Below are 72,089 nucleotides of genomic sequence, written 5' to 3'. Positions count from 1 at the left end.
TTTAATTCTTAAATCTTGATCCTGCTCAGAGAAAACACAACACATACCAAGAAAAGCATAAAATAGGAAAATGATATAAAAATTTATTAAAAACATGAAAGATATGCATGATTATGCTATGAATTCTTGTGAATTAAAGTGCTAAAATACGAGTAAAATACACAACATCAAAGAAGTAGGAGAAGTGATGAATGATCCTCTCCTTAGCTCCTCCTAGGCACGGATCTTCTTCAAAGGAGATAAAACCAAAGTAACGAACACTTTAGAAGGAGAAGAACTTGCAGATTGGAAGGCCTAAGCCTTAGAAGGAAGTATCCAAGCTCAAGCAATCAAGAGATTGCTCACTTCAAAGAGAAGGAACTAGGGTTTCCTAAGGTTTTTGAAGGCACTCTCTCTTGCTCTCTCTTAGAACTCGGTGACTCTTGAAGAATTTCTGAAAATTCAATTAGAAATTCAATATCATCAAAAGTGTTTGTACAAGGTGGGAAAGATACATTTATAGGTGAAAAACTAGGTCAAATTGGCGCCAATCCGAGTTAGCATAGTTGGCGCCAAGTTTGAATTTCAAATTTGAATTTGAAATTCAAACTTTGGCCATCCATGTGACTAATCCGGTTGGTACCTTCATCCTAATGTCATTTGGGAGTTATTTGATGTGAATTTAGAGCTCACATGGCCAGATCCTCTCCATGCAATCCATGTGACTCAAATTCAAATCAAATTACTTCTAAATGACAAAAATGAATCCTAATGCACCTATTAATGTATACTTCATATAAACCTAATCTAATGACCTAAATACATTGGTCAAAGGAATACAATAAATAGGAAAAAAATACAAGAAGAAGAATGAGCTTAATATTGGGTATCAAAAGCCCAAAGCCTAAGAAGCCCAAAAGCATAAACCCTACTCTATGGTCAAAATACAAGACCAAAAATCAAAGTAACTTCCTATGCTAAGAAATGCAATAAAACATGGTGTTTATGCAAGTAAGGTCCAAGTGAGAAGCACCCTAGGCCCACCAGGCCCATTGGGCCCACTAAGCTCTGAAGCAGACAAGTCTTCAAGTAATCTCCTGGTCATAGCTCTAGTGGTTGGGCCTTTAGCCCATGCTCTTCCATCATACGGTCCCGTAGTGCGGCACTCCTTAGTGGTTTGACCGTGATTTCTGTGGTACCGACAGTGCTTGGACTTGTCGGCATTGTTGGGGGTGTGATAGACCATGGGCCAAGGGCCTAGTTACCAGAGCTATGGCTAGAAGAATACAGGAAGAGTTGGACCTTGTGAAGACTAGTGGGCTTGTCAAGCCCAAGGTAATCTTCACTTGGAATGCTCTATCATGAAGAGAAGGCCTAGTTCTACTTGTTTATATTGTACAGTTTATACATAGCCTTTTGTATAGGTTATTTTTGCCTTTGTATTTGTGAGGCACTTTACTTGCTTTTTCTAGTGTTTGTATATTGATTTTTGAGGTAGGTTACTTGGAGAGTTTAACTCCATTTAACCTCCCTAGTTGATACATTCATTTTGTATTTTTTCAGTAGGGAAAAAGGGGTGACATTTAGCAAAGCTTGAGGGTGTGACTAGAAATTGGGCCTGGACTGGGCCTAGGCAAAATTTTACATATTAGACTCATTTTTCTCCTAATTTTTCATAGATTTGATTTAGCTAGGTCTCATCAGCATATGATGAACCTAACTAAACCAAATCAAGGATTTTCAAATTAATTCATGGAGCAAAATGAGCACTTGGCCGCCTAGCTCTCTAAGTCCCTCCTTGGCCGAAATTTCAAGTCATCTTCTTAAGGTTTTGAAGCTTGCCTTGCAAGCTTCTAAACCTTAGTAGGGTAAGCTTACCTTACCATGGTTCTTAAGTGAACCATGGTCAAGGTTAGCTTCTCCTACAAGCTTGCTAAACCGTAGGGAGTTAAGTATACCTTACCATGGTTCCTAGTGAACCATGGTTAAGGTTAGCTTCTCCTAGAAGCTACCTCTACCCTATATATTTGTAATTACCTCTCTTGTACTCACTTTTGACAAATTTGAGAAATGAAATCTGATTTTCTCTCTCACTCAAGAGTCCCTAAACCATAGAGAAATTCTCTCCTAGGTTTTCTAGCAAAGTTCTTCAACTTTGCTTTGGTTCCTCAAGCTTCCTTCACAAGCTTTAGGAAGTGGTCGAACCTCTTCAATGACTTCTAATCCATTGGAGCTTCCTTCAAGGATTTTTGGATCTCATTTCAAGGTTACCTCAAGAGTTGCTTCGGTCCTTGCATGGAGAGCTTGAAGGAACATCAATCTCCTCCAAGTAGCTCCATCATTTTTTGGTATCTAGAGCCTAGTGCTCTTGAGGTTTTTGTCTCTAATTTTTTCTACTTGAATCTGTGTTGTATCTTCCTTAGTCTATGTCTAAATTTGTGTTTGCTGCATGGATCTATTTCTAATATAATTCTTGATGGATCCTATATGTCTAATATGAAGTAATTGATTCATGTTTGCTTGTTCCTTTTCTTGTGAATCAATTTCGGTTTTGTGCTTTAGGTACTCTTAAACTTGTGCGTTTTTAATTTTTGCTTGAGTATCTCCATTCATTCACATGTGTCCGTGATTGGACAACATGCATTGAGTATAGATTTTGTTTCTTAATCAATTGTTTTGTCTTAGAAAGTCATGTGTAGTCCTTTGTATGTTGAATCTTCCTAGACTAGCTTGTTTGACCTAATTTTTGTTTTGTGTTGTTGTGTCCAAAATTTTTGTGTCTTTGCTTATTAAATCTGTACCTTACTATATGTGCTTTTGCTTTACATGATTGAGTTCCTAATTTGCTATTAGTTCTAGCAAATTTCCTAGAGTTAGGTTTCTATTATGTCTTGTTAAAAGTTTTGTTAAATAAAATTGTTAAACACTTTCCTATTAGGTTTTTCCTTGAGTCTTGTGGTGGCTGAAACCTAATAAAATTTTATAAGCCTTAAAAACAGATACAAAAAAGAGGTGTGAGTGTCCTAAATGCATGAGAAAAACAAAAGAATGAGTGCTTAAAAATTTTGACCTAAAAACAATACAAAATAGTGAAGCACTAGCTATAAAATGCATGTGAACACCTCTTGTTTTGTGTAAAATTTTTGCTGCAGTTTTTCTACCTTAAAACCGAGACATATAAGTGTTTAAAAGGCATTGAAACTCCTGAACATCAAAAGAAAAATAAGTGAAAAATATTTTGCTAAAAAGAAAAGAAAGAAAAAGCAAAAGAAAAAGCCAAAAAGGAGTGAAAACTTGTTTGTGTTGCTCTCAGTTTTGGTACTAATTTGGCATATAAATTTTGTGACCAGCCACATCATTTGAGTCTTGTTTTTATTTCTAATCTTAGCTTTTGATTTTGTAATCCATTCTAGTGCCTTTCCTAGGTTATTCTTTGTGTGCTAGCTTTCAAAATTTACCTTAATTTTTGCTTGTCAATTTTGTGGAATTCTTTCTAGTCTTGTCTCATTTTTCTTCCACCAATTGGTGTAGCTATTCTAAATTGTTCCTTTTCAGTTTTAAACTAATATTCCAGTCTTGAAGGTGGTTGAGTGCTTCTTAAAAGGTGTAGGAGGCCAAGGCAAAGGACATCCACTTGAAGGCTTTGGTGGTTGCTTAGGGAGTTTGTTCTCTCTTGGTGGCTAGGCTCTTGAAAACACCTAGAAGTGACCAAAGCCAAGGTTACTTCTAAAAAGAGGAGTGAAACACCTTGTGAGGCTGCAGTTGGGTGGCTGAATTGGAGCAAGAAGGAACAAAGTTAATTGTGAAAAGTTTTGTGAAAAATTAGTGACTAATTTTAGTGACGGAATTTTTGGTTTCTAAAACTTGTTTTTCCTTACAAAATCCGTTACTAAAATTTGTTTCTAATTAGTGGCTAATTTGTTTTCTTTGAAATTAAGTGCAGCCACTAATTTCATTTGGAAGTGAATTTACATTTCATTTGGAGTGTGAATTTGCATTTCATTTGAAGAAAATTTGAATTTCAATTTTCTTGTAATTTTTGTTTTTCCAAATTTTTGTACAAGGCCTTTATTAAGGAGTGTCTTGGAGTGCCATTGGTGTATCTCCATCTCTCCTTAAGAATTCTCATAGTAAAATTCGTGTAGTACTTGTGAGAGGGTCCTTGAAGGTCTTTGGTGCCTTTCAAGCTCTCACCTAGGTTTATTTGCTTTCAACGCCTAGTTTATGTTTTCTTGTCTTTAAGTTTTCAAGCCATTTATGTTTTAAGCAATTTATGTTTTCAATCATTTAAGTTTTCAAGCAATTTATGTTTTCTTGCTCTTTATGATTTCAAGCATCATATAAATTGTACCCTTAGGCACTTGATTGTTATTTTTCTTTGAGAAAAGATCTTTGTGAAAATTGATTTGTGCAAGGCAAAAGTATAAGGGGGTTTAGAGATTTTTACTTGAAGAGGCTTGGTTATTAAGTGGCTCTTTAGTAGCTCACCTCCCTCCAAAGTTCAATTTGTACTCTTAGACCTCCAAGTGCCAAGTCTAAAGCACTTCAAAAAAATATTATTTTCATAAAAACTATTTTTGTGTGAAAATATTTTCTTGAATTAAAATGTCTCAAGATTCCTCCCATAGTGAAAGTGATGGCTCTCCAAAAAGTCTTTCATATATCACTAAAGAGCTCAAATCACTTAAACTATGGAAAAAGCAAGAGTCCATTCAAAGAGAGAAGGAAAAGATTGAAAGAGAAGGACAACTTGCTTATTTAGAGGAAGAATTGAGAATTTTAAGACAAGAAGAAGAAAAATTGAAAGAAGATATGAAGAAACATAGGAAAAAGAGTAGGAGCTCACATTCCCAATATACATCCCTTAATGAAAGCATGAATCAAGGGGGTCACTACCAACATACTCCTAGGAGGACCACTAGGCCAAGGGAAGTCAAAGTTGATCTCCCATAATTCTTTGGCAAAGATGATGTGGAGTTATATTTAGATTGGGAAATGAAGGTTGAGCAACTCTTTGCTTGCCATAGGGTGAGTGAAGAAAGAAAAATCCCTCTAGCTACCCTTAGCTTCCAAGGGCATGCCATGTATTGGTGGACAACCCTAGAAAGAGAGAGACGCCTCCACAATGATCCTCCAATTCAATATTGGAATGATCTTAAAAGTGCAATGAGAAGGAGGCACATTCCCACCTATTATGGGAGGGAGCTTATGAATAAGCTCCAAAGGCTCCAACAAAGCGATTTGTCTGTAGAACAGTACAGGCAACAAATGGAGTTTTTAATGATGAAGGCATGCATAAGGGAAAAGGAAGCTACAACTATAGCTAGATTCTTAAGTGGTCTTTGTTAGAAAAGAATGGCACAATCCAAGAGGGGGGTGAACTAGATTCAATGACCCTTTAAAAAATTTATCAGAGTATTTTGGATCTTACTTTCAATCAAAACTTTTCTATGACAGAATTTCCAAATGAAGCTCTTCTAAAGACTTGTTATGAAAATATGAATGCAATATGCTCACTTCATTACAACATAATGAGGTTCAAAAATAATGTTCAATTACAGATTTAAACCATCAAGATTCACATACACTTGTTAATCAAGTTTTATCTTCTTTAAAGTTCAACCAAGAAATTACACAATGTAAAAGATAAGGTTGAAGAAGATTGCACAAGTCTTTTATATTGGTTCAGCCACTCCACATGTGACCTACATCCAGTCCTTAATCAACACCTGATTAAGATTTGCTCCACTATCTTTAAGCAAGAAGGTTTACAAGCACACACACATGCATATACTTCAACACAAAAGATAACCACTTTCTTGACCCCAAGAAAGCACCCCTTGTAGAACCCACTACAAGAAACCTTACCACTTGAGAAACCCTTCTCAAGATTTTCCACAAAGATTCACAAAGAATAAAAGGAACGAATTCACCTGGAATTCTTGAACAAATCTTTATCTTCCCCTTTCAAGAATATGATGATGATTATCTTCTCACAAGCTTTTCACAAACGTTTTCACTCTTGGATTTCACAAAGAAAACTCTCCAAGATGTCACAAAGACTCCACAAAACGTTTTTCACAAATTGATTATCAGTTCTAACTCTTGTCTGAAGTTTCTCAAGGTTCAAACTATTTATAAAAGTTTCAGACACAAATAATCGATTATTTTAAAGAATAATCGATTATTTTGTTCTTCAGATTTTCTGGAAATCAACCAAGAACAATATAATCGATTATTTAGCTGGATAATCGATTATTCCAGAGAGTTGTTCCTGGGATAATCGATTATTTTGGCAAATAATCGATTATTACAGCAAGGCATTCCACTTAGCCTATTTGCTGAAATAATCGATTATATTTAACAATAATCGATTATTTTGAGTTAGTTCTTAAAACCTCATTTTAAGACTCAAAATAACTTTTCAATGCTTTTAACTCATCATCATATACTCTCTACTTAATCTAGACAAGATTTGCTCATGCACAAAGCATACTAAGTACACAAAATATAGAAACACATTCAAAACAATCTATATCCTAAGTTCTATTACATAGCTCCATCTCATAGCATTTTCTTGATTCTTCTTTGACTTTGTTTTTGTGCTCCAAGTTGTTGTTCTCATGTTGTGATCATCAAAACTCTTTAAGCTTCTCCTAAGCTCAAGCTCAACAGTCTTAATTTAGAAATAAGAGACCAAGTGGAGCTACTACCCTACAGGGACCTAAATGATTTGGTCCAACTTTGTGTAAGGGTAGAACAACAAAGAATAAGAAAATCTTATAAAAAGGATAGCTCCCACTCTTCATTTCTAAAGAAAGATTCCAAGAAGGAGGGTAAAACTTTTGAAAAGAAGAAAACTTTTGAACCCTTCAAGAATCTAGCAACAGGAAAAGATAAGGGAAAGGGGAAAGACACTACACACACTAGTTCTAGGACTAGTGATATTAAATGCTTTAAATGTTTAGGGAGATTCCATATTGCCTCCCAATGCCCCACAAAGAAGGTCATGATCATGAGGGGGCATGACATTTATAGTAGCCAAGATGAGGCTACTACTTCCTCTAGTAATAGTGAGGAAGAAGCAAGTGAGCAAGAAGAAGGTGTAGAGTCTACTTTTCCTTATGAAGGGGAGCTCTTAATGCTTAGGAGACTCCTCAACAACCAACCTAGTGATACTCTATCACAAAGGGAGAACATATTTCATATTAGATGCAAAGTTTTAAACAGTGCATGTTCTCTCATTGTTGATAGTGGCTCATGGTGCAACTGTTGTAGCACTAGGTTGGTTGAGAATTTGGGTTTAACTACTAGCCCCCATCCTAAACCTTATCAACTCCATTGGATTAATGAGGATGGTGACTTAGCAGTTGACCAACAAGTAAAGGTCAAGCTTTCCATTGGGAACTATGAAGATGAGGTGCTATGTGATGTAGTACCAATGGAAGCTTGTCATATCTTATTAGGAAGGCCATGGCAATTTGATAAGAAAACCATGCATAATGGTCTTACTAACGAGATTACCTTGACACATAAGGAAAAGAAATTTGTGCTTCATCCTCTTTCTCCTCAACAGGTGGCTGAGGATCAAGCACAAATGAAACTCAAAAGAGATAGTGAGAAAAGATTTATAAAAAAAAAGGAAAAGAGTGAAAAAAAAAAGTCTGTGAAACATAAGGATAGAGAGGAATCTAGGGAGAAAGGAGTTCCTTCCCTAGAGGTTGTTGCTCAAGAGAAGAACTCTTCAAAGAAAACCCTCTTGACTCAACAACCCTCTTATATTCTTCTATGTAAAGGAACTCTGTCTTGCACTGCCACATCTAGTGGACATGAGACTTTACCTAAGGGGGTAAAAGCAATTTTAAAGGAGTTTGATGATCTATTTCCTCCCGAGGGTCCAATGGGCCTTCCTCCTTCAAGAGGAATAGAACATCAAATTGATTTGGTGCTTGGGGCTAGCCTACCTAATAGGCCCGCCTATAGGACCAATCCCCAAGAAACAAAAGAAATTGAGTCTCAAGTCCAAGAGTTGTTGGAGAAGGGTTGGATTCGAAAGAGTTTAAGTCCTTGTGCTGTTCCAGTGTTGTTGGTTCCTAAGAAAGATGGCAAGTGGAGAATGTGTTGTGATAGTAGGGCCATCAACAACATCACTGTGAAATATAGACATCCTATCCCTAGACTTGATGACATGTTAGATGAGCTTCATGAAGCCATCATATTTTCTAAAGTTGATCTTAAAAGTGGTTATAATCAAATAAGAATTAAAGAGGGTGATGAATGGAAAACCGCTTTCAAGACCAAGTTTGGATTATATGAATGGTTGGTGATGCCTTTTGGGCTCACCAATGCTCCTAGTACCTTTATGCGTCTCATGAATCATGTTCTAAGGGATTGTATAGGTAGATTTGTTGTAGTTTATTTTGATGATATTCTCATATATAGTAGGAGCCTAAGTGATCACATAGGACACTTAAGGCAAGTTTTTAATATTCTTAGGAAAAACTAACTTTTTGGTAATTTAGAGAAATGTACATTTTGTGTAGATAGTGTTGTTTTCCTAGGGTTTATCATTAGCAAAAAAGGGGTTCATGTGGACCCCGAGAAAATCAAGGCCATCCAAGAATGGCCCACTCCTAAAAGTGTTGGAGATATTAGGAGCTTCCATGGGTTGGCAAGCTTCTATAGGAGGTTTGTTCCTAATTTCTCCACACTAGCTTCCCCATTAAATGAGTTAGTAAAGAAAAATGTGGAGTTTATATGGGGAGAAAAACAAGAAAATTCCTTCCTAACCTTAAAGCATAAGCTTACCAATGCACCACTTCTAGCTCTACCTGATTTTTCAAAAACTTTTGAGTTAGAATGTGATGCCTCTGGAGTTGGCATAGGGGCGGTTTTGTTACAGGGTGAGCACCCTATTGCATATTTCAGTGAAAAACTTAAAGGTGCCTCTCTTAACTACCCTACCTATGACAAAGAGCTCTATGCTTTGGTTAGGGCCCTTCAAACTTGGGAACACTACCTTATTCCCAAAGAGTTTGTCATTCATAGTGACCATGAGTCACTTAAGTATTTGAGGGGTCAAGGCAAACTAAATAAAAGGCATGCTAAGTGGGTAGAGTTTTTAGAACAATTCCCATATGTGATCAAGTACAAGAAAGGGAAAAATAATATTGTGGCTGATGCCCTTTCTAGGAGACACACTTTGTTGATCTCCCTTGGATCTCAAATCTTGGGATTTGATCACATTAAGGAATTATATTCCAATGACTCAGAGTTTAGTGAAAATTATACCCAATGCTTGGTTAAGCCTCAAGGAGGTTTCTATATTTCTGAGGGGTACCTATATCCCAAGGATCTATTAGAAAACTCCTTGTTAGAGAAAGTCATGAGGGTGGTCTCATGGGGAACTTTGGAGTTGAAAAGACTCTAAGTTTTCTAAAAGAAAAATTCTTTTGGCCCCATATGAGATGGGATGTTTAGAGGTTTTTCTCTAGATGTATAGCTTGTTTACAAGCAAAGTCTAAAGTAATGCCTCATGGCATCTATACACCCTTGCCTGTTGCTAACTCTCCATGGGTTGATATCAGTATGGATTTTATTTTGGGCTTACCCAAGACCCAGAGAGGCATGGATTCAATTTTTGTGGTAGTGGACAGATTTAGTAAAATGGCCCACTTTATACCCTGCCACAAAATAGATGATGCAAGCAACATAGCAAGACTATTTTTCAAGGAAGTGCTTAGACTTCATGGTCTACCCAAAACCATTATCTCAGATAGGGATACTAAGTTCCTTATCCATTTCTAGAAAACTCTTTGGAGTAGGCTAGGAACTAAATTGCTTTTCTCTACTACTTGTCACCCACAAACTGATGGGCAAACAGAAGTAGTTAATAGATCCCTATCTACAATGTTAAGGGCAGTCCTTAAGGGTAACCATAAGTCTTAGGATGAGTACTTGCCTCATATTGAATTTGATTACAATAGGGTAGTCCATAAGACTACCAAAATCTCACCTTTTGAGGTTGTGTATGGTTTTAACCTTCTTACTCCTTTAGACCTAATACCCCTACCAGATTCTTCTCATTATTTTCATAAAGAAGGGGTATCTAGGGCTGAATTTGTTAAGAAACTGCATGAGAAGGTTAAAACTCATATACAACAACAAAATGAGAGAACTGCTTTGGATAGAAACAAAGGAAAGAAAAACCTCATTTTTTAGGAAGGGGATTGGGTTTGGCTTCATTTGAGAAAGGAAAGGTTTCCTTCTCAAAGGAAGTCTAAACTCAACCCAAGAGGAGATGGTCCCTTTCAAGTCCTCCAAAGAATCAATGATAATGCCTACAGGTTAGATCTTCCCAGTGATTATGGAGTAAGTAACACTTTTAATGTGAGTGATCTTATTCCCTTTGCAGGTTATGATGAGGAAGATGAACCTACAGGTTTGAGGACAAATCCTTCTCAAGAAGGAGGGGATGATAGACCATGGGCCAAGGACCCAGTTACCAGAGCTATGGCTAGAAGAATACAGGAAGAGTTGGACCTTGTGAAGACTAGTGGGCTTGTCAAGCCCAAGGTAATCTTCACTTGGAATGCTCTATCATGAAGAGAAGGCCTAGTTCTACTTGTTTATATTGTACAGTTTATACATAGCCTTTTGTATAGGTTATTTTTGCCTTTGTATATGTGAGGCACTTTACTTGCTTTTTCTAGTGTTTGTATATTGATTTTTGAGGTAGGTTACTTGGAGAGTTTAACTCCATTTAACCTCCCTAGTTGATACATTCATTTTGTATTTTTTCAGTAGGGAAAAAGGGGTGACATTTAGCAAAGCTTGAGGGTGTGACTAGAAATTGGGCCTGGACTGGGCCTAGGCAAAATTTTACATATTAGACACATTTTGCTCCTAATTTTTCATAGATTTGATTTAGCTAGGTCTCATCATCATATGATGAACCTAACTAAACCAAATCAAGGATTTTCAAATTAATTCATGGAGCAAAATGAGCACTTGGCCGCCTAGCTCTAAGTCCCTCCTTGGCCGAAATTTCAAGTCATCTTCTTAAGGTTTTGAAGCTTGCCTTGCAAGCTTCTAAACCTTAGTAGGGTAAGCTTACCTTACCATGGTTCTTAAGTGAACCATGGTCAAGGTTAGCTTCTCCTACAAGCTTGCTAAACCGTAGGGAGTTAAGTATACCTTACCATGGTTCCTAGTGAACTATGGTTAAGGTTAGCTTCTCCTAGAAGCTACCTCTACCCTATATATTTGTAATTACCTCTCTTGTACTCACTTTTGAAAAATTTGAGAAATGAAATCTGATTTTCTCTCTCACTCAAGAGTCCCTAAACCGTAGAGAAATTCTCTCCTAGGTTTTCTAGCAAAGTTCTTCAACTTTGCTTTGGTTCCTCAAGCTTCCTTCACAAGCTTTAGGAAGTGGCCGAACCTCTTCAATGACTTCTACTCCATTGGAGCTTCCTTCAAGGAGTTTCGGATCTCATTTCAAGGTTACCTCAAGATTTGCTTCGGTCCTTGCATGGAGAGCTTGAAGGAACATCAATCTCCTCCAAGTAGCTCCGTCAGGGTGTGACCTGGTGATGGCAGAGTGAGCAGGTTGTTGTTGCTGGCTTCCTCCAGTATGTGTACGTGAGGCGCATTCAGGGGAGTGTAGAAGTCATATCTCCCCCCTCTGTTTGCCCTAGCCGGCTTCTTGAACTGGCTATCGTTGTTGACCTTGATTTTGTCTTTGTGGCCCTGTTCTGGCTTCATTGGTCCTTTGCCACGAACCTGGTCACGGAAAATGGAGTGCTCCTCCATCTGGATGTAGCCCGCTGCCTGGGCGCGAAGCTCGTCCATGTCGTGAGGAGCCTCTCGGCATAGGCTGTCGACGAAGGGCCCAGGCTCGAGTGCCATGAGCATGGCATGCAGGGCGACCTCGGGGTTCAGATTTCTGATCTTAACCGAGGTGGCTGCAAATCGCTCCATGAACGCCCGAAGTGGTTCGTCTTCGTTCTGTCTAAGGCTGGCCAGGGCGGCCGAAGTGATGTGGTGAGGTCGGCTCATTGCATACTGCACTGTGAACCGCTTGACCAGAGTGCTGAAGCTGTCGATTGACTCAGCAGGAAGCTGGGTGTACTAGTTGAGTGCGGCCCCCTTGAGTGAGGTCGGAAAAACCCTACACAATATAGCATCATTGTTCGTGTACAGGTTTACCTGTGTCGCATACAGGTCGATGTGCTCATCGGGGTCCGTCGTGCCATCATAGCGATCGAGGTGGAGAGACTTCCACCCCTAGGGGAGTGGTGTCTCCATGATGCCTTCCACAAAGGGATGACGGCGGAAGGTTGCTTGACCCCCTGTGACATGAGTTGGGGCTTTGCTGACTTCATGGGCCGACTTGTTCGTCGGAACATGAGACCGATGCGTGGCAGGTCGTGGAGTCGGTGCCCTAGTCGCAGTTTGGGGCTGAGAGACCGAGTGCCCTTCTTCCTTGTGGAGGTTGCTCGCCTCAAGAGGATGATCAAAGGGGCGTCGAGGGAGTTGGGTGCGAATCCGCTCGTTCTCAGCGCGTAACGCCGCTAGGTCGATTTCGTGCTGGGCACGCATGTTTCGCAGATCGGCGTCGTGTTGCTGCCGCATCTGTTCGACCTGTTTGATCAGTCATCTCAATGCTGCTTCGTTATCCATGTTAGTGGTGTGATCTAGGTCGTCTGTTGCACGTCTGCTATGGCTTCTGGTGAAAACCATAAGCGTGGCCGATAAGAGCTGTCTTGATCGGCCCCACGGTGGGCGCCAAATGTTCTTATTGGGAATTCGTCGTAGAGATGATCCTCCGAGGAAGATTGGTGAGCCTCCTTCGCTGGTACGCTTAATGCTCCAAGATGGGGGTGGTACCTGCAAAAGAGACTCCGATGCTAAAGTTAGTGTTTGTGGGTGTATGAGTCTCGTATAAGTAATGCACGTACCTTAGTGTAGATTAGGGTTGCGTTGGGCCTTGGGCCTGAGATCAGTTGTGATCTAATTGGATAGCGGATCTCGTTTGGACCGAGATCTCCTCAGATCAGTTATGATCTGGTTAAGTGACGAGCTGACGTCACGTAGCGCGTATCCGAGGTCGTCATGCGCTGCGATGCCAAGCTGGGAGCTCGGCCTTGCAGCACGGATAGTACATTAACAATTTATTTTTGTTTTATAAATATATTTTCTTCTTTATATTTTAAATAATATATAATATAATATATATATATATATATATATATATATATATATATGTATGTATGTATATATATATTGTTAGAAAACAATGGCACAATCCAAGAGGGGGGTGAATTGGATTCTATGACCCTTTAAAAAATTATCAGAGTATTTAGGATCTTTATTTCACTTAAACTTTTCTAACACTGAATTTTTCAAATGAAGCTCTCTTAAAGACTTGTTATGAAAGTATGAATGCAATATGCTCTCTTGATTACAAAATTGTGAGGTTCAAATATAATGTTCTAATTCAGATTTAAACCAACAATTTTCACACACACATGTTAATCAAGAATTATCTTCTTTAATGTTCAATCAAGCAATTACTCAAAGTAAAAGATAAGGTAGAAGAAGATTGCACAAGTCTTTTATACTGGTTCAGCCACTCCACATGTGACCTACATCCAGTCCTTAATCAACATCTGATTAAGATTTGTTCCACTATCTTAAGCAAGAAGGTTTACAAGCACACACACATGCATATACTTCAACACAAAAGATAACCACTTTCTTGACCCCAAGAAAGCACCCCTTGTAGAACCCACTACAAGAAACCTTACCACTTGAGAAACCCTTCTCAAGATTTTTTACAAAGATTCACAAAGAACAAAGGAACGAATTCACCTGGAATTCTTGAAGCAAATCTTAATCTTCCCCTTTCAAGATATGATGATGATGATCTTCTCACAAAGTTTTTCACAAACGTTTTTACTCTTGGATTTCACAAAGAAAACTCTCCAAGATGTCATAGAGACTCCACAAAAACGTTTTTCACAATTTGATTATCAGTTCTAACTCTTGTCTGAAGTTTCTCAAATTTCAAACTATTTATAAAAGTTTCAGACGCAGATAATCGATTATTTTAAAGAATAATTGATTATTTTGTTCTTCAGATTTTCTGGAAATCAACCAAGAACAATATAATCGATTATTTTGCTAGATAATCGATTATTCCAGAGAGTTGTTTCTGGGATAATCGATTATTTTGGCAAATAATCGATTATTGCAGCAAGGCATCCCATTTTGCCTGTTGCTAGAATAATCGATTATATTAAACGATAATCGATTATTTTGAGTTAGTTTTTAAAACTTTGTTTTTAAGTCTCAAAATAACTTTCCAACCTTTTCACTCATCATCATATACCTCTACTTAGCTTTAGATATAGATTTGCTTATGCACAAAGCATACTAAGCACACACAATATAAAAACTCATTCAAAACACCTTAATTTCTAAACTCTATTACATTGCTCCATTACATAGCATTTTCTTGACTTTTCTTTGACTTTGTTTTTGTGCTTCCAAGTTGTAAGTTGTTGTTGTACACTTGTGTTGTGATCATCAAAACTTCTTTAGGCTTCAAGCTTTCCTAAGCTCAACAATCTCCTCCTTTTTGATGATGACAACCCATGATTATCAATCCAATGCTATTGTGCTTCAATCTTCATATTGTGCCTTTAATTCCAACATATAAAACTTGCACACTACACACACACAAGCACAATACCTGCAAAAACAACAACTAATACACACAACTAATACACACAACCTTTTCTCCCCCTTTGGCATTATCAAAAACAATACAAGCCATATCTAAGTCAAAATTTGTGATTCAGCAATTTAACCACAAATCAGAACAAGTCAAGCCAAGAAAAACATTACAAATAATATCAAAAACAGAGCATTCCTATCAAAACCATCAACACTCAAAATAGAGTATTGTAATCAGCCATCAACCAAGGCTCAATTTGCTCACAAAACTCATAAACATAGCATTCACATATGCTCACAAAAACATAACATACTTGCATCAGCCAAGCAAAACAGAATATGAACACATATGTTGACAAAACAGAGCATTTCAGTACCAGCTTTCCAAATCAAAATTTGAACCACAATCAAGCCATTAACAGCAAAATAAACTCCAAATTCATCATAATTTAAATTGTTCAACAACAAAACATTAAAATTGTTCAGAAATTAAAAACCTTACAACCAAATCGAAATTAATTATCCCAAACCAGAATTTAAACTCCTAATTAAAAATAAACAGAAACACAACAAAGATTAATCCTCATCCTCTGATATGCCAAGGTGAGTCTTGAGCAGCCTCACTTCATGATCCAGGTCATCAAACCTGTCAAGAATACCAGAAAACAAGGATTCATGTCTCCTTGACATTTCCATAACCGCATCAATCTTGTTGATCATTAATTGCTCAAAGGGTGAAAACGGCTTCAGCTCCGCTTCAGGCTCCCTGCTCGGTTCAGTTTCCACCTGTGGTGATCTTCATCATGTGACGGAACACCGTCTTCATCAGTTGCCTGCTCCGGAGTAGGGGGTACATCTCCTTTAAACACCCATTTGTCTTCTTGTTTAAGCATCCCCATGTGATGCAATGAAGACTTCTCTATTTTGTTTGAAGCATGCAAAATTATTTTTCTTTCCCCAGATAAATCTACACCAACAATTTCAAAAATCTTAGACAACAAAAGAGCATAAGGAATTGGGCCGTCTTCCTTCCGCCTAGCCTTCCACATACCCAATCGATCTTGATTTTCTTCTTGATAACATGCATCAACAAAATGTCATCCCTTGACATTTGTGCATGATTGTGCAACCTGGGTTTCAACATCCAAGCAATAATAAAAGAAATTAGACGAGAATTCTTTTTCATACCTCCCGCCAGAAATTTCTCATAATTGGTGTTCACCGGGTTCCTTTGACAGTCCCGGAAGGTAGTCAGCTCCTCAAAATCCCCAAAGTTGAAAGGTTGGGGTTTCTCCTGTCCAGTGCCGCTCAGCCCCGCAGCAGCCTCCAATGTCGGTCCGTCCAACCGAATCATTTTTCCTTTCACCACCGATTGCATAATGCCGTCGTTTCTTGTGGCAAAACAGAGGAATAACCTTATCAACTCAGGATAATAAGGTCCATCCATCTCCAAAAAAAATTTCAATCCTTGGTGCTCTAGAAGGGTTGGAAAACTGAAACCCTCATTCTTAAACCATTCAAGTTTAAGGGTCTTCGGAGGAATGATTCTCCGGCCAGCATACCACTCAAAATAATATTCTTGAGTCTTCTCATCAGGGAACCACTTTGAAATCAGTTGCCCAGAGGGTAGAGGACGTTTGCTCCCCCTCACTTCAAGCTTCTTTGGTCTCTTTGATGAAGATGCCATGTGTGGGTGTTGAAGAAGATGAAGAAAATGAGAGATTTGAGAGGATTTGAGAGAGTTAGGGTTTGAGGGTTTGAGAGAGAATGAGAGAAAATGAGAGAAGAGGAGGATTATGCCCTGATGGCTTCTGAGTGGGAGGTTATAGGAGGTTCCAAACGTTTGGCGCACACTAAACCGTTTAAACGCATTAGGAATTTTAAAAACTGCCCAGATAATCGATTATTTATGCAAATAATCGATTATTTGCATCAGCAAAAACCCCTTAAAAACACAATCTGATATAGATAATAGATTATTTTCAAGATAATCGATTATTACAGAGGGTATTTTCTCCTAACACAGCCCATATAATCGATTATTTACAGAATAATCGATTATTCCAGTGACTTCTCAGATTCCAACTCCCAGATAATCGATTATTACCCAAGATAATCTATTATTACAGTGACTCTTGAGTTCCTTCTTACCAGATAATCGATTATTGCCCAAATAATCGATTATTTCAGAGGCTCTTGGAATTCTTCATGTTCCAGATAATCGATTATTACCCAAATAATCGATTATTTTCATGAGTTTACTTAAGATAATCGATTATTCCAGAGAAGTTTTGCTTCTCAGAAATTTTAACTTCTCAAATTTCACCAAGTCTTATTTGTCACTTTAAATACTCTCTTCCAAACATCTCTAAGTATCATTTTCAAAGCATAATCAATTCAAACATGATTCATTGATTATTCCCAATTCAATTCTCAAATTGTTGAATCTTTCCCTTGGTAGAGGTTTTGTAAAAATATCAGCTAGTTGTTTGCTAGTTTCTACAAACTCTACAACACAATCATTCCTTTGCACATGGTCTCTCAAAAAGTGGTGTCTTATCTCAATATGTTTTGTCCTAGAGTGCAAAATTGGATTCTTGGTCAGATTTATTGCACTAGTATTGTCACACCTCAAAGGAATTTTATTCAGCTCAACTCCATAATCTCTTAACTGTTGTTTCATCCAAAGAATTTGAGCACAACAACTTCCAGCAGCTATATACTCAGCCTCAGCTGTACTCAAAGCAACACAAGCTTGTTTTTTGCTATGCCATGAAACAAGTGCACTACCTAGTAAGTGACAAGTTCCACTTGTGCTCTTCCTATCTAGTCTACACCCAGCATAGTCTGAATCTGAGTAGCCTATCAGACTTAGTGAGACTCCCTTTGGATACCACAACCCCACATTGGTTGTACCTTTTAAATACTTAAGGATTCTCTTCACACTCTTCATATGAGATTCTTTAGGATTAGCTTGGAATCTTGCACATAGGCACACAGCAAACATTATATCAGGCCTACTTACTGTCAAGTACAAGAGTGATCCAATAATGCCTCTATACTTTGAACTATCAACAACAATTCTTTTCTCATCTAAGTCAAGATTGCAATTGTTTGATATAGGTGTGGCAGCCTCCTTACATTCTTCCATACCAAACTTTTTCAGAAGTTCATTGCAATACTTGCTTTGACTTATGAATATTCCATCATGCATTTGTTTTATTTGCAATCCTAAAAAGAATGTAAGCTCTCCCATCATTGACATTTCAAATTCTCCTTGCATGGTTTTAGCAAATTCTTTACATAGAGAGGTATTTGTAGATCCAAACACAATGTCATCCACATATATTTGTACATACATTGTATCATTTTTAAATTTCTTGACAAACAATGTATTATCCACCTTTCCTCTTTCATAGTCATTCTCAATCAAAAATTTGCTCAACCTGTCATACCATGATCTAGGAGCTTGCTTCAAGCCATAGAGTGCCTTTTTGAGCTTGTACACATGATTAGGATTCTTAAAGTCCACAAAACCTGGTGGTTGTTCAACATACACTTCCTCTTGTATCAACCCATTGAGGAAAACACGTTTCACATCCATTTGATACAGCTTGAAATTCTTTATAGAGGAATAAGCAAGAAGTAATCTAGTGGCCTCTATCCTTGCTACAGGGGCAAAAGTCTCATCATAGTCAATTCCCTCTTCTTGATTATACCCCTTAGCCACTAGTCTTGCCTTATTTCTTAGAATTATTCCAGATTCATCAAGCTTATTTCTGAAAACCCATTTGGTTCCAATAATTGGATAATCTTTTGGTAATGGCACTAAATCCCACACTTCATTTCTTTCAAACTGATTTAGTTCCTCTTGCATGGCCATTAACCAATGCTCATCTTTAAGTGCTTCATCAATGCTCTTAGGTTCAACTTGTGACACAAATGCCATAGTGTTGCAAATATTTTTAATAGCACTCCTAGTTGACACTCCCTTACCAATATTTCCAATTATGTTATCCATTGATAAGTCTCTAGAAGTTCTCCATTCCTTAGGCAGTTGTTCACTTGTTTCCCTAGCTTTCTCATGTGACTTACTCTCCTTAGGCTCTTCATTTGGTTCATTCTCCAATAGGGATTGATCAAGCAATTCAGTTAAATCTTCAATTTCAGTTTGCCTAGTCTCTTGCTTATTTGACTCATCAAATACCACATGGACAAATTCTTCTACAACTAGAGTTCTCTTATTATAAATCCTATAAGCCTTACTATTTGTAGAGTATCCTAAAAAGATTGCCTCATCAGCCTTTGCATCAAACTTTCCAAGTTGCTCTTTCCCATTATTCAGCACATAGCATTTACACCCAAACACTCTAAAATATGAAATGTTAGGCTTCTTTCCTTTGAAAATTTCATAGGGTGTTTTCTTTAATATAGGCCGAATCAGAACTTTGTTTAACACATGACAAGCAGTGTTAATAGCATCAGCCCAAAAATATTTTGGCAAGTTTGTTTCATTTAACATTGTCCTAGCAAGTTCTTCTAAGGACCTATTTTTCCTCTCAACAACCACGTTTTGTTGAGGTGTCCTAGGTGCTGAGAAATTATGGTTTATACCATGTTCCTCACAGAATTTTTGAAACATTATGTTTTGAAACTCACCTCCATGATCACTTCTTATAGAGGTGATGTTTGAACACTTCCTCATTTTGAACAAGTTTTGCAAATTTTCTAAAGGCATTAAAAGCATCATTTTTGTTTGCAAGAAACATAACCCATGTGTATCTTGAGTAGTCATCAACAATCACTAAGCCATAGTAGTTTCCGCCTAAGCTCATGGTTCTTGAAGGACCAAACAAATCCATGTGAATTAATTGCAAAGGTCTAGTTGTGGAAATCTGATTTTTGCTTTTAAAGCTAGCCTTCACTTGCTTGCCCTTTTGACAAGCATCACATAGTTTGTCCTTGCCAAACTTGAGTTTAGGTAGACCAACCACTAATTCTTTCCTACACAGCTTATTCAAATGATCCATATGAATATGTGCAGCTCTCCTATGCCAAAGCCATATATTTTCTTCTTGGGTTATTAGACACTTAGTACTTGAGATTGCTATTGAGTGTTCTAAGTCAAGCATGTATATATTGTCAATTCTTTTTCCTATGAATCTGATTTCTTTTGTCTTTTTATCACAAATCAAGCAACATGTATCATCAAATTCAATTTTAAAGCCTTTATCACTTAGTTGACTAATACTCAGCAAATTATGTTTCAAACCATCAAAAAGCAATACATTTTCAATCAATGTTTGAGAAGAGGAATTACCAACATTGCCATGGCCAAGAATTTTCCCCTTTTGTTGTCACCATAGGTAACATACCCTTCATTCTTCAATTTCAGACTTGAGAATTTTGAAGGATCCCCAGTCATATGCCTTGAGCAGCCACTATCAAGATACCAAAGTATATTTTTGGCCCTCAAGCATTCCTACAACACAAATTCAGAGGAAAAATTTAGGTACCCATGTGAAGGGTCCTTGTTGGTTAGTTCTCAGCCTTTGACTCTTTTCAACCCAAACCATCTCTCCATTTGGAACTCCATATTTTCTAGAATAGCAGTTCCTAATTGTATGGCCTCTTTTACAGCAATAAAAACAAGTTGTTTGTCTAGAAAAGTTGTTTTTAAATTTTCTAAAATTTTGGTTTTTCACAAAAGCTTCTTTCTTTGACTTAAATGGCATGCTCATGCTTTGGTTAAAACCAAGTCCACTCCTATCAAAAGTGTTTCTTTGTTTTCCCAAAAGAATGTTTAAGTTTGAATTTCCATTTGTGAACTTTGCAAGAGTTGATCTCAAATCATCATTTTCTTTTTCAAAAACTTTGCAATGTTCACAAGCATCTTTTGAGGAAGTGGAGTTTTCACAATGAGCTTCATTAAAGTTAAACATAGTTTGAAGATTTTCATGCTCATGCTTTAAATCCTCAAGCTCTTGTTCAGCTTTAATTAAGGCATTTTCATACCATTTCAGCTTGTTTTTCAGCTTTGAATTTAAGGCTCCTAATTTGACAGCTTCTTCATGGATTTGTATAAAAGCTTCCTGGAGTTGATCATAATCCGGATTTGATTCAAGGTCAGAGTCACTTACAATTGTGTCTTGGTCAGTTCCAGCCATTAAGCACAAGTTGTTCTCCTCACATTCGGATTCATCACTTGATGTGCTTGAGTCATTATCTTCCCAAGCAATGTAGGCTCTCTTCCCTTTTCCATTTTTCTTAAATTTCTTCTCCTCTTGTTGCTTCTTCAAGAGATTTGGACACTCAGCTTTCATGTGTCCCGGTTTTCCACATTCAAAGCAATTGAAGGAGGATGTGCTTGCTTCCTATTTCTTGTTTGTCTTTTTATTGAATTTGTAGGGGGAATTCTTCTTTCTTCTCATGAACTTTCTGAACTTCTTCACCAGCAAATTGAAGTTCTCGGTTTCGGAATCATCGGAGCTTGTTTCTTCACACACCTCTTTTCCTTTGGCAGATTTCAAGGCTTTCAATGACACTCCTTTGACTTTCTTATCTTGCTGCTCATGTTCATCAAATATGTGCAGCTTTTGCTCATGCTCTCTCAGCTTCCCAAAAAGAGTAGCTAATGTCAAGGAGGTCAAATCCTTTGATTCTTCAATGGCTATCACCTTTGCTTGCCATGATCTGTCCAAGCATTGCAGCACTTTTAAATTCAGCTCTTCCTTCTCAAATTTCCTGCCAAGGTCAACAAGGTGATTTATCAAGTGTGTAAATCTTTTTTGAAAGTCAGAAATAGATTCACCATTTTGCATTCTAAACAGCTCATATTCTCTAATGAGAGTATGCTTTCTTGATCTCTTTACATCACTTGTTCCTTCATGAGTGACTTGCAAAGTATCCCACATTTCTTTAGCAGATATGCATTGTGAAATTCTAAAAAATTCATCAATAGACAATGTAGATGTTATGATGTTTTTGGCTCTCTTATCATGTTGGGCTCTTTTCTTTTCCTCATCACTCCATTCACTCCAATGTTTTTCCTTTAGCTCATCACCATCTTTTTTCATAGGGATATAGGGTTCATTTTCTATAGCATCCCATACAGCAATATCAATAGCTTCTATGAAAATTCTCATGCTAATTTTCCAATAGACATAGTTTTCACCATTGAAAACAGGAGGTCTATGAATAGACACACCCTCACCATAGGGTAGGTTGTTGTTGGCCATTTTTGAAATCTTGAATAACTCTCAAGAACCTTGCTCTAGATACCAATTGTTAGAAAAGAATGGCACAATCCAAGAGGGGGTGAATTGGATTCTATGACCCTTTAAAAAATTATCAGAGTATTTAGGATCTTTATTTCACTTAAACTTTTCTAACACTGAATTTTTCAAATGAAGCTCTCTTAAAGACTTGTTATGAAAGTATGAATGCAATATGCTCTCTTGATTACAAAATTGTGAGGTTCAAATATAATGTTCTAATTCAGATTTAAACCAACAATTTTCACACACACATGTTAATCAAGAATTATCTTCTTTAATGTTCAATCAAGCAATTACTCAAAGTAAAAGATAAGGTAGAAGAAGATTGCACAAGTCTTTTATACTGGTTCAGCCACTCCACATGTGACCTACATCCAGTCCTTAATCAACATCTGATTAAGATTTGTTCCACTATCTTAAGCAAGAAGGTTTACAAGCACACACACATGCATATACTTCAACACAAAAGATAACCACTTTCTTGACCCCAAGAAAGCACCCCTTGTAGAACCCACTACAAGAAACCTTACCACTTGAGAAACCCTTCTCAAGATTTTTTACAAAGATTCACAAAGAATAAAGGAACGAATTCACCTGGAATTCTTGAAGCAAATATTAATCTTCCCCTTTCAAGATATGATGATGATGATCTTCTCACAAAGTTTTTCACAAACGTTTTTACTCTTGGATTTCACAAAGAAAACTCTCCAAGATGTCACAGAGACTCCACAAAAACGTTTTTCACAATTTGATTATCAGTTCTAACTCTTGTCTGAAGTTTCTCAAATTTCAAACTATTTATAAAAGTTTCAGACGCAGATAATCGATTATTTTAAAGAATAATTGATTATTTTGTTCTTCAGATTTTCTGGAAATCAACCAAGAACAATATAATCGATTATTTTGCTGGATAATCGATTATTCCAGAGAGTTGTTTTTGGGATAATCGATTATTTTGGCAAATAATCGATTATTGCAGCAAGGCATCCCATTTTGCCTGTTGCTGGAATAATCGATTATATTTAACGATAATCGATTATTTTGAGTTAGTTTTTAAAACTTTGTTTTTAAGTCTCAAAATAACTTTCCAACCTTTTCACTCATCATCATATACCTCTACTTAGCTTTAGATATAGATTTGCTTATGCACAAAGCATACTAAGCACACACAATATAAAAACTCATTCAAAACACCTTAATTTCTAAACTCTATTACATTGCTCCATTACATAGCATTTTCTTGACTTTTCTTTGACTTTGTTTTTGTGCTTCCAAGTTGTAAGTTGTTGTTGTACACTTGTGTTGTGATCATCAAAACTTCTTTAGGCTTCAAGCTCTCCTAGGCTCAATATATATATATATATATATATATATATATATATATATATATATATTATTTTTTTATTATATAAATAAATTGATTGATCTATCAAGCTCAACAAACTTTTCTATGAGCTTAAGTTTAAATTTGACCTTTTTATTAAACAAGTCGGACCAAACTTTAAAGAAAGAGGCTTGACCATATACTTCCTATTTAAGGTTTGACCTATTCTCATCCTTACTTGGCACAAATAATTGTTGTGAAAGATAAATAATAAAGTTTTTATTCTTTATTTTACGAGAGTTATGAATACATGTCTTGTTTTCCTTTCTTACGGTAAATACCAAATTTTGTCCATATAAATTTTGATAAATTATATTTTGTTTGGTATTGACTTTGTACACGCAACATATTAAAAAGTGAAAAGAGATAACACTAAAAAAAATCAGGTAATTAGTGAGAGTTTTTTTTTTTTTTTTTTGCAGTTTTTATAAACGGTCAAAAATAATATAATTTTAGGAGTTATTTAAACCCTCAAAAATAATTAAAATTTTCAGCTGTTAAACCGCCACAATGTTTACCAATTTAATTGAAATATTTTTTAAAAATAATTAAAAAAAGAAAAGTTTTAGACTTAATTCAAAAACGCAGCTCCTTGGCGTCGTTTTTGAGGACCTGATTCGCGTTTCCAATTCCAACTCCGTTTTGTTCCCCTACTCTCTCATCCTCTGTCTCGAGGAAATGTGCATCGTTCTCCACAAGATCAAAACGCTAATTGAAGATTGCTCCAATGGAAGAAGCAGGTTCAATCTCCTCGTGTAAATCGAAACCGTCGCCGACACCTTCCACAGGCTCACCGGAGAACTCTCCACGCTCCTCGATGTTTTCCATCTCCAACACCTAAATGACGACCGGGAACTCGTTATCCTCCTGCGGAAACAGTGCTCCGAATTCGGAGCCGAACACATAAACCTCCGGAACGACGTCGTTTCGGTCCTCGACCGGATCAAGTGCATCTCTCTTTGATTTTCGACAAACTGGAGATTCGCGACGCATCCAGCTGCAGAGCGGAGATTGAGAGCCTCGAGGAAGAGATTATCAATCGGAGCGAGGAACAATCCAAAACGGACCTCGTCGCGTTGATCGGCGACGCTATTGAGGATTTTGCGGCGGTGGGCGGCGGGGCTGGAAAGTGAAAATCTAATTCATGTTTCCTCACTTTTATCCATGTTTGTTTCCCCTTTCTCCTTGATTTAGATTCTTCTTCAATTATTACTTGTGAAAGTGTATCATATGATTATATCAAGTCTGTCTTTCCTTAACCAATTTCATTTGTCATTGAATAACTTGTGATGATATAACAGGTGCTATTTTTGTGGTTTGTCTGGTCATCACATCCAGGTATAAAACATATCCAAACTTAAACCTTGTATATTTACTGTTAAATTCTAAATTTGTTCTCTCCATTTCAGGATTTAAGCATAATATTTTTTTTTTCTGTTCGCTATTCAATGCAGCTTGTGGAGTTCAGCAATAATATTACTTGTTTTGGTCATGATAATTTTGGAACTCATGGTATCATTTATCTTACAGTTGTGAATTTTGTTTCATCTTTTATTTTCTTTCCCTTTTGGTATCCTATTTAATACTTAGTTACAGAATGAAAATCACGAGCTTTGTGACTCCTGCAGGGTGTAATGGCAATTTTGGGTATTCAACTCAATGCAGTGTCTTTTGTAAACCTTATTATGTCAATAGGGATTGCTGTGGAGTTCTGTGTGCATATAGTACATGCATTCATGGTTAGTCTTGTCCTTTATTCTATAAATTGACGTGACTTCCCCATATGGTATGAGTTTTTATTAAATATATAGATGGATATATAGATATAGATAAAGAATTATCATTTATAATGTTAAAATATATTTTAATAAAGTTAAAATCCTTAATAGCCACAAAATATTGATCTGGTTAATAAGTTCTCCTTAAAAACTTAGGTTCCAGATATATACTTCCTTTTTTTTTAATTATAAATTTTACAGGACCTTTTTGTTTTTCATAGTCAACTTTATGGATCGGTTATCACTTATATACTCCTTAAGCTGATCATAATAATTTGCAAATGTCTCTTCAGATAATGATTTTTCTTGGTATAGTTGATGTGTAATCTACAACCTAAGCATAAAGGAAGCATGCTTTTATTTATACATTTTCTTTTCCCTCTCTTCGGCTTCATCATAGGTCAACATGATATTCTATTCATAGTGTTGAACCATGCATTATTAGAAAGTGTTCGATCAAGTTTACCTTAACATGCATAATCGACAGTTTTAGAAGTAGAAAAGATGAAAGAACAAACACTTGAACTAACAACGAAGTACATGTATGCCATTAATTTGATGCAGGCAGTGTAGTGATCTCCTTGCAGATAACATTATGGTTCATCATTGTGTCTACGAAAGCACGGATCTATTAATGTTATTAGATTGGTAAAAATGTGAAACAAACTTTTCCCTTTCATCCTTTTGTTCTTTCTTTTGACTTTTATTATAAATAATTGGTTTATGGATCATTAGTTTGCAAGCAACACTAACGTACACTGTAGCCTCAATTTTAGCATTCTCACACATGTAGCTGAAAGTCAAGGAGACACTACAATTAATCCCAATAAATGGGTAAACTCATCACATTATGGATCCATATCCTTGATAAGAAAGAAGGGATATTCAGACTTCTAGTCAGCCACTCAGCGGCAATTATGGGTGGACATGCAGAGTGGCTGTGTTGGTTGGTTGAGTGCATTCTTCTATATTTTATACATATCTAAATATGTATCTTACACCATATCCAATATTTTCAAATAATCATATCAGTATCGGACAAAATCGAATTGGATACACATGCACAAGAACTTTAACATGTGAACTTTTGATCCATTGGACTTTGTGACAAGTTTATCTTATAAGTTATTTGGTAGTGGAGCTTTGATATAACTCTTGCTCTGTTGTCAGCGAAATAACTCGTTACAAAAATTATTTGATTGGTGGTTGAATTATTAGTGTCTGTCTAAATTATTATGTTTGACATTTTTCTTTATGTATTATTTATCTTTGCTTGGAAGTGGAATCACACTTAAAAAATTAGTTGGAGTTCTCGTCCTTTGCTTCTCAACATCAGAAATTTTTGTGGTATGTGACATATCACCTTGGCTCCAACACTAGATTGTCTGCTCAAGAAATGTTAAAGTAGCTTTCGGATCTTTGCAGGTGTATTACTTCCAGATGTATCTGGCTTTGGTTATCGTTGGCTTCTTGCATGGTCTTGTTTTTCTACTCGTAAGTCTCTGGTGTAAAAAACTGTAGCTTTTTGTTAACGTCATTAAATAGGTTTTACTACATTTTGAGTTTTATTTGTCACACATTGGCATTAAATTTCACAATGTTTTCTACACCCTTACATGTGATGTAGTCGTTAATCCATACAATCGCCATTGGGGTTATTTCTTGTGTGTATATGAGATTTGTCTTTTTTATTTTGTTTTTAACAATCTATCAGAATATCAGAATCGGAGTTTAGTGTTAGAAATTTATATCGATTCATGCAGCTTCTCAACCAATTGAGTTAGACCCTTTGGTAGTTTTTCAAAGGTCTAGTATCATTATCATATAAAAATAGAGATCAGCAAAACTTAACATTACTCCCCACTATGATTGATGACTGCAATAAATTGAAATATATTCATCCTTTCTCAGCTGATGTTTTAACACTAAACTAGTTAGTGTTTTTCAAGTTGTACTCTAGAATCAGTTTTTCTTTTTCTTTCTATGTATTAACATATCTTGTTATCTTAATTATATCTATAGTTTCTACACTCAGTTGACTGAAACAGGTTCTATATTTATCTCTGATGTCCCTCTGTTTTTCAATACAGCGTTGCCTGTGGCATCACTCTTTCCCTTTGTTTATTTCATGGTGAGTTTGAATTTCTACTTGGTATTAGTGTTACTTTTACCTCCTCCCATATGATGCAGCTCTGATTTGATATTGTTATTTCTTGGAGGTTGCTCTGAATACTTATGCTGGGTAGTATTTTTGTTTGTTTCATGTTCAATTTCAGCTTCTCATTTAAATTTTTAATTTTTTTATTTATTAAAACTGCAGTAAAGAAGTTTACATGTTGTGCTTGTGCATCACTTTTTGAAAGTACTAGCTTGGTTCCAGATACAGAACCTATATATTCAAATAATTAATTAGGAAATATCTCACATTTCCTGCCCTTTCTTTCAGGTGGTATTGAGCTTGTTTATGTAATTATATTTAAACAAAAAACATACAAAACACATAAATATTATTACAATTATAGGTAGAATTTACTAAAATAAGTGATCCTAGAATTCGATAACTAAAATTATTATTCTTGAATTAAATAATAATATAATATAGTCATTATTAATTTTAAATGATTAATATAGTTAGTGACAATTTTGAATAATAATTTGATAAATACCTAAAATATATAGGTTATTATTTGTCAATTTATAATAAGAACATGCTTTTAAAATAATTCCAAATATATTTTAAAAATAATAAAAATGTACCATAAAATAAAGTGTATTTTTTATGGTTTAAAACTGTCAGAAAATGTGAGATAAAATGCATTTTTCTGATTTAAAATTTCCAGAAAATGTAAACAAGTAAAAAGCAATTTGTGGGGGTTTATAACCGCCAGAAACATTGAAATAGGCAGAATTAAAATGAATTTTGTGGGGGTTTTAACCCGCCAGAAAATGTCTAACAAGTCAAACAAAACTACAATTTTGTGGCGTTTTTAAACACATTGAATTAAGTAAACCGCCATAAAGTGATTGAATTTTTTAATATCCACCACAAATCATTTTTGGCGATGGTACACAAGTAATACGATTTGTGGCGGTTTTTAACGGTCAGAAACTCCCATAAATCACACATTTTTTTGTAGTGTAAAAAATGACTCAACAATAACTCAATGAAAACACTATATAAGGAAGATTATATTAAAGTAAATTATGTACACAAAATTTTGTATGAAGTATGCAGAAATTTTATGTAGCATGAACTATTTAACAAAAGAGGTTTTGTCGAAACAATGAGTACATGACCTCAAGAAAGTAAGATAAGAATATTTTGAAGAAAAGAGAAATCAGCTAGAAAAATAAAAATCACTCTCTTCCCCTATTATTAAATTTGTTCTCTCAAATGTCCAATTTCAGTCTCTCAATTTCGGTCTCCGTTTTTTTGAATTAGTTGTCACGTGTATGAGTGGTCCCACTAGATATTTTCCTCATCATAACAAAATGTAGTAAACTTATAGAAGTTACTTAGATAATAGCGACTTTCAGGATAAACCACAAAAATTGTCAACAAACATAGGTCCTCTACAACCACATTCTCTGAAGCATGTTGCTATGTTCTTACACTCTCCATCTCATTAATGTCTAAGTTTACAAGATGTCTTCTTATTTTTTCTAAATTAATTCTTCCTACAAAAGGATATTTAAGTTATCCTAGTTATTGATTTTTTATTAAGTTACTTTTTCCCATTAGCAAGAACAATCATCAATATCAATCAATACAGCAAGACAATATTTAACAACTCTCCTATGGGAAGAATCATGCCTCATGTTGCAATGAATGTCTGCCATGGATACTTTAAGAGAAATTTAATAAGCATAGCAAAAGAGTTATTGTGAAAAATGTATGACAAGAAATATTACATTGTTGTTGTTGTTGTGGTATTAACTAGTAGATTAAATATTGCAAAGACATATGACTAGTTACCTTTTTATTGTAGTATTCATCAAATTTTGTTATTCTAAAATTTGTCTTATTAAAATTTGTTTGAAATTTGTTTTGTACACACAACTAGGGATCGAAATAAGCTAGATTATTTCAAGCTTTGAATATATAAGTTGGGTCTGTTTTAAAAAATTAAAGCCTAAACTTGTTGTATTATCTATCATACGCTTCTTTTATAAGCCTGACCTGACTATTTTAAAGTCTGGCCTAACCTATTAGTTATTTTAAAAATCTATTTATATTAACAATGTTAATTAAGCCAACAAACTTAAATTTTAAATCGTCAACAAATTTATTTTTAAAATATAATTTACTCAATATTATTAAAATTTAAATTTTAATTTAGGGAAATAGTAAATTATTTTTTGCTCAAGGGACAATTCATGCATAACCATGTATGTTTATATACACTCAGTCACAAGGTTATAAGCTTATAAAATTGTAATGAAGAAAAAAACCATTGTATAAAAAAATATTTTAAAGATTGATAATTTGTTTTTGTTTTATAAATTATTTGTTTATTTATTTTTTTTAATAATATAAGTATATTAATTTTTAATTATAATACATAAATAAATTTATTTTAAAATACAGTTTACTCAATATTATAGAAATTTAAATTTAAAAAGAAATATAAGAGAATAAGTGAATCATGTTTTGTGTGAGGATAATTCATGTTTAACGATGTATGTTGACCTACACTCATAGGTCAGAAGCTTATAAATCTATATATGAAAATATATTTTAAATATTGATTATTTGTTTTTGTATTTGTTTTATTAATTTATTTGTTTATTTAAATTTTTACTAATATACGTATATTAATTCTTTTTCTAAATTAATTTCTTCCTACCAAAAGATATTTAAGTATGCTATGTTATTAATGTTTTATTAAGTTCTTTGCACCATTAGCAAGAACAATCATCAATCAGTACAGCGAGACAATATTTAACAACTCTTTTACGGGAATAGTCGTGCTTCATGTTGCAATGATTGTCTGTCACGAATACTCTAGTGAAATTTAGTAAGCATAGCAAAAGTGGTATTATGAAAAATGTATGACAAAAAATATTACATTTTTTTATTGTTGTTGTGGAATTAATTAGTAGATTAAATATTGTGGAGACAAATGACTCATTACCTTTTATTGTAGTATTCATCAAATTTTGTTATTCTAAATTTTGTCCTATTAAAATTTGCCTAACATTTGCTTTCTATACACAACTAGGGATGAGAATAAATGTTAGGCTTTAAATATATAATTTGGGTCTATTTAAAAAAATTAAAGCCTAAAATTGTCAATTTATTTATTATAGGCTTTTTTTCATAGGTCTGACTTGACCATTTTAAAGTCTAGTTAAATCTATTAACTAATTCAAAAGCCTATTTATATTAATAATGTTAATTAGCCTAATAAACTTAAATTTTATATAGTCAACAAATTTATTTTTTAAATATAATTTACTCAATATTATTAAATTTTAAATTTTAAAAGAAAAATAGAGAAATAATGAATTATTTTCTGTTCAAGGGATGACTCATGTGCAACCATATATATTCATGTACATTGACGCAAGTCGTTAGCTTATAAAACTATAATGAAAAAATAATAATTATATAAAAAAAATATTTTAAATATTGATAATTTGTTTTTATTTTATGAATTTATTTCTTTATTTATATTTTTAATAATATAAGTATATTAATTTTTGTTAGATTATATAAATAAATTTATTTTAAAAATATAGTTTACTCAATAATTCATACTTAACCACATTGGTTGATGTACACTAATGCATAAATCATAAGTAGGGATGTGAATAGGCCGAGCCAGGCTACACCAAGCTTTGGTTGGACTTATTTTGCATAATTAACGCTTAAGCCCAGCCTATTTTCTATCATATATTTTTATATAACTTTTTTAAAGTCTGATCTAAGTTATTAGCCTATTTAAAATTCAATTTAAATTATTAATGTAATTTAGGCACATAAATTGAATTTTTAAAAGTAAACAAAATTATTTTTAAAATATAATTTACGCAATATTATTAAAATTTAGATTTCAAAAAATCAACTTTTTGTTGAAGGGACAATTTATACGTAATTATGTCTGTTGATATACATTCATGCAACTTATAAACCCTATAATAAAAAATTGTATAAAAAATTATTTTAAATATTGATAATTTATTTTTATATATATATTTTAGAAAATATATGTATTAATTTTTGTTATATTATATAAATAGGCTGATTTATGAAGGCTAATAGGCTTTTTATAAGCTTAAGCCTGACTTTTTTTTTTAATATAAATAAATTTTTTTAAAAGTCTAAACTTGACCTTTTTATTAAACACGTCAGACTAGACTTTAAAGATGCGAGGTCATAGACTCCTATTTAAGGCTTAACCAATTCTCATCCTTATTCATGTTGTGATGGAAGTACTTGGAGAGGATTGATATTCTTCCAAGCTTTCCATGCAAGGACCGAAATGCTCCATGAGGTTGAACTCCTTGAAGGTGGTGGAATCACCTTGGAGGATTCTCCAATGGTGGAGAAGCACCTAAGAGAGGTTCGGTTACCTCTTGAAAAAGTGAAGAAGCTTGAGAAACCAAGCTTCTAGGAGAAGGAACTTTGAGAGAGAACCTAGGAGGAGGTTTCTCACGAAATTGACTCTTGAAAATGAGAGAGAAATCTGATTTCTAATTCTCATAAATGTCCAAAAGTGAGTACAAGTGTAGAGAAAACAAATATATAGGGAGAGGTAGCTTCTAGGAGAAGCTAACCTTAACCATGGTTCACTAGGAACCATGGTAAGGTGAAGCTAACCATCCATGGTTTCTAAAAGTTGTAGGAGAAGCTAACCTTGACCATGGTTCACTTAAGAACCATGGTAAGGTCATCCTAACCTACCAAGGTTTAGAAACTTGGAGGAGAAGCTTCAAAACTAGAAGGAAGACTAAGTGAATTTCGGCCATGAACAAGGAAGAAAGGCTAGGCGGCCTTGGCTCAAAATTGCTCCATGAATTAATTCAAAAATATTTGATTTGGTTTAGTTAGGTTCATCATATGATGATGAGACCTAGTTAAATCAAATCTATGAAAAATTAGGAGCAAAATGAGTCCAATATATAAAATTTTGCCTAGGCCCAGTTCTGGCCCAATTACTAGTCACACTCCCTAGCTTTGCTAATTGTCACCCCCTTTTCTCTACTGAAAAAATACAAAATGAATGTATCAACTAGGGAGGTTAAATGGAGTTAAACTCTCCAAGTAACCTACCTTGAAATCAATATACAAACACTAGAAAAAGCAAGTAAAGTGTCTCACAAATACAAAGGCAAAAATAACCTATACAAAAGAACTACTATATGTACAAACATAAGAAAAAGGTCTTTAAGATCATCTCATTCCTCTTGGTTCTTTTAGTATATCACCTCTTGGATTCCTTGGCCTTGGCCATAGTCTATCATGTTGCGATGAATGTTTGTCATGATTACTTTAAAAATTATATTGAAAAAAATAATTGTATAAAAAAATATTTTAAATATTGATAATTTTTTTATATAAATTTATTTGTTTATTTATATTTTTAATAATATAAGTATATTAATTTTTTGTTATATTATATAAATAAATTTATTTTTAAAAATATAGTTTACTCAATATTATAAAAATTTAAATTTAAAAAGAAATAAAGGAGAAAAAGTGAATCATTTTCTATTGGAGGGATAATCCATACTTAATAACATTTGTTGATGTAGACTCACACATAGGTCATAAGTAGGGATGTGAATAGGCCAAGTCAAGCCAGGTCAGGCCTTGAATATATAGATTGGGCTTGTTCTGCAAAATTAAAGCTTAAGTTTGACCTATTTTCTATATAGGCTTTTATAAGCCTAGCCTAGTCTTTTTAAAGTTTGGCCTGACCTATTAGACTATTTAAAAGCCTATTTAAATTACTAATGCTAGCTAATTAGACAAATAAACTTAATTTTTCAAAATTAAAAAATTATTTTTAAAATATATTTTACTTAATATTATTAAAATTAAAATTTTAAAAGAAATATAGGAGAAAAATTAAATCATTTTTTGTTGAAGGGACAAATCATATGTAACTTATGTACGTTGATATACACTTATGTACAGGTTGTAATCTTCTAAATCCTATAATAAAAAAATAATTGTATAAAAATATTTTAAATATTGATAATTTATTTTTTTAATAGATTTATTAGTTAATTTATATTTTTAATAATATATATATATATATATATATATATATATATATATCAATTTTTTATTATATTATATGTACTGGCCAGCCGAGTTGCCGACTTGTCCCTCACCAAGCTGCCTACTCGGTCAAAGGTTTAGCAACCTGACCAAGACTCAGTCAAAGGTTTACCAGCCTGACCAAGCAGTAAACTCATTATTGCCGAGTTCCTCAGCTTGGCCATGAAGCATGGATATAGGAACACCACGTCGGCCCAAAGAGGCCACGTCATCAAACAGATAAAAATACAATCTTGTCACCGCACTGCAATCACAAGGTAAAACCCTAAAAATGTCAATGTGTCAGTAAACAGTAAAAACCCTAATATCACCAAGGTACGTCTGTTATATATACGAGACATCTACACTATCAAGAACTAATTTTAACATAAGAGTCTCTTTTGTTGGTATCACCCCCACCTTGGAGCAAACAACCTACGAACTAGTGGAGGCTCACCAATCTCATCGGAGAGATCGTCACCGATCCAATCTCAGGTGAGAACATTATATAAATAAATAGACTAATTTATCAGGCCTAACATTCTTTTCTATAAGCTTAAACCTGACCTTTTATATAAATAAAATCTAAATTTGGCTTTTTTATTAAACAAGTTAGGCTAGGAAAATTTTTAAAGATGTTAGGCCATAAGCCTAACTTATTCCCATCTCTACCTGCCATAAAGATATTGTGTGAAAGTTAGTAAACATATAAAACAATTTATGACGGGATATATTACACATCTCCTGCCTTAGTTGTGTATTTAACTGGCAGAATAAATAATTCAAAGTTTATAGTAGAATATAGAAAAGAAAAATGAACCTATTAACCAAGATAATCATAAACAATGAATTTTTTTTTATCTTTATTCTACAAGAGTTATAAAGCGATGACTCGTTTTCTTTTCTAGCCGTAACACCAAATTTTATCTGTCTAAATTTTGTCCTATTATATTTTGCTTGACAATGACTTTGTACATACAACATATTAAAAAGTCATAAGAGGAAAAGAAATGTAGAAGAAAATATATGCATTTATATCATTATCCTTCTAGGGATTGAGTGTATGCATGAAGGGTAGAGGGATTAGTCCCAATCCCATAAGTTATCTATTTTATGAGATATTGTGCGTGTTTGATGTAATTTATCGAGTAGATTCCAAATATGTAATTTATTTGATGATCAGATGTTTTTAGAGTAGTTAATTGAGTGCTCTATAGAAAGGGGTTAGAACCCTAGAAGGATTGACCCCAATCCCATAAGTTTTCTATTTGATGAATTGTTATGTGCATTTGATGTGATTTATCGAGTAGATTTTGAATATGTAATTTATTTGATGATCAGATATTTTTAGAGTAATTAATTGAGTGTCCTGTAGAAAGGTGTTAAAACGAGAAATTTGTTGAATTTAAGGTGTAAAAGTTGTAAACGATAAAATTGGTGAAGTTCTGGATGTAAAATGAGTTCTGGGAGATTATAATTTGTATGATTTATTATGGAAACATTTATTTCAAGATCTAGAAATTTTGATGTTGGTGATTGGGTGTTGGATCGCACGCGGTGCCAGGCTTGAGTGCTCAAAGTCAGCCATGCCTTCATGTATATAATGGACTTGCCCAAACGTGCTGGCATCGGACAGGAAAATGTCCACACCGGGTGCAAGACGAATCTGGTGTTTTTTGTCTCAGCTTAAAGCTGGACTTGTTGTGTTTTTTTTTTTAAGTTAGGCTTGTTATTTTTAAGTTGGGCCTATTATTTTTAAACCGAGCTTGTTATTTTTAAGTAGAGCATAATTAATTCAGGTGTGAATTTATTAAGTCAAGTGTAAGTTCACCATAATGCTCTCTATCTTGGCTTAAAGCTGGGCATGGGTTTTGATGGACCATGGGCCAAGGGCCCAATTACTATAGCTATGGCCAAAAGCATACAGGAGGAACTGGATAGCTTGAAGGTTAATGGGCTTTCTAAGCCCAAGGTAATCTTCATGTGGACCACCTTATCATGAAGAGAAGGCCTAGTTCTATTGTACATAGTTTTCTTTGTATAGGCTTTTTTTTGCCTTTGTATTTGTGAGACACTTTATTTCCTTTCTATAGAACAACATTCTATAGTGTATTTAGAGTAGGTTCTTTGAAGACTTTTTCTCTATTTGACCTTGTATTAAAGGTCACCCATTTTACATTTTTCAGTAGTAGAAGTGGGGTGGCAAATAGCAAGACATGAGGGTGTGATTAGCAATTGGGCCAGAATTGGGTCTAGGCCAAATTTTACATATTGAACTTGTTTTGCTCCATATTTTTCAAGGAATTGATTTAGCTAGGTCTCACCATCATTAGGTGAACCTAACTAAACCAAATCCAAAATCTTTGAAACGGATTAAGTGGACAAACAAGCCCAAGGCCGCCTAGCTTCCTCCTTGGCCGAATTGCTTCTTAAACCTTGGTGCCTTAGGAAGCTTGTGCTACAAGCTTCTAACTTAGCTTGCTTCCCAAGCAAGCTAAGATAGAAGCTTGCTCCACAAGCCTCCTAAACTAGAGTGGACGGTGAAGCTAAGCCAACCATGGTTCACTTGAACCATGGTTAAGTTTAGCTTGCTCCACAAGCTACCTACTTCTATAAATTCCTAAACCTCTCATTTGTAATCACTTTGGATATATGAAATCATAATTTTCTCTCAAATTTCTCTCTTCCAAAGACCTCTAAATCCGTGGAGAATCACTTTCTCCCTAGGACCTTCATAAAGGAGTTCTTCTTTTGTGCCTTGGTTCCATTTTTTTCCTACTTCTCAAGGAAGAAACCGAATGCATCTAGTTGCTTTTACAAGCTTTTTGAAGCTTGTTCTTCATTCATCATTGGAGTGTTTGTGACCTCGAGAGAAGAAGATGTCCATGAAGGTGGAGATTGAAGGAATACATCAATCATTTCTTCAAGCACTTCCATCAGGTTCCCAAGCCTGGTGTAGATTGTCAAGAGACTCCTTTGTGATGTTTTAAATGATGATATGATGATGTTAACAATTAATTGTGTAGTGATGAACATGTATATATGCATTTATGCTTGATTAATGATGATTTTCTATCTTAATGGATGATAATTGATGTGAATAAGTATAGATGTTTATGAATGATGGATGATATGATGATCATGTATTTAAATAAAAGCATTGATGGATGATAATGGATGTGAATGAGTATAAATGTTTATGAATGATAGATGATATGATGATCACAATGTATTTATATAAAAGCATTGATGGATGATAATTGATGTGAATGAGTATAGATGTTTATGAATGATGGGTGATATGATGATCACAATGAAGTTATAAAGAGCATTTGCATGGTTGTGACATGCATCATATTTGCATAATTTTACTGTTCTGGTGGGAAACTATTCTGTAGTTCTAGAGGGAACCTGTTTCTGTGGTTTTGGTGGGAACCTGTTAGTGTTCTGGTAGGAACACTTATGTGTTGGTAGCCTAAGGTTAACTTGGGACTCAGATACAAACTATATATTCTTGATGATGATAGTCGGGTACCCCATGCATTTAGCTGTAGGTGCATATCACATTGCATTTTTGTGTCTGTTGATGGATGGAATTGATGTTATCTATAATTGAAGCTGAAGTGTGAATTATGATTATTATAGTTTGAAGTATGACTTGTTATTGTTATAACTATTTATCGTGAAGGGATGGGATGCTAAGGGTTGCGACCCATTCCCTATAGAGTGAGATTGTTCTCACTCCTTGTTTGTTGTTGGTGTATCTTTTGTATGTTTTGCAGATGAGGGTCCTCAGTCCTGGGAGGAGTAGGGAGAAGTCTAGGTGTGTGTGGAACTTTGATGCCAATGTGACATCGGGGATTTGAAGTAGTTTAGGAATTATATTACTTCTTTTTTATCTCAGTATTTTTGAATCATAATTTGTTACTACTACTCGATTTATTTACTTTTCAAATGAACTGGATTATTTTGTTTATAAATTTTTATGACGGTGTATTCGAGATTTTATGAGTTTAATTGGTATCATACATAGGGGTAGATGAGCGTCACAATGCTCATCAGTAATGAACAAAACCCCATTGTTTTCTTAATTTCTAACTTCTAAACTTTTAAAATCATTTAATTTCCTTGATTTATTAGATCTTGGCAAATGTTTTAATAGAGAATGGAAATTTAAATCTTTTAAATAGAAATATAATTAAAATCCAACTATTACTTTCTGGAATGGATTTAAATTTTATTTGTTTCTTTATATGTAATTTAGTTGTTGATGGGTCTTAGAGAGAATTTAGTCTATTTATTTTCTATTTTCTAAATTTTTGGAGTTATAGCTTTCAAATTATGCAAAATCTTTTTGATCATATGATATGTCTGTTATGCAATGATGTATTTAATATATCACATTTTATATTCTATATATTAATAAAATCAAATAATACTAAGGAAATAACATGAAATCCAAAAATAATTTCAATAAAACGAAACAATTCACAAAATTCTTCAAATAGAGGTATCATATACATACATTAAACCAAAGGAATAAGTCATAAGTAAAGACAAGTAAATACAATTAGAAACAACTAACATTGAATCCTACTCATTAAGAATTACTAAAAACAAGAAATTAATCGTAACTAAAGTTTTGATGTCACATCCTATCAAAGTATAATACCCAGCATATGGCTTAAGTCTCATATCTAACCTCATAATCTACATGTTGATCCTCACTAGCAGACATACACAAGAACACCAACAAAAAAAAAGGAAGTGAGAAATATCTTACTCTAGCTACTAGTGTAAGATATGATCGGATAACCACACATAACAAGATATCACATATACACAAATAGATACTTAAATCAGTATACACACAACTTCATAGTCAAGTATTCCACAATTCATTGAAGACATTCCACTGAAAAAAATAACCATCATGTTCACATCAATGAAATGGACACGAATTTCTCTATACTATATGCATGTGGTACCAGTAAAACATTTCAACCCTTGTCCGAAGGCACACATAGAGTAGCCTAGGAGAACATGTCACAAAACAAGTTATGCAAATGATTCATGTCACACAAGACCTAATTCATATTAATACCATATTTGTTTATTATCTTAAGTTCATGTTACACATCACGACTAGGTGATCACACCTAAACTTTCATCCCAACTAGCCTCGATTTAGACTTAAAAACACATAACTAACACATGGTTCACACATAACACATCATACATCCCATGAATAACCACGAGGATAACACAAAGTTACAATCACTATCAATTTACATACAATTTTCATAATACCTTAACATACCATAATTAATCAATTAATATAGATCACTCAATTTAATTATGCATACCAAAATAAAACAACATTCACATATACTGATAACTGAACATAAGCAAGGTGACACCAAGCATGGCGTACCCCATGCTTATGCTCATGTTAGACGTAAACCTCCTAGCTAAGCATAGGAGGTTTATGTCCAACATGAACACAAAGCACACGTTGCTCTCTAGGAGGTTTATGTCCAACATGACTATGCTCATGCCTAAAAAGATTTCACTAAGGAGTCCCTAAAGCTCCCATTCCCATCATGGATCATCTCATGCCTTGGTGTTAGTGACACAAAAAGCAATTTATGCTCTCTACCACTCACACACCCAACATGATGACATCATGTCAATGGACCAAGTCCAAAAGAAATAAGAGGAATGGGTTGGGCTTGAAGGAAGAAGGCCCATACTTTTATTGGGCTTTAGGGCACTTTTAGTAGCTTATTTTCTCTTCTTTATGTATATTTTCCTTGTAAATATTTTGTTAATTTTGACCTTGTTTTTTTGGGTCAAATAATATAAGAATTTATTTCCTTGTAATTTTTCTTGTTAGAGATGTAAATAGTATTTTATGGGATGTAACTAAAAAATGAAATATGTGTTTGTTAGGCTTGAATGACCCATGAGAACATAATTGGACATGTAGTACATCATGTTTGGACATCCGTCAAGTGGACCAGATGTTCTCATAGCTAGCCATTCAAACTCCAACAAGTCACATGTGTCACATCTAGTCACACTTTTATTGACTTTTCTAAATCTAGGATGGTAACATGAGTCACACTTCTTGTATATGTGGTTCGGACTCGACCGCCGAATAAGTTATTAAGGTTCGAACTCGACCCTTGACAAGAGCGTCGGGGTTCATATTCGACCTCGAATTCGAGTGAAGTGATTTGATTAAGGTTCTGAATCGACCTTTAAAGAAAGCGTCGGGGTTCGTACTCGACCTCGAAAATGTCGAGGTTCGGACTCGACCTCAAATTTGAGATATGCTATTTAGCTAAGGTTCGAACTCGACTTTTAACGAGAGCGTCAAGGTTCGTACTCGACCTCAGGTTTGAGATAGATTATTTAATTAGGGTTCGAACTCGACCTTTAACGGAAGCATCGAGGTTCGTACTCGACCTCGAATTTGCTATTTGATTACGGTTCGGACTCGACCTTTAAAGAAAGCGTCGGGGTTCGTACTCGACCTCGGAGATGTCGAGGTTCGGACTCGACCTCAAATTTGATATATGCTATTTAGCTAAGGTTCGAACTCGACTTTTAACGAGAGCGTCAAGGTTCGTACTCGACCTCAGGTTTGAGATAGATTATTTAATTAGGGTTCGCACTCGACCTTTAACGGAAGCATCGAGGTTCGTACTCGACCTCGAATTTTCTATTTGATTACGGTTCGGACTCGACCTTTTAAAGAAAGCGCCGAGGTTCGTACTGGACCTCGGAAATGTTGTGGTTTGGACTCGACCTCAAATTTGAGATATGCTATTTAGCTAAGGGTCGAACTCGAATTTTAACGAGAGCGTCAAGGTTCGTACTCGACCTCAGGTTTGAGATAGATTATTTAATTAGGGTTCGAACTCGACCTTTAACGGAAGCATCGAGGTTCGTACTCGACCTCGAATTTGCTATTTGATTACGGTTCAGACTCGACCTTTAAAGAAAGCGTCGGGGTTTGTACTCGACCTCGGAGATGTCGAGGTTCGGACTTGACCTCAAATTTGAGATATGTTATTTAATTAAGGTTCGAACTCGACCTTTTAACGAGAGCGTCAAGGTTCGTACTCGACCTCGGGTTTCAGAGTTTGCACAGTTAGAGTTCGTTTTCGTCCTTTAGATAATCAGGAAAATAAGAATACGAGATGAGCGAAAGGAGTAGTTTTATTTATGGTGCTTGTGTGCCTTGTTAAAAACCCTCTCAGTCAAAGGCTGAGGCGGGAAAAGAGTGCACAGCTTTGTTCACACTGAAAGAAGAAGAGAGACTTAAAAACTTAAGGGGCTATGGTGGGGGGATTCCCCTTGCTTTGCTTGCTCGATGAGGAAGTCTTCAGGCTCTTGGCGTAGCATTTCCGAGCTGTTTTCTGATTAGCTTTGACGGAGATGACTTTACCGTCCTTGCCCAGGAACTTCATGGTGAGGTGTGGGGTTGACACTACCGCTCCGAGTTGGTTCAAGGTTGGCCTCCCGATGATGATGTTGTAGGAAGTGTTGGCTTCGACGAGGAGGTACCGGACCATGACCCGCCTTGTATCCGGTGGCGTTCCGAAAGTTGTCAACAAGTCTACGTATCCCCGGGTGTAAACTGGCTCTCCTGCGAAGCCGACTAGGGGCTCCGTGTGAGGCTGGATGAGAGAGTGAGGGACGTCTAGTTTGAGGAACGTTGGCCAGTACAGGACGTCAGCCGAGCTTCCCTGGTCGATGAGTGTTTTCTGCACTTTCTAGTTGGCTATCTCCACAACGATGACCATGGGGTCGTCCTGGTTAGGGTTGACGCTGGCGTAGTTTTCGTCGGAGAAGGAGATCGGCGGTGAGCTTTGGTGCGGGGACGAGGTGGTAGAGTGGACGCAGTTGATGTTCTACAGGTGTCTTCTTCGGGCCGAGCTGCTGGCGCCTCCTCCCGCAAAACCACCTGCAATCGTGTTGATTATTCCCCGCAAGGGGGCTGAGTCTGTCTCCTGACTTATTTTGGCCTGTACCGTGCCATTAGCATTTTGCTGGGACCCTGTGGGTAAGTCTGTGCGAGCTCCTGACCCGCGACCTCTCCTGCGTCCCCGGCCTCCAGAGCCACCTCGGGAACCTAGCTGTCGCTGGATGTAGTGGCCGAGGTGGCCTGCCTGGATGAGTTCTTCGATGCGGTCCCGGAACATGCGGCACTCGTTAGTGTAAAGGTTTACCTGAGTTGTGTACGGGTCTATGTGCTCGTCGGGGTCCGTGGTGCCGTCGTAGCGGTCAAGGTGGAGGGGCTTCCACCCGCGAGGTAGCGGGGTCTCCATGATGCCATCCACAAAGGGATGACGGTGGAAGGGTTCTTGGCCCTCGGAGACGTGGGTGGGGGCCCTGCTGGTACCCTGCCCTGTTCTGTGCATTGATGCATGAGACTGGTGCGTGGCAGGTCGTGAAGTCGGTGCCTTAGTCGTCGCTCGGGATTGGGAGGCTGAATGTGTCTCCTCCTCATGTTCGTCACTGTCGTGCGGAGGTTGATTGGAGTGATGTCGAGGGAGCTGGGCGCGGATGCGCTCATTCTCGGCGCGTAACGCTGCGAGGTCTTCTTCATTAGCGGTTCACATTGCTGCGAGGTCATTCTCGTGCTGGGCACGCATGTTCTGGAGGTCGGCGTCGTGCTGTTGTCGCATCTGCTCGACTTGGTCGATCAGCCGCCTCAGGGTTGCAGCGTCGCTGTCCATGGTAGTTGAGTGGCTTGTGTCGTCTGCTGCTCGTCTGATGTGGCTTCTAGTAGAAACCATGCAAGTGGCCGATAAGAGTTGTCTTGATCGGCCCCACGGTGGGCGCCAAATGTTCTTACCGGAATTTGACCGTAGGGGTGATCCGTCCAGTAAGATCGGTGAGCCTCATTTGCTTGATGTATTGGTACTCCAAGATGGGGGAGGTACCTGCAAAAGAGACTTTGATGCCAAAGTTAGGGTTTGTATGAGTAATAGTCTCGTATAAGTAATGTACGTACCTTGGAGTGAATTAGGTTTGCTTTGGGCTCTGGGCCTGAGATAAGATATAATAGCGGATCTCGTCTGGGGCGAGATCCTCGGTAATCAGTGATTAGATAATGGATCTCGTATGGGCGAGATCCTCGGGAATCAGTTGCGATTCACCTGAATGCCGAGCTGACGTCGCACGACGCGTGCCCGGGATCATCTTGCACTGTGATGCCGAGCTTGGAGCTCGGCTTCGCGATACGGTCAGTACAATGTATTATTCCCTTTATTGTGTAATTGTTCAGTTATCACATGTACTTATAAATAGGTTAGTCCTCTCCTAAAGATAATACACCAGTCAGATTCTTTTCTCCATCTCATACTGTCTTGTTTTTTCTCTCTACTTTTTCTTCCTTTTATAACACGTTATTAGCATGATAGTCTTTCCGTTATTGGTGTTGCAACTGTAAGATAAAGCTATGAAGAATTTTCATGAAGAAAACCATATTTTTCAAAACAAATATTTCAAGGTTAGTTATTCATCTTCCACAATAAGAATTTTATCAAATATTTGTACTGTTTACATTATTATGTATTAAAGTAGTCTTGAAGACATTATAGTAGTCCTGAAGACATTATTAAATAAAAAAATATTATATACATCCTTGAAATGTGTCTAGAAGATGCTATCAAAAGAGAATATTCAATCTCTTTTAATTTATTAATTTTTTTCTCACTAGAAGTGAGAAATATCAATATTTCATTAACGTAATATATATTGTCATTATTATGCAATCATATTTTTCATATTATGAATTTGATAGAATATTTGTATTTTTATGATTGTGAAATTTATTTAAATACAATTGATTTTAAAGAAAAAATAAAAAAAAAATTATAAAAATATTTTTATAATGGTCTAGAAGACATTGTCAAATAAAGACATTTTAATATTTTTTTCTCACCAGAAGTGTGAAAATGATGAAAAAATGAAAATGAAAGAATAAATTTTCTCACTAGAAGTGAGAAAGTGATATGAAAAGTGAAAAATAAAATAAATTTCACCAGAAGTGAAAAAAAAATTGATATAAATATATTAAATTGAGTTTGATCCTTTGATATAAATGAGACCACCACCAGAAGTGAAATAATTTTGTCAATATTATAATGTTGAATTATATTTGAGACACTTATAAATATTATGACTAATGAAGCGTGTCCTTAAGTCTATTTAGGTTTTGAGTGATTTCTTGAAAGGATTATGAGTTTTCCTACATTTATAATTTGATATTGTTCATAATTAAATTGATTGAAATAATCAACTTGTCATGTAATTGAACTCGTGTTACGTCATTGAATCTTAAAAAGAGTTTAATTTCAAATCCTATTGATAGAATTGATATTATTTGTTTTCATAAGGTTATGTGTCTATTATTTTAATTGACGGAGATATCATTACATTATAATTTATTGTTATTTGTACAAAAATACTAGAATTTAATGAAATTATGATAAATGTTTATTTCCTTATTTTTTTTATACAACATTTATAAGGATAATAATTTCTTCTAATTTTTAGCATTATTTTTTTTTCTCCTTAAAGTCAACCTAACAATGACATAAATATATTTTTATTAGATGATTTTTTTTTAAGTATAATGAGAAAAGCTCACTTGTTTTTTTTATAAAGAAATATCTTTAGTTGGTTTATATTCACTTGAAGACATAAAATATTGAGATTTTTTTTATGCAAGAGACCATTTTAACAAGCATTATTTCATTCCCTGAAGTGAATGTTCTAATATATTAATTTTTATCTTCTCATACTCAATAATGCGAGAAATTAATGTTATATCATACTACAAATATAATTGAAGGCTCCGGAAGAACTAATATATTATTACTAAAAGAAACGAAGTTGCATATTAAAAATCCATTATATTTTTCTAAGTCTTACAAAAGCTTATTAAGTTTCAAGGATATTCGTTTAAATGAGTATTGGAAAAATTACCTGCTTTCTCTTATAAACTATTTTGCAGTATGTTAATACAATTGAAACAAATACTATTATAAACCAGAAGTTTACAAATCAAAATAAATTTGAGGTTTGGCATGATCGATTGGGTCACCCTGGGACTATCATGATGCGAAAAATAATTGAAAATTCATGCGGACATTTATTGAAGAGCCGGGAGATTCTTCAATCAAATATTTTCTCATGTACTACTTGTTCCCAAAGGAAGTTAATAATTAGACCATCACCAGCAAAAATTGGGAATGAATCTATCTTATTTTTAGAACGGATATAAGGTAATATTTGTGGACCAATACACCCCCCATGTGGACCATTTAGATATTCTATGGTTTTAATTGATACATCAACAAGATGGTCACATGTTTGTTTATTATCAACTAGCAACCAGGCGTTTGACAGATTATTAGCTCAACTAATTAGATTAAGAGCTCATTTTCCTGACTATCCAATTAAGAAAATTTGTTTGGATAATGCTGGTGAATTCACATCTCATGTTTTTAATGAGTATTGTATGTCCATTAGAATTGATATTGAACATCTAGTAGCACATGTTCATACACAAAATGGACTTGCAGAATCATTTATCAAACGTTTAAAACTAATTGCAAGACCATTACTCATGAGATCAAAACTTCCAATGTCAACTTGGGGGCATGCAATCTTACATGCTGCAATATTAATTCACATCAGACCAACAAGTTTTCATAAATTCTCTCATTTACAGTTGGTTTTTGGTGAGCAACCCAATATTTCTCATTTGAGAATCTTTGGGTGTGTTGTATATGTTCCAATTTCCCCCCTCAAAGAACTAAAATGGGTCCTCAAAGAAGGTTGGGAATATATGTTGGGTATGAATCTCCATCTATAATAAAATATCTTGAACCATTAATAGGAGATTTATTTACGGCTAGGTTTGTCGATTGCCATTTTAATGAGTTGATTTTCCCAACATTAGGGGGAGAACAAAAATAGTTGGAAAAAGATATTAGTTGGAATGAATTATCACTATCTCATCTTGATCCTCATACAAAACAATGTAAACTAGAAGTTCAAAAGATAATTCATTTGCAAAATCTAGCCAACCAATTACCAAATGTATTCACAGATCCAAAAAGGGTGACTAAGTCATATGTACCAGCGGCTAATGCTCCAATAAGAGTCGAAGTCCCTGTTGGACAATTTAATACTACAAACGAGTTACAAATACGCCTGAAGCGTGGTAGACCAATTGGTTCCAAGGATAAGAATCCTTGAATAAAAAAGGGAGCTAAAGAGCAAAATGACCAAATTGAGGATGTAAAAACTCAAAAAGATTCCTCTGACATAACTAATATTCCAGTTCCAGAAGAAACTCAAGTACATGAAATTATTGAAAATGAAGAGATCTCAATAATCGAAACAATGTCAATATTGATGACGTGTTTGCATATAATATAGCGCTAAATGAAATAAACGATATTGAGGATCAAGAACCAAAGTCCATCAATGATTGTCGACAAATAAATGATTGGCCAAAATGGAAAGATGCAATTGAGGCAGAATTAGACTCGCTTGCTAAGCGAAAAGTTTTTGGACCAGTACTACGTACACCAAAAGGTGTAAAACCAATTGGATACAAATGAGTTTTTATGCAAAAACGAAATGAAAATGGTAAAATTGTGAGATACAAAGCAAGACTAGTTGCTCAAGATTTTTCACAAAGACCCGGTATTGATTTTGAAGAGACATATTCACCTGTAGTGGATGCAAACACTTTTTGATATTTAATTAGTTTGGTTGTACATGAAAAAACTTAATTTACATCTAATGGATGTAGTTACAGCATATTTATATGGTTCTCTTGATGCTAACATTTATATGAAACTCCTAGAAGGATAGAAGATTATTTGATCAAATTGAATAAGTCCCTATATGGGCTAAAGCAATCAGGTCGTATGTGGTATAATCGACTAAGTGAATACTTGTTACAAGAAGGATATAAAATAATCCAATTTGTCCGTGTATATTTATAAAAAGATCTGAAAATGGATTTACCATAATTGTAGTTTATGTAGATGACATAAACATTATTGGAACTCTTGAAGAGCTTTCAAAAGCAATAGATTGCTTAAAGAAAGAATTTGAAATGAAGGATCTAGGAAGGACAAAGTTTTGTCTAGGACTACAAGTTGAATACTTAGAAAATGGAATTCTTGTGCATCAAGAATTTTATATAACAAAGGTGCTTAAAAGGTTTTATATGGACAAATCACATCCATTGTGCAATCCCATGGTTGTAAGATCTTTAGATGTTAACAAAGATCCATTTAGACCCCAAGAAAAGGATGAAGAAATACTTGGTCCCGAAGTACCATATCTTAGTGCTATAGGAGCACTAATGTACCTTGCTAATTATACACGACTTGATATAGCATTTTCTGTTAATTTGTTAGCAAGATATAGTTTTTCACCTACACGAAGACATTGAAATGGAGTTAAACAAACCCTTCGTTATCTTAGAGGTACAATGGATATGGGGTTATTATATTCAAATGTTCCCAAACCAAAACTAAATGGTTATGCAGATGCAGGTTATTTGTTAGATCCTCATAATGGTAAATCACAAACAGGATATTTTTTTACAAGTGGTGGTACAGCCATTTCATGGCAATCTGTAAAAACAAACCATATCAGCCACTTCATCTAATCATGCTGAAATTTTAGCATTACATGAGGCAAGTCGTGAATGTGTTTGGCTAAGATCTGTGATTCAACACATACGAGAAACTTGTGGTTTATCTTCTGGAAAAATAACATCGACAGTTATATATAAAGATAATGATGCATGTATTGCACAATTGAAAGATGGATACATAAAGGGAGATAGAACAAAACATAGTCTACCAAAATTCTTTTTTACTCATGATCTTCAAAGGAATGGTGATATAAATGTTCAAAAGTCCGCTCAAGTGACAACCTAGCAGATCTCTTTACAAAGTCACTCCAAGAAAAGTTTTTGAACAGTTGATACACAAGATTGGACTCTGTCGTCTTAAAGATTGTATGCATGAGGGGGAGAAATAAATATTTATGAATGATGTACTCTTTTTCCTTCACTAGGTTTTTATCCCACAGGGTTTTCCTAGTAAGGTTTTAACGAGGCACATTCTAAATATTGGACATCCAAGGGGGAGTGTTATGAATAATAATTAGTGGCTTAATTAGTGGATGCCAATATTCATTATCAATCATTACCATTTATATTTCCATTATGTATTATTTCCTTTATTGTGTAATTGTTCAGTTACCACATGTACTTATAAATAGGTTAGTCCTCTCCCAAAGATAATACACCAGTCAGATTCTTTTCTCCATCTTATACTATCTTGTTTCTTCTCTCTAGTTTTTCTTCCTTTTATAACATCATTCATATACTTTCAACTTCTATAACAACATCATCCATCTCATTCACAAACACACACATATAAATGTAATGTAAAGTGCACCTATATCTAAATGCATCGGGTACCTGGCCATCATCATCATCATCATAAATATATAGTTGTTACCTAAGTCCTAAGTTAATCTTAGGCTACCAACATACTAGTGTTCCCACCAGAACACTAACATTAGTTTCCCACTAGAACCTCAACATCAAGTTCCCACCAGAACCTCAGATATCCAAGTATGATGCATGTCCCCATCATGCAAATGCTTCTATACTATGATATCATGTTCATCGTTTAAATCATCATTCACCAACATCTATATCAATCAACATCAAGTTTATCTATCAACATGAAAATGATCTATCACAAGGTATGTACGTCATTCATCATCATGTCATCCATTGTTTGTCAAACAATCCTAAACACAAACATCATAAAATATCATTTGGCATATCAAAATACGCTTCCTGTACTCAAATCCCTAAAATGCAAAAAAATACAGCCATCATTCAAATCTCTTATATAAACCAAAAAATAATTTTCCCTCTATAATAATTAATTTCGTCGTCCATCATAATTCTTTTAATCGAACATCTAAGAATCGTTTCCATCTAATTCGTCAAACACTCCCCCTTAAGATTTTAACCCCCTCATACAAAGCACTCAATTAATTATTTAAAAAATACTTGATTGTTGACTAAATTACATATTTGGAATCTACACACCAAACCACATCAAACGCATATCAAATTTTGTCCAACAGAAAACTTATGGGATTGGGGCCAATCCCTCTAGGGTTCTAACCTTTTTCTACAAAGCACTCAATTAATTACTCTAAAACATATGATCATCAAATTAATTACATATTCCAAATCTACTCATCGAATCACATCAAATGCAAATTAAATTTTGTATAACAGAAATCTTATGGGATTGGGGCAAATCCCTTTACCCTTCATGCATACACCCAAATCCTAAGAATAAGTATTCTCACTCCCCGCTTACCTAGACTGATGCAAAAATATTCTACCTACGCTTTTGGCTCCTTTCCGGTGTTTCCTCCTCCTTGTTCTCATGATGCGTCCTATTCAGAGCACCCGAGCGTCAAAAAACATGAAATATGAATAATAAATAATAATAATTCTTGTCTCTTCTCTTCTAATATATAATATAATAATACATTATTTCTCTAAAACTCCTCTATTCTCTTAATAATATCCTATTCTCCTCTTAATAACTAAATCTATTAAAATGTATAAAATAATAATCATTAATCGCAACTTAAAATAAAATCATCCCCATTTCCCCTAATTAATAATTATAAAAAATTAGAAAAATCTTAGGGTGTTACATAAAACATTTTTGGTATAAAGTCTAAATATACTTACTTTATGTTTCTAAGTTTGAAATTGTTATTATTAAAGTAAATTAGTTTTTAAAATCCCTTACATATCATTTTTCTCTCATTTTAACCAAACAAACTCTTTGATAACTACACATTAAGTTATCGACATTCTTCTAAAAGCTTATCATCGACATTCCTCTTGATATTTTTTGCAATATATAATGCTCTCATCTTCATCACCTACCCAAACTCAATGATGAAGGCCTTGATGTTCTCATTTTGTCATTAACAATGACATCAATCATATAATGCATGAGTACAATAGTCTCTATAGCTCTAACTTAAAATTTGTTTGGATGAAACTCTTCCTCTTCACACTTTCCACAAAACTCTAATATGTCTTTCTCCTCCGATTTTATCACTTTATTGAAGCTCTTAACTTGAGTCTCATCACTCCTCAACTCGACTTAGTAAAAAACATGTATCAAGTGGTTCGCCTATGCACTAGCTACAGTAATTAAAATTTTAAAATAATATTTATTCATTATAGTATTATTTATTATTTAAAAAATAACATATCAAAATAATATTTATTTACTGTCATAATTTATTTATAATTTGATATTTTTAGATAAATTTAATTAACTTATTAAAAATGCTTTTCACTATACTATAACAACTACATTAAAATATATTCAAATATTTTTTATTATTTTACTTTTAAATTTTTAATTAATTTATTAAAAAAAATTGTCACTATAGCGCTACTGTAGCTGGTGCACATATGAACCACATGATACATGGGTTCACCGTAGCCAACGCCCTCATCTTCGTCACCAACACTTTGACGAAGGTCTTGACGTTCTCATTCAGTCACAAACAACGACCTCAAACACATAATGTCCAAACATCTATAGCTCTGCTAACTTTAAATTTGTTAGGATGTTACTCTTCCTCTTCACACTTTTCACAAAACTCTAATTCCTTTTTCTCCTCCAATTGTGATCGTTTCATTTGAGGTTCTCAACTCGAGTTTAATCACTCCTTAACTCGACCTGATAAAAAGACCTGCTTATTCCACCTTCCAATATTTATTACCTATTTGGTCTCGATAATGTTGTTGCTCCTCTGCTTCATGCTCATTCCTTTGCCACCAATAAGTTCCAAAATCTCATGTTAGAGTATCAATCTTGTGACAAATTTTTCGATTAGCTTGTCGAATCACATCAAAGTGTGAACTCAATTAGAATTCAAAGAAAGTTACGACAAGAATGCAATCTTTGCAAATCGTAAGAGTAAAGATAAACTAACTTTATCAATAAGCTGGACAAGAGAACTGGACTGGTACATGTTTTTACTCCATGACTTTTTTTTTTTGGCCATTTCTTGCTTTTACATCACATCCTTTTCTTTTTTTTTTCTTTTTTTTTTTTTTTTTTATATAAAGAAAGAAGATGTTAAGTTACCCATGAATTTACAATTATGTTAGAACTTTTTTGGTCATGACTAATAGACGAAGTTCTTGATATACATTTTTGTAACAACAAAAATGATTTGACTTTTGAAAATTTATTTTAATGAGTTTAAAGGTTCTATAAATAAAAATAAATAAAAATAAAAAATAAAAAATAAACACGGTAGATTTGATAGAAATTAATTTAAATTTCAACTTAACGATCAATAACAAATCCTTTTTATATTATACGGATAATTATAATTTCAAATAATATGTATAAATTAAAGTAAATTAAAATGATAATAAATAGTTTTATTGTTGATAATGAATATTTTATTCTATTAAAAGAAATAGATATGTAAAATTAAAAAATATAAAAATGATCTCATTTGAATCTAAGACAATATATTTAATGATATGATGTATCAAACTTTAAAATTTAAAATTAAAATTATAATAATCTTAAAATTTAGTTTATTTCGAAAAAAAAATACTATGTTTGTAATTTGATAATGTATTAAGACTTGAAACAAAAACAAAAAGTACCAAGTTCAAATTGATTAAATTTAAATAATAATATTTAAAAGAAATAAAAAATTATAAATAAAAAAATAAAATATTTGACACAAGAAAAACTTAAAGAGAATTTTAGTTTTTATAAAATGAGTAACTTTTAAATTTCATCTTTATAACTTTTTTTTTTATTATTTTTGTTCATGTAAAATATGATATCACTTACTTTTAGTTCTTATTATGATGTGACTTTGTTAACTATTTATGTATATTAAAAAGTTAAGTGCCAATCTCATAAGAGATAGTAACAAATGGATGGATTGAATGAATTTTTAGGCGAATCATAATAGATTGGATAAAAATAATTCATTAACCAATTTAGATCCATTAAAAATTTACATAAAAATTCAATCTATCCAATCCATTTAAAACAAAAAAAAAATCATCTAATTCATCTATTAAACAAGTGGCCTCAGATAACTTAAGACAGGGGTTGAATTAAGTTATTCAAAATTTTCTCCTATTACTTTTTAATATCTCTTACCATGAACAAAAATACTTAGAATGATTTTAAGTTGAAAGTGTATATGCAAAATGTTTATCTCTTTAAGATATTAACTTAACAATCAACAAGTAAAAGGATGGGGAAGAGAAATTGCAAACTCAATTTTATACTAGTTCAATCAACCATTGCCTACGTCTAGTCCTCAAGTCACCCACTTGAGATTTCCACTATCTTTGTAAATTCTTTACAATAGATGAGCACTCAAACACCTTGGAATCCCTTTCCTTTGTGTTGAGTTCCAGTCACAGTCAAGAGAAACACTCTCTCTTGATTACAACATATGAATTAAAGATTGTTCACAGGAAAAACTCTCCAAAAGAGTAGATGAAATAAATTTAAGATCCTATAAGAACTTTTAAAGATTTTTGCAAGTGTTTGGCCAAAATAAAATGTTTTCAATAATATTTTCACATGTCAAAAATTGTCTCTTTATGTTTTTGAAGAGATATATTTATATAAGAAAATCAATCTTGCTTTATGTCTCTTCATGAAGAGTTGTAACTTTTAAAAAATTCTTCTGAAAAATCATGCTGGTAATCGATTATAATGGATTGGTAATCAATTACAACAATTAAATTTTAAAATATGATACAATCGTTGAAGATTTTGATTTCAATTTTAAATCTTCTTATTGTTGGTAATCGATTACCAGACCTAAAAATATGTATTCTAACTTTTTAACATTTGATTAAAAACATTAAAAAAAAAAACTTAACAAGGCCAATTCAACTTTGCAAAACTTAAAGGTTCCTTTAACAAAGATCTAAGTTGATCAAGACTTAACTAATAACACTTATAATCTTGTACTTGAATCAATCTTGCTTCAACTCAATCTTTGTGATGTTTTCCTTTCTCTTAGCATCATTAAAACCTGTATTCATCACATTAACATCATCCATTAATAATTTTTTCGTGGATAGATATCCAATCCATCCATAAACATAATTTTTTAAAAATTAAAAAAAAATTCTAAAATATTTTATTTATCTCTCTTTTCTTTATAAGTCATTACATTCTTATATAGTCTTCTAAAATTCATTAAACATTTTTTTATGTTAAAATAGTCTTTTAAAATTTCAATATAGCAAACATCTCGTATTTAATCTAATGGATTTTGAAAAAATAGTGGATGAACCACTAACCATCTATAAAATTAAATAGAATGATTAAACCCAATCCATTATTTATTTTTATTGTAATAGATGAATTGAATAAATTTACTCTTGGATGGATTAAATGAATAATAGTTAAATGAATTCATTTGTTACCCCTACGTGATACATATAATTGTTTTTATAACATGCCAATATTTATGTGAAATATATAATTCAAATGTTTCTAGAATAATGCATATAAATACAAGTTGTATATATGTTTCAAATAGAAAAACTCGTTTTGTAATATACTTTTGTTCTCTCCATATATTGTTTGTTTCTTCCTAATAAATATGTGACACCTCTAAATATTTTTATATTTTAAAAAAAAAATTATATATTTAAATTAAAATAAATATTAGGGATAGAAACAGTGACTTTAGATTTAAAAGATGAAAATCAAAGAATTTTTTTGTACTAGAACTAAATTTTTTTTTTATCATTTTACATAGACAAAAAATACTGATACTAAATTTTAGATGAATAAAAATAAATACAAGTTTTTAAAATAATTGTTCATTTTATGAGAACTAAAAGTATATTTAAGCTAAAAAAAATAATGAGATAATAAAAATAGTACATCTTCAAAATAGCTTTGTTCAAGAATATGAAGTCAAATTTATAAAATAGAGGTTTACTTACCATCAACATTTACTTATATATTATAAAAAAATACTATAAAATTATTTAATGAAGTATTAAATCAAGATTTAAGACAAGGTAATTAGAAAAATTCTTACAGCTTTATTTGTAAAATATTAATTTTTGATATCTTCAAATGTATTTGTCTTTGTAGTTATCTCTAAATAATAATCATATTTCCTATATGTACAACTAATCTATGAGTTAGGTATAATACCTGTCTATTACTATATCTAATCAAATCATTAGATATATAACCGTAAAGACAGATTTATTACAATTAATATTATCTATTTTAAGTGTCAAATGAAAATAAAAAATAAAAATGAGTACAACGTTTTCCTATTTATATCTTCTTTCTCTTATTGATAGTTTATGTAATTAATCTAATAAGAGTTTACTTTTCCAGTAAATATAAGGCAAAACCCAAGATCTAGCAATATTAGGACACATGGAAGATCCTACAAGGTATTCGGGTAAGCTCACCCTTAGGGTGGTACTAACATGTGTCATGGCAACCACTGGTGGCCTAATTTTTGGTTATGATCATGGAGTTTCAGGTATTTAATCCAATGTTATTGTATTTAGACATTAAATGTTCTTGCTTTGCTTTTAATGTCTTTTTAGTTACCATTTTGCACCTTATTTGCATGCAAATTGTATTTATGAATTCAACACTTGTTTGATGATGGCATTTCTAAAATGCACGATTTTGATTGTCATTATTTCCCTCAAATTGATACTTTTTTCTTCTTCAAAATAATGGAAAGGATTTTTTGAGCTATGTTTCATGTGACTAATGAAGTTTGTGATATGGGATTTTATGTATCATAGGTGGAGTGACCTCCATGGATTCTTTCTTGAAGAAATTCTTTCCATCTGTCTATGAACAAGAGTCTACCATGAAACATTCTTCAAACCAATATTGCAAATTCAACAGTCAAATATTGACTTTATTCACTTCATCTTTGTACTTAACTGCTCTTGTGGCTGGTCTAGGAGCATCCAGCATAACCCGATTGATGGGGAGGCGTGCAACTATGATTATAGGTGGAATATTCTTTGTAGGAGGTGCATTGCTAAATGGATTAGCTATATCCCTATGGATGCTTATTGTTGGGAGAATGTTGCTTGGTTTTGGCATTGGATGTGCTAATCAGGTAGTTAGATTAATTATTTTCTTCGCAATATTATGACTATTTTTTTATAGGATAAAATTAAAATTATTAAGTGGTCTAAGATCATCATAGTCTCCACTAATCTTTAAATGACACATAATGACCCAAGCTATCTAAAAATTGAAAAATGTAAATTGTGTACATCTCTCATAAAAATTGGTTGAGGTCGTGAACACATGTTCGTCAGAATTTATGGTCTTAAACTAACTTTTGCGTATTTTATTTAACTGCGTTGCATATTTGAATTATAGTCGGTACCAATCTATGTCTCGGAGATGGCCCCTTATAACTATAGAGGAGCTCTCAACATGTGCTTCCAATTGTCAATCACCATAGGCATCTTCATAGCAAATCTCTTCAACTACTACTTCGCTAACATACTTGATGGTCAAGGATGGCGTTTAAGCTTAGGGCTTGGAGCAGTCCCTGCTTTCATTTTTGTCACAGGCTCAATTTGTCTTCCTGACTCACCAGCCTCCCTCGTTGAGCGTGGATGTATCGAGGAAGCAAGGAAAGAACTCCAGAAAATTCGTGGCACAACTAAAGTTGATGCAGAGTTCAATGATATAATTGCTGCTAGTGAGAACTCAAAAAAAGTGACACACCCTTGGAAAACCTTGAGGGAACGAAAGTATAGGCCTCAACTCATTTTTGCCATATGCATACCCTTCTTCCAACAATTCACTGGCCTAAATGTCATCACATTCTATGCTCCTATATTGTTCAGAACAATTGGGTTTGGAAGCACGGCTTCTCTAATGTCTGCGGTTATCATTGGTAGCTTTAAACCAATTTCAACCCTGATTTCAATTCTTGTTGTAGATAAGTTTGGAAGGCGTAGCCTTTTCCTTGCAGGTGGTGCTCAAATGTTGATTTGTCAGGTACAACCTATTAATGTTTCATATCATTGGTGTTATTTACTATTGTCCCTAACATGTTTGTTTTGTTCATAGATTATTATGACAATCGCAATTGCTGTGGCATTTGGCACTAGTGGAAACCCTGGAAAATTGCCAAATTGGTATGCAATTGTAGTAGTTGGTGTCATATGTGTATATGTTTCTGGTTATGCTTGGTCTTGGGGTCCACTAGGATGGTTGGTACCTAGTGAAATTTTTCCCCTCGAGGTTAGATCGGCAGCTCAGAGTGTTGTTGTTTCTGTTAACATGATCAGTACTTTTGTGGTAGCTCAATTCTTCACCTCGATGCTTTGTCACATGAAGTTTGGTTTGTTCATCTTCTTTGGTGGTTTTGTGGTGATCATGACCTTATTTATCTACAAATTATTGCCTGAAACAAAAGGTGTTCCAATTGAGGAAATGGCTATAGTGTGGCAAGAACATCCCATCTGGAGCAAATTTTTGGATTCAAACAAAAACATCCCAGTTTGCAATAAGGATTCTAAATGTTGATTTGATGAGTATTTTTTGGAATTAAAAATTTATCAGTCTTGGCCTGCATTTCCAATTCAAGTTGTGAGTGTAAAAACCAATGAACAATCAACTCTCGTTTGTAAAGAGTTTCATCAACTATTGATTCAATGCAAATATAAGTTCTTTTTATGCCAATTGATTTTTTTTTATTCTTAAATTTGTTTTTCTTTCCATTTTTAATTACAAAGGTTATTATGATATGTTTGGATCAAATTGTATATAAATAAGATTTAAATTATTTACAATTAAAGATATAAAAATAATAATATAAGATTATTAATATTTTCATACTATTAGAATAAATTATAAGATTATATATTTTATAAAAAAATTAGTTAGTTTTTCTATATTATAAATAAAATTATTATATCTATAGCTAGGGATGGGAATACTGGTCAAACTTTGAATATATAAATTGAGTATGTTTGGCAAAGTTAAAGCCTAAGCCTAATCTATTATTTATCATAAATTTTTTTATATAAGTTTGGCATGACCTATTAGCCTATGTAAAAGCCTTTCTAAATTTTTAATGTTAATTAGGTTACTAAACTTAATTTTTTAATAATCAACAAAATTATTTTTAAAATATAGTTTACTCAATATTATTAAAATTTAAATTTTAAAAGAAAAATAGGAGAAAAATTGAATCATTTTTTATTGGAAGAATATTCACATGTAACCATGTATATTGATGTACTCATGCATAGCTCGTAAACTTATAAACTTATAATGAAAAAAAAATAATTGTATAAAAAATATTTTGAATATTGATAATTTTTTGTTTTATAAATTTATTTGTTTATTTATGTTTTTAATACACACACATATATATATATATATATATATATATATATATATATATATATAAATTTTTTATTATATTATATAAATAAATAGGTTGATTTATTAGTCTTAAGAGACTTTTCTATAAGTTTAAGCCTAACCTTTTTACATAAATAAATTTTTTTTAAAAGTCTAAGCTTGGATTTTTTTTTATTAAACAAGTTAGGTCAGACCAAGTTTTGAAGAGGCCAAATCATAAATCTGTATTTGAAGTCTACCTATTTTTATCCATATCTATAACTATACACATTCTATATACTTTGGACCGACACATTACACTAGTACAGAAAGGGTCTTTTACGTCGTGTATTTTGACCCTTTTACGTCGGAAAAGGGTCCGACGTTAATACGGGAGTCGTAAATTTACATCGCCTCTAAAAGGCGACGTAAATTTACGTCGGGGATTTTTCCAGACCGACGTAAAAAGGGGCAAAATCATGCAATGACCGACGTAAATTTACGTCGGACAACGCCACGTCCGACGTAAATTGTGGGAGTTTTTTTTTAAAAACGTTTGTAAATTGATATACCCAACACCTGCATATAAATATAATCCAGAATACCAACTCTAAACCAGGCAGTCCAGAATAGAAATTCAAATTGTATTTCAAAATTGAATGACAAAAAGAAAATAATATATAAATCTTAAAAAACATAAATTATGACAATGTAAATCCTATTATCCTAAAAGAGCTATAAAACATGTTTGTCAATGCTATCTAACTAACTAAACTAACTAACTATCAAACTATAAACATAATATCTAACTAACTATCAAACTATAAACATAATATCTAACTAACTAAACTTAGAAAAAAATTTGCCCATTGTTCTCTTATCTTGAGCAACTCATCTTCGGGCAATGGAGATGGATCTTGAAAGACCTGAAAGGGTAATTTAAGTGTCATTAATATGCAATGTTAATTATTCTAAAGGTAAATATAGTTAAATAAATTTTGATATGAATTACCTGTGCCCAAGAATCAATAATACCCGCAGAAACTATGGCTTTCATCCAATACATGATGTAATAGCCACATTCAAACGAGTCTTGTTGCTTATTACACTAAAATGAGAAACAAATAACTATTAATTCCAAAGTTAATAAATTTAAATATTATTGATTGTATGAATTTATTTGCTAACCTTAGGGTATATGAAATGCAATGACTTTGATGATCTGGCTCTTCCACTTAATATATTAGCTCCAGACACGATTCTAATTAATTGAAATAAAAACAAATGTTAGCCAATATATATAATTAGTTTTAAAACATAATGAAAAAATTTTAGTTACCCATGTAATTGGCTTTTAATTTCATGGCTTGGTTTTCGATGAAGTGAACAAAATCACACCACGGTATATTCCTTAGGAATGATTACCATTAACTGCCAATGGGACCTACATTGTATGACAAACAAATCAGTTAAAAAATTACCATGATTAAAAAACCAATTAAAAAACTAACCCGTCAATGTATGGAGCCATGTATATATGTCTTCTTGAGTCACTCATCCATGTTTGCATATATTGTTGGATCTGGACCTGAGTGTTTCCTGATTTTTGGATGGATTGAGGCTCAATAAATCCATATACTTCTGCTTGTGCTTGCTCCACACTCAATTTGTCCATGTACCTAACACAAATAATTATTATAAGTTAAATGTAATTATTGTAAATTTAGACTCATAAAAGAAAATATGACTTACATGGCCCACAACTGTATGACAGATATATTTAACATGCAGTTTCCCCCAACAATCTCTAATGCATCAGGCAGAGATATGTATAGTGGAACATCAGAGCTATCAACTCCAAAAACTCTAATGTCCCACTGCAATTGAATTGGATGCTTCTTTATTCATGGTAATTTGATTAGAAGCTTAGATATGGGATCATCCTCAACTTCTGCGATATTGGCATCATGAACATGAGGTTCTCTCATGACCTCCTTACGACGATTGATAAAATCCTAAAGAAATAATCAAAATTAGTTAAACAATAATATAATTATAAGAATCTAAAAGAGAAATAATATAATTACCTTTGCCCGTGCTGAAAGCGGCATGACCAAACGTTTTGGCCAAGCTAAGAATGTGCCGGTTGCCTGCCCCACTAGTTGAACCTCTGTATTGGGCAAAGGCACTGGAGCAGCAGCATCTTGAACTTGGTCAACCACAACCCGTGTCCAGTCTGGCTGTAGAGGGACACCATGGATGGTTGAGCCACCCTCAAATACTCGGCCAATAGCCACTAACCGTGGGGGGTCATCCTCAACATATAACTCACACTGGTTTGGTACATCACTGTGAGTCTGATCCGGTGAGGGATCTGGAGCAGCACAACTCCCTTTAGTACTGACTCGAACACCATCATGAGCAACTACAGTCTGTTGCTGAGAACGAGCCAAAAGTTCAAACTTCTGTTCAAACTGTTTTCCAATATTTTTCAGTTTCTCTTCAAACTCCATCTTCAATCTCTGCTCCAATTCCAGTATAACCTCTTGACTGCAAGAGTTGACAGTGCTCCTCGATGATCGGCCACCAAAGAAATCTCGGTGGCTCTAAGAACCACCAACACCACACACACGACCTCCGTGCTCTGGCTTTCCTATGGCCGTTGTGAGGATATCATTCCGACCATCAGAAACAAATGAGCCCTGGGTGCTCTGCTCAACTAAACCCTCCTGCAACAATAAGGAAGATTAAAAATTCTTATGAATTAAATGATTTGAAATGAAGAGTCTTAGTTTGTATATTTTTACTTACTATTTTACTAGCAACGACTCTTGCAGACTCAGAAGTCATTTGCCCATCTGGTTTTGTCCGGGCTGCTATCCACATCTCATGGCGGGGAGGTGACTTTACACGGTCAGCATCCTCAACCCCTGCTGCCTGTGCCTTAGCCTTCTTCATTTGCTTTTTTTTTTCTTTCATATCCCCCTCTTGACAATAGATGGGGTGCATCATTCTTGGCCTGTCGTTCTTGGGCAGCTATTCTTTTAGCCTGCAATAATACAAAAAAGAAAATGACATCTTCTGTCTAACTAATTTTGTACTAGCAAAGTGCACAGCCTCAGCCTGAATTGTAACCCCACTATTTTGTACTCTACTTTTGTCATCTTCTGTCTTTGTATAGAAACAATATTTGTTAATGTCATACCCACCAAATGTAATGACATCGTTGTTAGGCCCACGCGCGAGTCTCAAAAGTGTATCAGAAGCATTAACCTCACCATAAACCTTTTTCTTAAACCAAGCTAAGAAACTCTTGTTATGTTCATTCAATACCCATTTCTCATTCATCCGGGGGTGTGCTATCTTGATTTCATCTATGTGTTCAGATATGTAAGGAATTACTTCATCAGTGTTGTTCAATATGTACAAATGGGCTTGGTCAACTTCTGTTCGACTCACAGTTCTAATCTTTAAACTTCGAGTACCCTTACCAAATTGTTTCCCATCATGTCGAGTCTTGGGAATTCCTATTGGTTCTGATTTTGACATATACCCTGAACAAAACTCAATGGCTTCTTCTGCAATGTACCTCTCCACAATAGAGGCTTCTGGGCGGTATTGATTCTTGACATATCCTTTTAAGATCTTCATGTATCTCTCAACAGGATACATCCATCTAAGATAAACCGGGCCACACAATCGAATCTCCCTAACCAAATGAACTATCAAATGCACCATGATATCAAAAAATGAAGGTGGAAAATACATTTCCAATTGACACAAGATTGTGATTGCTTCATTTTCTAACTCATCTAACTTTACAGGTCAATTACTTTGTTGCAAATGGCATTGAAGAATAAACACAATCGAGTAATAGCAACTCTAACAGAAGATGGTAAAATGTTACGAATAGCCACAGGCAAAAGTTGTTGCATTAACACATGACAATCGTGAGACTTTAAACCAATCAACTTCAAATCTTGCATAGACACCAGACTCTTCACATTTGAGGAGTACCCTTGTGGAACTTTCACACTGCTTAAGCACTCACAAAAGCTTTTTTTTTCTTTCTTTGATAGAGTATGACAAGCTGGAGGCAAGTAAGTGCGTCTTCCAATAGACTGAGGATGCAACTCAGAACGTATACCCATGTCCACCAAATCTTGTCGTGCTTTCACTCCATCTTTAGTCTTTCCTTTGATGTTTAGCAATGTCCCAATTACACTATCACAAACATTTTTCTCCACATGCATCACATCTATGCAGTGTCTAACATCTAACTTGCACCAGTAAGGAAGATTAAAGAATATTGATCGTTTCTTCCAGATATTTCTCTCAGTTGACTTCTTTTGCGTCTTTCCGAACACAATGTTAATGTTCTTCACCCGTTGATATACTTCTTCACCATTGCGCAGTGTGGAGGCAATTTCATCCTCTTGACTTCCATTGAATGCTTTCTTCAATCTACGGTATGGATGACTACGAACAAGAAACTTACGATGCCTAGTGTACGCAGTCTTTTGCCCATGTTTCAATTGGGTATAACTTGTGTTTTCTTCACATATAGGACATGCATAATGACCCTTCACACTATACCCACTCAAGTTACCATATGCTGGAAAATCATTTATTGTGCAAAATAACATTGCACGCATAGTAAATTTTTCTTCACGATATGCATCAAACACCTCCACTCCTGTGTCCCATAACATTTTCAAGTCATCAATCAATGGACTAAGATACACATCTATGTCATTTCCTGGTTGTCGGGGACCTGATATCATCATAGACAACATAATATATTTTCTCTTCATGCATAGCCAAGGAGGCAAATTATAAATGACCAACAAAACTGGCCATGAACTGTGTTTACTACTTAAGTTCCCATAAGGATTCATGCCATCTGTAGCTAAACCAATTCTCAAGTTTCTTGACTCTGCACCAAATTCTGGAAATGTTTCATCAATCCTCTTCCATTGCGGAGAATCAGCTGGATGTCGAAGAAAGTTGTCACATTTTCTACCATTTTCATGCCATGTGAGGTTTTTTGCATCCTCTTTAATGGCAAACAATCTTTTAAACCTAGGTATTATTGGCAAATACCATAAGACCTTAGCAGGGGGCCCCTCTATTTCTTCCTCACCATTACTTCCATCAGTTTTCTTTTTGAACCGCGACAATCCACATGATGGACACACTTTCAGTGTAGCAAAATCATTTGTATACAATATGCAATCATTAGGGCACGCGTGTATCTTATACTCCAAACCCATTGGACATAGTATCTTTTTTGCCTCATAGTTACGATTAGGTAACGTGTTATCTTCTGGAAGCATCTCCTTCAATAACTCCAACAATTCTGTGAAACTTTTATCAGTCCAGCCATTTCTTGCTTTTAAACTAAACAATTTTAAAGTTGCTGATAATCATTGTAAACATACTGCATCCTGGGTACAATGGTTGCTCAAAATCAGACTTTAAGGTATCATACACATGTTCTCTTTCAAAATTTTCTTCACCAACATCACGTATCATCTCTTCTAAGTTATCGTCCATCCCTTCAAAATTTTCAGTTGTTGACACTGTTGGAATGTCTAATATTTCTCCGTGCCATGTCCATACTGTATAACTCTTCACAATACCATATATAAACAGGTGATCACGTATTTCTCCAACTTCTTGACATATCTAATTCAAACATCGAACACATGGACAATAATATGCCCCTTTGATGGGTTTCCCATTTTCTCTTGCAAATTGTAAGAACTCTTCAACTCCATTTCTGTACTCTTGACTAATGCGACTTGCATTCATCCAACTTCGATTCATTATCTATATATTAACACAAATTAACTATTGACTCAGTTATTCATAAATTTTCTAACCTAAACTACAACCCTAAAAAATCGATGGTAAACTAAAGGTCAATGCCTAAAAAAGTCTCTTCTTTAATGCATCTGGAACGGCCCGTACTGAAACTAGAACGGGCCGTTCCAGATCAAAAAATTACAACAACAAATTTCCAGCAGAACGGGTCGTTCTCTTTGCAGAACGGCCCGTACTGCTTGCAGAACAACCCGTTCTGCAAGGAGAACGACCCGTTCTGCAAGGAGAACGGGCCGTTCCAGCGGAACAAATAGCAAAGAAAAACAACATAATTACGGGGACAACAAACTAACCTCAAACGACCAACGTGCAGACACTTAGAGACTTGGATACGTTGAATGTAGCAATAAACGCAGTGGGAGACTCAGAAATTCAGAGAAAATGAGAGGGGTTGTTTGTAAATTGTGAGCGCGGGAATGGAAAATACGAAGGTGGGGAATATAGGGCCATTTTTTACTTCGGGTGTCGTTGTTCCGACGTAAATTTACGTCGGGTTTCGTTGTTCCGACGTAAATTTATGTCAGACTATAGGGGTTTCGACGTAAATTTACGTCAGACCACCTCTAGTCCGACGTAAATTTACATCGCACTATGAGACTACGACGTTAATTCCCACATTTACGTTGGACTAGGGGGGGTCCGACGTAAATTAGTCTCCACTTAATTACGAAACTGCCACCGCGTTTTTACAACGTCGGTGTTTACTGTTTCCGAAGTAAAATGGGTGACGTAAATACCCTTTTTTGCACTAGTGTTACTTTAATTAAAAGTAAATTTACTATATCTATAGTCTGTAAGTATAGAAGGTATAAAGGTAAACAATTCATTTTTTTAATAAGTTATGTGAGAAAAATAATAGAAAACAAAGTGAACATTATGGAATCGTTTGGTGGAAGGAAACATTTTTTATGTTTGAAAATCATGTTTCACAAGCATCATAAATCTTACGAATTATGGTTCTTAAAATTTATTAAATTTTGTTTAATTGGCTATGAATATTTTGAAAACTACTTATAAATTTTACCTAGAAAACAAATTTTACTACATTAAATAAATTAATTAAAGTAATATGATTTTTTTACCTCAATAAAACTTTTTATTTAACATGAGAATGTTAGGTTTTTATCTCCTCACATAAGTACAATTTTGTGGAAAAATTGTGTAAAATTTATTCCCAGAAAACCATGTCTATTAGAAATATTTTTTTAAGTAATAAATCAAATATGAGAAATTAACATTTTTAACTTCAATTTCTAGGAAAAGTTAAAAACCAATTGCCTCTCTGATAAGCGCATCAAGTCTGCACCCATTTGGAGCAAAGATTTCATAGTTTAATTTGATATTGGGCTTTTGGATATTATATTAATAGTTTAACTTGATATTTTTCTTTGTTATTGGGCTGGACATTATGCTTACTGGAGCCCATTTGTCTATTGTTATTTAGCTGGAACAATTGAATGAAAAGGGGATGATACTATTGGATTGAAAATCTTTCTTAGGGTTCTCTTAGTGTAGCTTCTCTCTAGTAGCTTATCAAATTGGTGCTTTCATCTCGTTCCTCTATGCCTCCCCGCTCTTCAAGGGACGTTGAGCCTCGTGATTCTAAAGGTGATGAAGATCCCATTGGTGTCCTTACCACTCAAGTAGCTGCTTTACAGTCTCAGTTCGAAACCCAAATCAAATTGAATGCTTCCAATCATGAATCCCTAACCACCATTTTATCCAACCTATTAGCCCAATTTCCCCCAAACCCTACTACCTCCCCAACGATTTCCCCTACTGCTACAGCCTACCCTCCGCCTCACCCATATACCTCCACTATACATATGGCCATTCCTACCTCAATTTCCCATTTCACTCATTCAGCCGCACCCACTATACCCATTTCGTCAATTCCATCACAAGGGTTCATCACACAACCCTTAACCATCCCTGGCACCCAACCACCCCCATTTATGCCCCAACCAACCTCATATATCAACCCTTCTCCAAACCCTTTTAACTCTCAACCGTATGGGTCTCCCATTCGACCTCCGAAACTCCATCTTAGTGAATTTAATGGTTCGGAACCCCTGGACTGGTTATTTCAAGCTGACCAATATTTTTTATTTTATCAGGTTCCATGGGATCAACGAGTTTCTATTGCAGGATTTTATATGAGGGGTGAAGCCCTCAGTTGGTTTAAGTGGTTGCATACCAACTATCAATTAGGGGACTAGACTCAGTTTTCTCAGGCGCTTCAATTACGTTTTGGCCCTTCGGCTTACGCTAATCATGAACAAGATCTTTTTAAGTTGCGTCAAACAGGGTCCGTGGCCGAATATCAAACAGCTTTTGAGAAACTCTCTAATCAGGTCTATGGTTTATCTCCACTCTCTATTCTTAATTGTTTCATATCTGGATTGAAGCCTAGCATTAAACGTGAGCTTAAGATTCTACAACCCAATTCAATCAATCAAGCTATTGGCCTTGCCAGATTAGTGGAGGATAAATTGAATGATACCAAACCCCAGTTCACTCGTGCTCACCCTGTAGCCAACCCTTCTACTTTTCCCACCCCCCTATCTCCACCGACTTCCACCATTTCTAAACCAATTCCTTCCACCAACCCTACCACCCCCATACCCATAAAAAAATTATCCCAACAACAACTACACGACAGGCGTGCTGCGGGTTTATGCTTTCATTGTGATGAAAAATATTTTTTCGGTCATAAGTGTTCTACACCGAAATTTTTGTTGCTTGTGGATGATGATATTCCAGACTCCGCTACGGTGGACCCTAATCTTGACATTGCTGCTTCGGATGAAGGTCCCTCTGACCCTGGTTCTCATTTCCAATTATCAACCTATGCTTTAACAGGCCAGGTTGGTGCCCAAAATCTCAAGTTTCAAGGCTTAATTCGAGGCCACACTGTTAATATCTTGGTCGATACTGGCAGCTCCCACAATATTGTACAACCTCGAGTGGATCGCTTTCTTAATCTAGCTACTATTCCTACCACACCTTTCAAAGTGATGGTCGGCAATGGAGAGCATATCTCATGTTCTAAAGTTTGTCCATCAGTCCCTATTTTGTTTCAACAACATGAATTCGAAGTTTCGTTATATGTTTTACCAATTGAAGGTGCTGATATTGTTTTGGGACTTTCTTGGTTGAGAACGTTGGGTCCTGTTCAAGCTGACTTTGCCATACCATCATTTTCTTTTACCCATAATAACCAACCACTTACTATTACTAGGACTCCCAACCTTCCCACCCCAGCCTCTTTTCACCAATTTTCTATCCTGGTTCACCAACAATCCATAGCCCAATACCATTTAGTATCCATTGTTCCCACTACTCATGTCCCTAGCTCACTTGATACTTCTCACACTCACCCAGATATTACTACCATTCTCCAATCCTATGAAAGTGTCTTTCAAAAACCACACAGCCTACCGCCCTCCCGCCCACATGACCACCATATTCCCCTTCAACCCAATTCTTCTCCTGTCAATGTCCGCCCATACAGATACCCCCACTATCAAAAGGAAATTATCACCCAATTAATTTCCGAAATGCTTCAAGATGGGATTATACAGCCTAGCACTAGCCCTTATTCATCCCCGGTTTTATTGGTGAAAAAGAAAGATGGAACATGGCGTTTTTGTGTCGATTACAGGGCACTCAACGCCTTAACAATTAAAGATCGCTTTCCTATTCCCACGATTGATGAGTTAATAGATGAGTTAGGCCATGCTAAGGTGTTTTCTAAGATTGATCTACGGTCCGGGTATCATCAAATTAAACTTCACCCTTCAGATATACATAAAACTGCTTTTCGGACATTTGATGGCCATTATGAATTTTTGGTGATGCCATTTGGTTTATCAAATGCCCCTTCCACTTTTCAGTCAGCTATGAATGATTTACTAAGACCATTTTTACGAAAATTTGTCTTGGTTTTCTTTGATGACATTCTGGTCTATAGTGACTCATTCACGGCCCACTTGGATCATTTACGTTGCATTTTGCAATTATTATCAGAAAATCATTATTATGCAAAATTGTCTAAGTGTGTGTTTGGAGTGCAGTCCATTTCATATTTGGGTCATATTATCACAGGGACCGGGGTCTTCCCAGACCCTGAGAAGGTGAAGGCCATTCAGGACTGGCCCGTGCCACTCATGTTGACTGCCCTACGCGGATTTTTGGGTCTCACTGGTTTTTACCGGCGATTCATCCGCAACTATGCCGCTGTTGCCGCTCCCCTCACCGATCTACTTAAGGTTATTACATACCAATGGAATGAGCAGGCTCAACAAGCCTTTACAGACCTTAAGAACAAAATTACAAGTAATCCTACTTTGTGCCTTCCCGACTTTAGTCAACCATTTGTGTTGGAAACTGATGCTTCTGCCATTGCTGTTGGCGCCGTCCTCTCCCAAAACCAACATCCTATTGCATTTTTCAGCAAGAAATTAGGCACCAAGATGAAAAATGAATCAGTTTATGTCAGGGAAATGTATGCCATAATTGAAGCTGTAAAAAAATGGAGACAATACCTGTTAGGTCGCAAGTTCAAAATCATCACTGACCAGCAAAGTCTTCAACATCTCCTCACTCAGGACCTCCACACCCCGGAGCAACAAAAATGGCTTTCGAAATTACTCGGGTTTGATTTTGAAGTGCTGTACCGCCCAGGCAAACACAACCTTGCCGCTGATGCTTTGTCTAGACCACCTCTCATGTCAGATTCTTCCTTGTTGTTTGCCATTTCTTCCGTCATTCCACAATACTTGCAGCAGTGGAGGCAGTATTTCACCCAGAATTCCGAAGGAAAGGATCTAGTTATTAAATGTTTGAATAATGATGAGAAAGCAGAAATTTATACAGTTAAGGATAACTTACTGTATTTTCATCAACGCCTTTTTGTGCCTCACCATGCTGATTTTCGTTCACAACTCATGGAGGAATTCCATAGCTCACCCACTGCTGGACACTCCGGGTTCAAGCCGAGTTTTTTTCGTCTTGCGGCTTCTTTCTACTGGCCTTCTATGGCTAAAGATCTCAAGGACTTCATCCGCAAGTGTCAGATTTGTCAACTGTCCAAAAATCCAACCCACAAACCCCTCGGGTTACTTCAACCTTTACCAACACCACACAAGATATGGGAAGATTTAAGTATGGATTTTATTATGATGGAAGAGGTTAGTGAGAAGTGATGAATGTTCTTCTCCTTAGCTCCTCCTAGCCACGGATCCTCTTCAAGGAGATATTACCGAATGAAATGGAACTTAATTGATGAAGCAACACGGATGGATGAAGGCTCAAGCCTTGGATGGAAGCATCCAAGCTCAAAGATCAATGGAAGACTCACTTCAAAGAGAAGGAAGAAGATGAACTCCCTAGGTTTTTGAGGTGAATTCTCAAGAAGACTTTGAAAAGGAAATTCGGCTCTTGGCTCTCAAATTTCATATAAGGTTCAAAGTGAATACAAAAGGTGAAAGAATGGCTTAAGTATGCACGGAATTGTGACCCATAGGTGCCTAAACTAAAGCCTCACAAAATGGCGCCAAAAGTTTGAATTCAAATTTGAATTTTGAATTCAAACTTTGGTGCACATGTGTAAGTCCGAAAATTTAGGTACCAAGGTGCATTTAGGTGTGATTTGAGAGTCATTTAGGGTTAATTTGAGTGGCACATGTTCAGCCACCCATGGTGCTAAACATGTGACTCAAATGTAACTTAAATGACTTCCAAATTAAACCTAATTTAACCTAATTGGCATACTTTAGTATTCTTTGTATTTTCCTATTCTAATGACCTAATTACATTGGTCAAACAATTACAATGGAAAGGAAAAATTACAAGAATGAAAATGAGCCCAATATTGGGTACCAAAAGCCCAAAGGCCCATGAAGCCCAAAACTAGGCCCAACTAGCCTAAAACCTAAAATGCTACTCTATGTGGTCCAAAATACAAGACCAAAATATATGATACCTATACTAACATGATGTATACAAAACATATGAAAATAGCTATAACAAAATATGGCCCATGAAAAGTTCAACTTGGGCCTTCCTAGGCCCATCAGGCCCATTGGGCCCTGACTGGCCCAAACCTTCATGTCTAGCCAACTCCTCTTGGCTCCTTCAATATGTCACCTCTTGCCTTCCTAGGCATGATTCCATCATCCCCTCCCTCTTGAAAAGGATTTGTCCTCAAATCACGAGGATGCATGGAATAAGAAACATCACCTACATACACAACAAACCATGTATAAGAGGTGACATGTTTATGATGAGAAAATGGATTATGGATCCTAAGAGGAGTCCTTATATCTAGCCTAAGAAAAAATAAACTATCAAAATTAGACTCCCTAAAAGTAGAAATAGGCTCCTCTCCTAAGCATAACCTAGAAGTAAAACCTAAGAATGTAATAACACTATGACTAAGACAATGAAAAGAATGATTTTTAAACACTACAATATCTTGCCTAAAATACCCTAAATGGTAGCCTAGGCTTTTCCTAAAATATAAAGAAAAGAATACTAGAAAACGTCCTAAACAATTTTGAATCATATTGTTTGGTAGATAAAATGTCTTGGAAAATCTTGAAAACTCATATAAACTATTTTTGTCTTGTAGGGAAGGGTGCAAATTAAGTTCAAATAAGGATGAACTTCCCATAAGATCAAAAATAGAATATGAAATATGACAAGATGTATCTGTCAAACAATAGATTCCAAAATTTGGGTGCTTTATTAGAACAACTATGGTAGAAGGATTTCTAAAGAGAGGAAGGTTATCTTTCTTGGGCACCTCCAAGGAAGTAGCACAAGAAGTGGAACTAAATGTAGTCCACTCCTTCTTCACTACATCTTGAAGTTGAGATTCATTTTTCTTTAGAATGATTTGTTCTTGAATCTCTACTTCATGACTAGTGGTAAGATTAGGGTAAGAGTTAAGGTCTTTATTTATGAAGAGAGTATTTTGTAAATGATTTTTAGTGGTAGAACAACTCTCTTCACTCACAAGTCCTTTAGAGGAATTATTTTCCTCCTTACTCTTCCCTAAGAGCAATGCCTTTTTTCTTTCTTTATTTCTTTTTCTTTTCATTTGCTTTTGATCCTCAAACACTTGGGGTGGTGTTAAAGGATTAAAAACAATTTCCTTATTTTTATGAGTGAAGGTTATTTTGTTAGTAAGGCCATCATGTATAGTTTGTTTATCAAATTGCCATGGCCTACCAAGCAAAATATGACAAGCTTCCATAGGGATCACATCACATAAAACTTTGTCTTTATAATCCCCTATAGAAAACTTGACCTTCACTTGTTGATTCACCTCCAATTCCTCACCTTCATTGAGCCAATGAAGTTTATAAGGGTGAGGGTGAGGAATGGTGGTAAGGGCTAACTTGTTAACCAACCTTGTACTACAACAATTAGAACATGATCCACTATCAACAATGAGAGAACAAGTTTTTTTAGAAACTAAACATCTTGTGTGAAAGATGTTCTCTCTTTGTGATAGTGAAGTGGGACAAGGTTGACTTCCAAGAAGCCTTTTGACCATAAGAAGATCACCATCAACAGGATATAGCTTTTCAATTTGAGGATCTTCCTTACTAGTCTCACTATCACTTGAAGTGGTAGAACTAGATTCATCAAGGCTACTATAAATGTCTTGTCCTCTCAAAATCATGACCTTTTTAGTTGAACATTGAGAAGCTATATGGCCTCTCCCAAGACATTTAAAGCATTTGATGTCACTAGTTTTACTACTAGAAGTGACAACATTTTTATTTTTATCACTTTCATTTTCTTTTTCTTTTTCAAATCCCTTGCCAAGTTTCTTAGAAGAGTCAAATTGACCCTCCCTCTTGTAGTCCTTCTTAACATAAGAGCTAGATTGAGTTTTTCCTTTAAAAGAGCTTTTTCTCAAATTTTGTTGTTCCACCCTTATACAAAGTTGGACCAAATCATCAAGGTCCCTATAAGGGAGTAGCTCAACCTTATCTCTTATGTCAAAATTAAGACCACTTAAAAACCTAGCAATGGTCAACCTTTCCTCTTCCCTTATACCAGCCCTCATGAGATACAACTCCATCTTTTGTCTATATTCCTCAACACTCATACTCTTTTGTTGGAGTCTTTGGAGCTTATGCATAAGCTCCCTACTATAATAGGAAGGTATGTGCCTTCTTCTCATAGCACTCCTCAATTCATTCCAATAAGTGATGGGAGGATCATTATGAAGTCTTCTCTCTCTTTCCAAGGATGTCCACCAATACATGGCTTGTCCTTGAAAAGCTAGGGTGGCCAAAGGAACCTTTCTTTCCTCACCTACTTGATGACAAGTGAAGATTTGCTCCACTTTCATCTCCCAATCTAAGTAGGCGTCCACATTTTCTTTTCCATGAAAGTAAGGGAGATCAACCCTTGATTCCCTCACTTTGTGTTCTTTAATGACTCTCCTAGGTGTTGGTTGATAGTAAGCATCCATATGCATACTACCATCATTATTTTGACTTTGAGAGTCATTGGAGCTCTTGGTTGAGCTCCTAGAAGAACCTTTTGGACTTTTATTTTTATTTAAACTTTTTAAAAGTTTTTCTTCTCTTTGCTTAATCTTTTGGATTTCTTGTTCCAAAGCCATGATTTGTACTTCTTTTTCAAGTTTCTCTTTTTGTTTTTGAAGCATCTCATCATTTTTCCAAAGTTTTAGTGCTTCAACCTCCTTGACAATTCTTTCAAAACTTTTAGGAGTATCAAAGTCACTACTACCTTGAGAATGATGACTCATGGTTAAGCAAAGTATTTGTATGCTATGCAAAAAGTTATAAAATGTTTTTGGTCTTTTCTAGGAATGAAAAATAGCACTTGGAAGTCTAAGTGTACAAGTTGCACTATCAAGGGAGGTGAGCTACAAAGAGCCACTTAAAAACCAAGCCTTTTCAAGTGGAAATCACTAAACTCCTTTGTGGTATTTCCAATTCCTCAAAACTTTTCACAAAAATTTTTGTATGCTTTTTCACAATTTGTTTGTTTTTGACACTTAACTAAACGTGAGCAAATAAAACTACACAAGTCTAGACGTTTAAGCAACTAAGTAAACACAATTAAAGTTCAAACACTTGAAGGAAGCAAGGATAAATCAACTAGTCGGTTTGCCCTAGGTGGAAGCTTGAAACATATGAAATTTTCAAGCCACTTCCACTAGTACTACACGTGATAATG

The 72,089-nt window shown here is 34.7% G+C and overlaps 2 protein-coding genes and 1 long non-coding RNA gene across 12 annotated transcripts; 2 read left to right on the top strand and 1 right to left on the bottom strand.

Moving 5' to 3' along the window:
• The first annotated feature begins 23,975 nt into the window (after positions 1–23,975).
• Positions 23,976–37,409, top strand: LOC109793294 (uncharacterized). 8 transcript variants are annotated; one of them, XM_083075121.1, is made up of 9 exons: positions 23,976–24,548; positions 24,684–24,720; positions 24,837–24,894; positions 25,011–25,121; positions 25,725–25,808; positions 26,441–26,507; positions 26,586–26,654; positions 27,251–27,291; positions 37,212–37,409. In XM_083075121.1, coding segments are annotated over exons 4-9 (273 nt in total). In that variant the 5' UTR covers positions 23,976–24,548; positions 24,684–24,720; positions 24,837–24,894; positions 25,011–25,110; the 3' UTR covers positions 37,213–37,409. The 8 variants fall into 8 exon arrangements, 3 of the variants coding, with proteins under 3 accessions (XP_082931247.1, XP_082931245.1, XP_082931246.1); XM_083075119.1 differs by lacking the exon at positions 37,212–37,409 and adding an exon at positions 28,903–30,555; XM_083075120.1 differs by lacking the exon at positions 37,212–37,409 and adding an exon at positions 27,481–27,605.
• Positions 37,410–50,151: 12,742 nt separating this feature from the next.
• Positions 50,152–56,309, top strand: LOC109793293 (sugar carrier protein C). Of its 2 annotated transcripts, none has more exons than XM_083075118.1 (5): positions 50,152–50,577; positions 53,973–54,039; positions 54,398–54,723; positions 54,993–55,622; positions 55,695–56,309. In XM_083075118.1, exons 2-5 carry the CDS (start codon positions 54,015–54,017, stop codon positions 56,151–56,153), a joined length of 1,440 nt encoding a protein of 479 aa, XP_082931244.1. In that variant the 5' UTR covers positions 50,152–50,577; positions 53,973–54,014; the 3' UTR covers positions 56,154–56,309. The 2 variants fall into 2 exon arrangements, with proteins under 2 accessions (XP_082931244.1, XP_020208345.1); XM_020352756.3 differs by having other exon boundaries at positions 50,153–50,577; positions 53,973–54,123.
• A 1,698-nt stretch (positions 56,310–58,007) lies between these two features.
• Positions 58,008–58,899, bottom strand: LOC145957742 (uncharacterized). Of its 2 annotated transcripts, none has more exons than XR_014433744.1 (3): positions 58,728–58,899; positions 58,164–58,654; positions 58,008–58,083 (listed from the first exon to the last, which is right to left on the bottom strand). It is a non-coding gene; the product is annotated as an uncharacterized LOC145957742 (long non-coding RNA). The 2 variants fall into 2 exon arrangements; XR_014433743.1 differs by lacking the exon at positions 58,008–58,083 and having other exon boundaries at positions 58,187–58,419; positions 58,487–58,654; positions 58,728–58,897.
• Between the last annotated feature and the right edge of the window lie 13,190 nt (positions 58,900–72,089).

The sequence above is a fragment of the Cajanus cajan genome, chromosome 5 (assembly GCF_000230855.2).
Source record: "Cajanus cajan strain Asha chromosome 5, NIPB_CcT2T_4, whole genome shotgun sequence".
Taxonomy (NCBI): domain Eukaryota; kingdom Viridiplantae; phylum Streptophyta; class Magnoliopsida; order Fabales; family Fabaceae; genus Cajanus; species Cajanus cajan.
Note: the sequence above shows the minus strand (reverse complement) of the source record. Positions and strands in the feature narration are given on the sequence as shown.

What these genes read in the sequence shown, in the direction of transcription:
- LOC109793293 (XM_020352756.3), top strand. Translation starts at nt 54,015, where the DNA reads ATGGAAGATCCTACAAGGTATTCGGGTAAGCTCACCCTTAGGGTGGTA. An exon ending in GCATTGGATGTGCTAATCAG is followed by an intron (nt 54,724 to 54,992) that starts GTAGTTAGATTA and finishes TTTGAATTATAG; the next exon opens with TCGGTACCAATCTATGTCTC. An exon ending in CTCAAATGTTGATTTGTCAG is followed by an intron (nt 55,623 to 55,694) that starts GTACAACCTATT and finishes TTTTGTTCATAG; the next exon opens with ATTATTATGACAATCGCAAT.
- LOC109793294 (XM_083075119.1), top strand. An exon ending in CAACATCAGAAATTTTTGTG is followed by an intron (nt 26,508 to 26,585) that starts GTATGTGACATA and finishes GGATCTTTGCAG; the next exon opens with GTGTATTACTTCCAGATGTA. An exon ending in TTCCCTTTGTTTATTTCATG is followed by an intron (nt 27,292 to 28,902) that starts GTGAGTTTGAAT and finishes TTTTCCCATTAG; the next exon opens with CAAGAACAATCATCAATATC.